The sequence below is a fragment of the Cricetulus griseus genome, chromosome 3 (assembly GCF_003668045.3).
Source record: "Cricetulus griseus strain 17A/GY chromosome 3, alternate assembly CriGri-PICRH-1.0, whole genome shotgun sequence".
Lineage (NCBI taxonomy): Eukaryota > Metazoa > Chordata > Mammalia > Rodentia > Cricetidae > Cricetulus > Cricetulus griseus.
The window spans coordinates 160,707,873-160,777,912 of record NC_048596.1 but is presented as its reverse complement, the minus strand read 5'-3'; the positions used below and the strand labels follow the sequence as shown (position 1 = coordinate 160,777,912).

Here is a 70,040-nt window from a genome sequence, read left to right as displayed (position 1 = left end):
AGCCAGGCTTGGTGCTGAACACCCTTAATCTCAGCGCTCTCAAGAAACAGGCGTATCTCTGAGTTTGAGGTCAGCCTCGTCTAGAGTGAGTTCCTGGACAGACAGACAGTACTACACAGTGAGACCCTGTCTCAAAAATAAAACAAAACAAACACAGAATAAATGTTAAAATTTGTCAGGCATTGGTGGCACACACCTTTAATCCCAGTACTCAGAGACAGAGGCAGGTGGATCTCTGTGAGTTTGAGGCCAGCCTGGTCTACAAAGTGAGGTCCAGGACAGGCTCCAAAGCTACAAAGAAACCCATCTTGAAAAACAAAAACAAAGCAAACAAACAAAAATAAAATAAGCGTCGAAACTTATTTTAAATATGTAAATTATACATAAAATATGTTTAATGTAGGTTTTTGCTCATCATGGCACACTCTTAGAATCCCAATACCAAGAAGGCCGAGACAACAGAGGCCGAGGACTCTCTGACCAGCCAGGTTAACCAAATCAGCAAGCCCCGGTCCCAGTGAAAAACCTTGGTTCCAGAATGAAGATGAACAGTTGCTGAAGGACACCCGAGGTTGACTTCTGGCCATCACACGCACACACTTATACATACACGTACACACACCCAGTGAGAAAATGTAGGCTTTCAAGCTCATGTACTCATCTCAAACAGGTCTACACTGGTGTTTACAGCCTGCCAGCTCATACTTGCCCCAGGGTACTGGAGTCCCGTTTCTTTGAGTTCTCATACGCTGTAGTTGTTCCGCCAAAAGCCTGCTTCTTCTTTGGTTGGTTGGTTGGTTTTGGGCTTTTTGTTGTTGTTGTTTGTTTGCTTGGTTTTTGTTTTGTTTTGTTTTCAAGACAGGGTTTCTTTTTGTAACAGTCCTGGCTGTGCTGGAACTCAGGGGCTGGAGAGGTGGCTTGCAAAGGACCTAAATTCAACTTCCAGCACCCATGTCAGGTGGCTCACAACCACCACCTCTGGCCTCCAAGAAGACCTTCAAACACACATTTAAACAAGCACATGATTTTTTTAAAAGATTTTATTTATTTATTATGTATACAACATTCTGCTTCCATGTATATCTGCACACCAGAAGAGGGCACCAGATCTCATAAGGGATGGTTGTGAGCCACCATGTGGTTGCTGGGAATTGAACTCAGGAAGAGCAGTCAGTGCTCTTAACCTCTGAGCCATCTCTCCAGCCCACACATGATTTTTAAAAGCAATAAAAATAAATCATTTTTTAAAGCTGGTTCAGTAGTGCACAAATGTGATCTCAGCACTCCAAAGGCTGAGGTAGAAGAAACGGGAGTTTAAGGTGAGCCCGGAGTAAATGATGAGACTCTATCTCCAAAAATACAAAAGTAAGGGCTGGGGGAGGGGAGCTGGAGAGATGGCTCAGAGGTTAAGAGAACTGGTTGCTCTACCAGAGGTCTTGAATTCAATTCCCAGCAACCACATGATGGCTCACAACCATCTGTAATGAGATCTGGTGCCCTCTTCTGGCCTGCAGGCATATATGCAGGCAGAACACTATACATGATAAATAAATAAATCCTAAAAAAAAAAAAAGGGCTGAGTTGAATCCCCAGAGCCAAGTATGCCTCTGGCCTACATGAACATGCTCACACGAACACACACACACACACACACACACACAGACACACACACACACACACACACACACACACACACACACACACAGGGAGAGAGAGACAGAGACAGAGAGACACAGAGAGAGACAGAAAGAGACATGTTGCACCTACTATTCTACCTTGGGCACAAAGGGCACATAGGCAGCAAGGTCCACGCGCGTCCCTGACAGGTGGGTGGATGGCCAGGCCTGGACAAAGGATGAGACTCACAACTAACTGCCGGGCTGGCGACTGCCGCAAGGGCAGCGGTAGGACTGCGTGCTCTGACCTCGGGAAGATCGCGACCACATCAGGTACACGTGGGAGCGGAAGGTGGCAGCCAGAGAGATTCGCTCTGGGTGGGTGAGAGCTTTGAAGGACCTGGGTGGAGTACTGGAGAGACGCCGGTGTTCCCTTGCGCCCTCTCGTGGCCGCGGGGAAAACACTGAAGACGTGACCGCGATGGTCCAGCAAGCATAGCGGGGCACCAAGGACTAAGAAAGGTTGTGTTAAGTCTTGTTGAATAGTTGGGAATGAACAAAGGAGGGGCTTCCGAAACTCCAATCCTAGCTGAAGAGGCTTTGGCTTATCCACAGTTCCTGGGGTGTAGGCATACCGTCACTTTGGGAAGGAGCTGGTGTCTTTCAGCTTGCCCCGCAGCCCTGCAGAAAGGAGTCAGTTTTCTTCAGGGATGTGCACCCTTAGTAGGATACCGACGACCCCCACATCCATGTACACGTTGAAAGAGCTAACTGTACTCAGTGAATAGAGAAGAAGCCGGAAAAGGAGGAGGAGACATGAGGTTGAGAGGATCTGTGTAAGGGAGTCCTCGGAGGAGTTGGAATGAGGGTGAGGGTTGGAAATATTCCTCCCCCCACTCCCATCTCTTTCTTCTGGTTGTCCTGGAACTGGATCTGTAGACCTTGGACTCACAAAGATTTGCCTGCCTCTGCCTCCCAAGCACTGTCATTAAAGGAGTGCACCACCTGGCTATATACATTAAATTACCAAAGAATAAATTTTAAAATCATAAAAAAAAATAACCTTGCTTTCCCAGGCTGGAGGGTGGCCTTTGCCTGCCATAGGAAAACATGGAGATGTTGCTTCATCCTGCCTCTGGCTTAACCCCATGTAGATGATACATTCTGCATGCATTTGAAAGCAGAGACTGGCCCTTTAAGGTAAGGTGTGCTGTAGTGCTCCTCAACCCCCCCATGCCACCCCTCCCCCATCTCTCTGAGTGTTACTTTTTTTAAGATTTTATTTATTTATTATATATACAGTTATCTGCATGCATGCTTGCACACCAGAAGAGGGCACCATATCTCATTACGGATGGTTGTGAGCCTTCAGGACCTCTGGAAGAGCAGTCAGTGCTCTTAACCTCTGAGCCATCTGGCCAGCCCGAGTGTTACTTTCTGAGTTGCCTTCTGGATAATTGTATCTTGGCTGTCCCTTTCTTCCTGCCTCTCTGCCATGCTGAGGATGTAATCTAAAAGCCTTGCATATACTAGTCAAATGTTCTACCCTTCATCCACACCTCAGTTCTGTTTATCTATTTCTTCCTTTGTGTTGCTGGAGATCAGTGCAGCTTTTTGTTGCTTTTTGAGACGGGACCTCACTATGTGGCCCTGCTTTCCTGCCACTCTAAATCTGATATCACCAGCACATTCTGTCAACTCTTCATGGCTGTTTTGCAGTGCCAGGGACAGTGAGGCACTTTTCCGTGCTAAGCAAATGCTCTGCCACTGAACCACAACTCCAGCCCTCTGCTTGCTTTCAAAACTTTTTTTTTTTATGATTTTTATGAACAGCAGAGACACTGGCCACCTATACTTGGCCTGTGACCAGGCCTTGGTCTCCAGCCCTGTGGCAATGAGACAGGAGCCAGGGTCTGAACACCATGTCTACAGATTCTCAACTCAGGACTGGCACCAAGTGCAGAGACCACAGCAGTTGAGTGTGGGAGAGAAGGGGGGGGCGAGGAAGGGAGAGGAAGGGAAGGAAGGGGGAAAGACTGGGCTAGAGAGATAGCTTAGCAGGTAGATGCTTGCCACCAAGCCTGATGACAAGGTTCTATACCCAGGATTCACGCGGTGGAAGGAGAAAACAGACTGCTGTAAGGTACCCTGACTTCCACATGCGCGGGCGCGTGCTAAGAATGCTCCTCATAGGCTCACATGTTTGAACAGTTGGCCTGGGTTGGTGGTGGTGTTTGGGTAGACATACGATATGAGGTGTGGTCTTTTTTTTTTTTTTTTCCCAAGACAGGGTTTCTCTGTTTCTTGTTTTGTTTTGTTTGTTTGTTTGTTTTTCCAAGACAAGGTTTCTCTGTATAGTTTTGGAGCCTGTCCTGGAACTTGGTTTGTAGATCAGGCTGTCCTCTAACTCACAGAGATCCACCTTCGTCTGCCTCCTGAGTGCTGGGATTAAAGGCATGAGCCACCACTGCCCAGCTTGAGGTGTGGTCTTGTTGAAGAGAATATGTCACTGGGTTAGTGGGATGAAGTTTTAAAGCCTCGTGCCACCCCCAGTTCACTCTTTGTTTTGTGCTGTGGTTTAAGATGTAAGACCTCAGCTTCCTACCCAGGCACCCTGACTGCTGCCCAATGCCTCTACTCCACTGCCATCCTATAGACTCTAGCCCTCTGGGACCAAAGCCCAAATAAACATTCTTCTATATATTGCCTTGGTCATTGTGTGTTAATATATGCTCTATTATGTATTATAAATAAAAACTGTATACATGTATAATTTTGGTGAGTTTTCTTTTTGTTTCTGACAGAGTCCCCTGTAGCCCAGGCTGTCCTCCTCCTACTCTCTTTGCAGTCAGGAAGGACCTTAAACTGTTGACCTTGCAGACTTTACCTCCTGGATGCTGGGCTACAGGTGTGTATCACCACATCTGATTTGTATAGTCCTGGGGACAGAGCGAAGACCACGTTAGGCAAGCACTCTGCAAGCTTGGCTGTGTCTCATCCTGCTCTCCAACACCTTCTTTTTTAGAAGGATCTCCTCAGTGTGGCTCTGCAGCTCAGCTTTGATCTGTTTGAAGAGTCCATGCCAGGACCTCGCAAAATGTCCCTGTGTCCATTTGTCTGTGGCTGTCTTCTAACTATTAGACTGGGGCTCAACACTATAGGAAGCACCATATACTTCAGGGTGACAGCCAGGCCCTCCCTGCACATCCCAGGATGTGATGATGGGATACTGACAGCTGCCTGTGTTAGCCACTTTTTTTGTTGCTACAACAAAATTTCTAACAAAAGCAGTGTGTGGAAAAATGGGCACATTCTAGCTCACCATCTAAAGGGATCCATCATGGTGGAAGTCAAGGCAGTGTGGGCTTGAGATGGCTAGTCACATTGTGTTCAGTCTGGAAGCAGAGAGGTGAATGCCAGAACCCAGCTCTCATCTTCCCTCTATTCAGTCTCTGACCACAGCCACAGAATGCAGCCACTGACAACCAACATGTCTTTCCACTTCAATTAACCTAATCTAGAAAATTCCTCACAGGCCTGCCTCGGGCCTCATCTCCAAGGCAATTCTAGTTCCATCAAGTTGACAAATGACTCTGTTCATTGCAGTACCAAAATTACCTTTGATGCCTGGCTGGGACATGGCAGGTATTTCTCCAACAAACTGCACACAGTTACTCCTGAGTGTGCAGCAGTCACATTATCTGTGATGGTTCATTGTCAATTAACTGCATTTAGAATCATGTAGGAACAGAGAGTGGCTGTACGCTAGCTAATAGGGGCCTTGCCCAGCATGCACAAGGCACTGGATGTGATCCCCAGCACTGCATAAGCCAGGTGTGGTGCTGCACATCTGTAATTACAGAATCGGAAGTTCAAGGTCATCCTTAACTATGTAGTGAGGTCAAGGATAGCTTAGGCTAGAGGCCTCTATAAAAAAAAAAATCAGTCTAGGAGCAGCACTTCTGGGTCTGTGAGTGAGAGCATTTTCAGGAGGTTTAACTTGAGTGGAAGACTCACTATAAATATGGACAGAAAGATCACCATTTTGTGGGCTGTCATCCTGGATTTTTTAAAATGAGGCTGGACCCATGTCTGGTAGCTCACAACTGCCTGTAACTTCAGCTCCAGGGACTCCAACGTCTTCTGGCCACCAGGAGCATCTGCAAGCACACTTGCATAATTAAAAAATAACCATTTTTGTTTATTTTAAAGAACATGGGAAATGTTTTAAATTATTTACTAATATGATTGTTTTTCCTGCATGTACACTTGTGCACCAAGTTCATGTCTGGTGCCTGAGGAGGTCAGAAGAGGGCATCAGATTCCCTGGAACTGGATTTATAAGTGGTTGCTGGGGACTGAATCTTGGTCCTCTGCAAGAGTAGCCAGTGCTATTAACTATTGAGCCACTGCTCCAGCCCCAAAAGCAATTTTTTTTTTTTTTTTGTTTGAGACAAGACCTCACTATGTAGCTTTGGCTGTTCTGGAACTCACTATGTAGACCAGATGGGCCTCAAATTCACAGAGATCCACCTACCTCTTCACCTCCCACCCCCCAGCTCCCAATGATGGGACTAAAGGTGTGATTTTTTTTTTAAAGGAAACTGGGGAAATAGCTCACTGGGTAAAATTCTTGCCACATAAGTCTAGGAACCTGAACGTGGATTCCCAGAACCCACATAAAGTTGGACGTGACAGCATGTGTCTAGAATCCCAGTGTTCCTACAGTGAGACAGGGGACCACAGGCTAGCTAGCCTGGCTTAAGCAGTAGTTGACTACAAAGAGACTAGTTCCCAAGGCTATCCTGTGACTTCCACATGCACATTGGTGTGTCATACACATTAATGCATCTGAGAGACAGAGCGAGAGAGCTGCACAGTAGTGTGCAGCATTCCCTGTGGCAGCAACGTGACCCTTATGCTCCAATGGTCTTGCCTTTCCCACCATAATGAAATTTACCCTTACACACTACAAACCAAGAGAAACACTTTCTTCCTAAGTTGTTTCATGTCAAGTATTTTATCACAGCAACAAGAAAACTGACACAAAAAGTTGGTAAAGAGGAGTGAGGCTAGCCTGGCGGTGGTGGCGAACGTCTTTAATCCCAACACTTGGGAGGCAGAGGCAGGCAGATCTCTGTGAGTTCACCGCCAGCCTGGTCTCCAAAGTGAGTCCCAGGAGAGGCTCCAAAGTGATAGAGAAACCCTGTATCAAAAAACAAACAAAGAAACAACAACAAAAACCAAATAGGAGTGGGGCTGTGTTTGTGACAAGCCCAACCATGTGGTTCTTAGACCTTTAGACTTGTTTGCCAGAGGAATGTGGAAGAGTTTGGAGTACACATGAGAAAAGTCACAGAATTCAGTAAGTAGAGCTTAATGGACCATTCTAGTGGGGAGTGGAAAACCAGAAAGCCATCAGAAATGTGGACAGTCAGCCCCTGATACCTAGAAACACTTTCTTCCTGAGACCCCCAGGGTCTGCAGCAGACAAGACTCAGGTGGGTGAGTCACACTGTGCTTCCTGTCCTCTGTTATAATCCCTCCATGCTGACCTCAGGTGCCCACCCACCTCAACTCCACTCACTGCAGACCCAGGGTGCCCTGGTCCTTTCATCTGTCTCGCCAAACAATTCCTTGCTTTACTGCAACCCTCCTGCAGCATCATCTCTTCCTGCCACACCTCCAACTCTCTGGCGGAGCCCCCCCCCCTTTTGTGTGGACAGGACCCACCTAACCCTTTCCTGAATCTCCTAGCTTAATTCTATTCTTCTCTGTCACACACCAAGTACAGAAGCGTGCTGTAGAATATTATTTTAAGGTTGTTACATTTGTTTGGAACATTTGTTTAACAGTGTAAAGTTGTGTTGCTTTTGTTTATGCTGCCATTTGTTTAACTGTGAAGTTGCGATTCTTTGCCTGTCTAAAACACCTGATAAAGAGCTGCCAATAGCGAGGCAGGAGAAAGGATAGGTCGGGCTGGCAGGTAGAGAGAATGAATAGGAGGAAAATCTAAGAAGAAGAAACTGGAGAACAAGGAGAGGAGGATGTCAGGGGCCAGCCACCCAGCCACCCAGCCACCCAGCCACCCACCCAGCCACCACAGCCAGCCAGCCACCCAGCCACCCAGCACACCAGGGAGCGGGAGTGAAAGTAAGATATACAGAAGTAAGAAAGGAAAGATCCCAGGGGCAAAAGGTAGTGGGAATAATTTAAGTTGAGAAAAGCTGGCTAGAAACAAGTCAAGCCAAGGCTGGGCATTCTTAAGTAAGAATAAGCCTCTGCGTGTGACTTTTGGGAGCTGGGTGGTGGGCCCCGCAAAAGTAAAAAGACATATAGCATACAACAACATTTTGGCATTCAAGCCAGGCGTTGGTGGCACACACCTTTAATCCCAGCACTTGGGCGGCAGAAGCAGGCTGATCTCTGTGAGTTCGAGACCAGCCTGGTCTACAGAGTGAGTGCCAGGACAGCCTCCAAAGCCACAGAGAAACCCTGTCTCGAAAAAACAAAACAAAACAAAAAAACATTTTGGCATTCCAACATGGGGCTAGAGTAAAAGAAAATACAACTACAGAAGCATTCTGCCAGGCAAATTGCAATCACCACACTTTCTAGATCTAGAGTGAGCAACAGAAACTAAGAAATGGAATACCCACCCAACAGACCAGATGTCAAGGCCTAGAGTCACCTCAATCATCCCAGCCCCAGAAGCCTAGACACCAGTGCAAATACATAAACATTAAAAGCCAAGACAATATGTCCCCACCAGAACCCAGTAACCCTACTACAGTAGCCCTGAGAAATGCAATATAGCGGAAGCACAAGGACTTCACAATAACTATTATGAATATGTTCAAGGACCTTAGAGAGGATATGAATAAATCCATTAGTGACACCCATGAAAACACAAAGGATCAGTGGAATAAAGTAATGAAAACAGTTCAGGCCAAAAAAGTAGAATTCAGGCTGGGCATTGGTGGCACACGCCTTTAATCCCAGCACTCGGGAGGCAGAGGCAGGCAGATCTCTGTGAGTTTGAGGCCAGCCTGGTCTCCAGAGTGAGTGCCAGGACAGGCTCCAAAGCTACACAGAGAAACCCTGTCTCGAAAAACAAAACAAACAAACAAACAAACAAACAAAAGTAGAATTCAACAAAGAAATAGAATCACTAAAGAGTCCCAGACTGAGATAAAACTGCAGATGAAAAATTTAGGTAGCCAAGCCAGGCTTGGTGCACACACCTTTAGTCCCCCAGCACTGGGAGGTAGAGGCAGGTGGTTCACTGTAAGTTTGAGGCCAGACTGATCTACAAAGTAAGTTCTAAGACAGGCTTGAAACCTACAAAGAAACACTGTTAAAAAAAAAAAAAAGAAAACATTAGAAGAAAATTTCCCTAAACTTAACAAGGAGGTACCTATCAAGGAACAGAAGCACACAGAACACCAAATCGACTGAACCAAAAAGAAATTTCCCATGACACATAATAAAGCTTAAACTTAAACTTACAGAACAAAGAGAAGATATTAAAGCTGCAAGAAAAAAGACCAAGTAACACATAAAGGCAGAATTACACCCAACTTCTCATGGAGACTCCGGAAGCCAGAGAGGCTGGATGATGTTCTACAAACCTTAAGAGATCACAAATGCCAGGTCGACTACTATACCCAGCAAAATTATCAACCACAATCAGCAAAGAAAGAAAAGCATCCTACAATAAAACCAAATTTAAGCAGTATTTACCTACAAATCCTTCTCTACAGAAGATACTCGAAAGAAAATTTCAATATGAAGAGGTTAACCACACCCAGGAAAACACTAGGAATAGATAATCCCAGACTAGTACATCAAAAGAGGAGGAAAACCACACCATAACAACAAAATAACAGAAATTAATAAACACTACTCATTAGTAACTTTTAATATTAGTAGTTTCAATTCCTATATACAAATGATAAATGAACTGAAAAAGAAACCATGGAATCGGCCAGGGGTTAGTGGCACACGCCTTTAATCCCAGCACTCGAGAAGCAGAGGCAAGCAGATCTCTGTGAGTTCGAGGCCAGCCTCCAGAGCGAGTACCAGGATAGGCTCCAAAGCTACACAGAGAAACCCAGTCTTGAAAGTCCAAAAAAAAAAATTAATAAACGGGACCTCATGACTCTCAAGACTGCTGTATGGCAACAGACACCATCATTTGGATAGTGACAGCCTACAGGATGGGAAAAGATCTTTACCAATCACACATCTTATAGAGGTCTATTATCTAAAATCTATAAAGAACTAAAACAAACTGGACAGCAAGGAAACAAATAACCCAATTTATAAAACAGTGTATAAATCTAAAACAAAGTTCTCAAAAGAGGAAATACAAATGGCTGAGAAACACTTAAAGAGATGTTTAACATCCCTCCTCATCAGGGAAATGTGATTTAAACTACTTTGAAATTTCATCTTACACCAGTCAGAATGGCCAAGATCAATAAAACAAACGACAGCTCACACTGGTCAGGATGTGGAGTAAGGGGAACACTCACGCATTGCCGGTGGGACTGCCAACTTATACATCCACTATGGCAATCAGGTTAGCTCTTCCTCAGGAAGCTGGCAATCAGTCTACCTCAGATCCAGTTACATCACTCACGGGCATATACCCAAAGGACTCTACAGTCTAATACAGAAACAATTGCTGCTCAATTCATGATAGCCAGAAATTAGAAACAGCCTAGATGCCCATTAACAGATAAAGAAATGTGGTACAATTACACAATGGCATATGATTTAGATGTTTAAAAAATCAAAATTTTACAGGTAAATAGATGGAGCTAGAAAACATCATCCTAAATGAGGTAACCTAGACACAAAAGACAAATGTTGTATGTATTTTCTTATATGTGGGTGTTAGCTGTTAAACCTTTGCTAGGCATGCTACAATCCATGTAACCACAGAGGTTATGTTTAAAGTAACGGTCTAGGGTGGGGAAGAGAAAGCTAAGGGAGGGAATACAGGAAGGAAAATTTACACTAAGGGCCATTTGTGGGGGAAGCTTACTTACTACTATAAAAGCTCCTTAAAATACATACATATATGAACAATGTAGTCACACTTTTCTTTGGGCCTCCAGCTCACAAAAAATGACACAAAGACTTAATATTAATTGTGAAAGTTTGGCCTTAGGCTTTTCCCCAACTGGCTCTTATAACTTAAATTAGCCTGTTTCTATTAATCTATGTTCTGCCACATGGCTCAGTTACCTCTCCTCTATACCATATGTCTGATTTCTTCAGTGTCTGGCTGGTATTTCTGTGCACTCCTCGATTCGTCCTGAATTCCTATCTCTCCCTGGAAGTCCTGCCTATTCTTTCCTGCCTAACTATTGGCCATTCCACTCTTTATTAAACCAATCAGAAGACACCTTATGAGAGACACATCTCTACAGTGTACTAAAAGATTTTCCCACAACAAACAAAATGGAGTCACCAAACAATGGGGAAGACAATGCCCCAACTAGACATTTTTCACCACCAGTGAAATCTCCAATGCCAGGAATGGATTATATATAATTGAGTCATTGGACAAAGGGGTCCCATGGAAACCCCCAAACAACTCGGGCTACTGCAAGACTATTGGATGCTCTCCACAAAATGATGATAAGTCCCTATTGCTGAAGAGAACACCTACATATCTCATTGAACACAGTACCAACTAGATCCTTTACCCCTACTGACTAGTGTTCATGTAGTGGAAGGTATTCTTCATGCTTCCAGAGAAGAAAGGTAACTACCAACCATCTACAAACCCTTTGATCTACAGTGGTGATCTGCCTGAATGATATGCTGGTGCAACAGTGGCACAGAAGCTGTGGGGATAACCAACTGTGGGAACATGGTCAAAGAATGACATATGGTGGACATTGCCTTGGGCTCCAGAAGAAAAGGCAGAGGACTTATTACCTCAAGTATTTTGTTCCTTGTATTGTTCTTGGATGTCAGAACATAGCTATAGAATCCAGTCTGGTGAAAGGATATGCTGAGAGCTGTCCTGGGTGTACCCTGAATCTGGATATGGCCTTGCCTTGCTTTGTGCTTTCCCAGACATAATTAAAATGAAATTATCTAATGTGCTTAGCAGGAAAAACTTCAAGCCAAGGTAACATTCATGTTGTGGTTAGCTATTATGTTTATTTTGAATTTTTTGATTGCTGAAAAGCAAAGGACAGGGTTTCTCTGAGTAGCTCCTGTCCTGGAACTCACTTTGTAGATCAGGCTGGCCTCAAACTCACAGAGATCCATTTGCCTCTGCCTCATAAGTACTGGGACTGAAGGCGTGTGCCACTACCTCCCAGCCATTTATCTATTATTATAACTAAGAAAAACTATAACTATAATTATCTATCTTCAACTCCATCAAAGACCTGAGAAGGAATAATATTACCTGAATAAGGGCAAGCAAGCGACTTCTTAAAGATACAGGAAATGACAGAAACAGCTGGCTTTCTGGACAGTCACCTCAGGTTTTGTTTTTTGGTTTTTTGGTTTTTTTTTTTTTTTGGTGATGTTGGGGCATCCAATTTTGGCTTATAGGCCTAGAATATCTGACATATCATTTTCCATTGTCAGAAGCAAGAAAATCTGAAGGACTCTCCTAACCTTTCTTGGCAAGGTTCAGCAGTCACTTTTTCTTGTGTCCTGTTTGTCTGGATTGGACAGCATACTTACTGTCAGCAGTCCAGGCAAGGGCAGCTCTTTACCCAATAGGCCAGTTTTGCTAAAAGGGAAACAAACTCCATATGGAGTGACTTCAGTGCCCATCATCCTCTCAGGAGTAGATCAGCTGCCAGGAGCAGATGTGTCTCATGTCAAAAGAATTTTAAATTATCAAAACATTTTAAATGTCATATTCTGTAGGTCTTTGAAGTGTTTGAAGATTACCAACCCATCTAAAAATATATCTCTGTATATCTAGCTAAACCTAACATAACATTAAGTTTGACTATTATAAACTGCATAAACATAGTATCATAAACAAGAGTAGAAATATAAATATAGCATAACAAAATTAACCTTAAGTTTATATCAAGAAAGTAAAATATATAACAATGTAAGTATTTTGGGATTAGCAGTTGTTTGGGGGTTAAGGAGATTCAATAATCTACCCTTTTCCCCATCATACATTTCTATGAGGGAGGAGGAAGGGGAGAAGGAGGAGGAGGAAGTGGAGGAGGAGGAGGCGGCGGAGGAGGAGGAGGAGGGGAGGAGGAGGAGGGGAGGAGGGGAGGAGAGGAGGAGGAGGAGAGGAGGAGGAGGAGGAGGAGGAGGAGGAGGAGGAGGAAACCTGCACTGGTTGGTCACCATCTATGATTCTGCACAGTACTGAACTGACAAGCCGACTGTTTAAACATTCTCCATCGTGTATTCTTACACAGCTTTACTAGCAAAGTGCTCTGTGGCTCTCTGTGCAGCTTCGGAGCCTTTGCACACCCTGTATCTCCATTCATGTGTCTGTAGAGCCAGGACCGAGCCTGGTACCAGGCAGGGGCACTTAAAGATTGAAAGACTGAATGAATGCACGGTTGCTTTGTCTATTGTGTAGAGTGGAAAAAGCAGAGACACCCGGGACCCTCCCTATTCACTATGGCCCACCCCCTGGAGTCAAAGCATCTTTCTGGGAGGGAAGCTGAGCGAGGGTGTGCTCTCGGCCGCCTCTCTGACCTCCCAACGAGCCCGCTTTCCTGGATGCCGAGCGCAGTCCTCCAAACCCGGTCATCTGACTCTTACTGCCAGCTCCCGCCCAGCTCCCCGTCCTCTCACCCGCGCAGCCCCTCAATGGTTCAGCCCGCCGCCATTTAGAACGAGTAAGGTCGGACCACTGCGCGTACAGGGGGGAGACCGAGGTGCGGCGGAGGGATCCCTCAGAGCGTTCCGACGGGAGGCACCCATTGGCCGCCAGTATGGGAGGCCGCCGCTGATTGGTCCGCTCGGGACGCCGGCCCCGCCCAGGTACGGGAGGCCGAGGGAGAAGCCGGGCCGAGTTTCCAGAGGATCGAACTGGGCGCGCGGGGTGGCTGCGGCGCAGGTGAGTGTTCCCCGGCCAGGGGCGGCCTCCCGGGCGTGGAGCCGTGGCGGCGGGGTGGGGCTGGCCGCGTCGGGACCCCAAACACGGACCCTTCCCCTCCGGCCGGGGCCTCCGGTCCGCCCCTGCCCTCTGCTCCCGGGACGCTCCCTGTTGGTGATGGGTCCCGACCCCTCCCGGGCCCCTGCCCAAAAGCTGGCCGCGGGGGCACCGAGGCCGCCGAGTCCGGAAGACAATAACAACCGCAGTAATAGTGCGGACCACCCCCCACCCCCGCCTCGCTAGCCCGGACCCAGCGCTTCCTCGTCAGACGCTTACAGTGCACAACATTGAATCAAAACAGCCTCCTGGGAGGGGCTGTTAACTTCTTTTAGAAGTGAGGGATCAGGGCCAGAGAGGTGGAGTGACTCACTCAAGGTCACACAGCTAGTAAGTGGCCGGTGGGGATGAGGGACCCATGCCTTGAGTCCAGAAACTAGTCCCAGAAGTCGTCCCTGACCAGCCAGCCACCGGACTCACTGCACACGGCCGCCCCCATATTCCCTTCGGAGCCGCACCTGCTGGGTTTTGCTTCCCCGAGCCCACGGGTCACTAAACAGCTTCCAAGTTGCCCTCGTGTCCCTTCTCTTGAGCTGGCCAGGCAAGGCCTGACGTGGGCCCTTTAATCCCATTCCCCCTCCACCCACCCTGTCTACTTACTGCGAAGAGAAATGAGCGAGAGTGAGTGTAGAGGCCGGGGCGGGGGAGCGGGGCAAGAGGTGCGTCCACTCGCCCCGGAAACACTGGAGAGATGAAACCTTTAGGATCCGGTTTTTCAAGAATGAATCAGAGGCCTCCTCCCCTCCTCCCCAAAGTAGTACTGTGCTGGGGGTTAGGAGCGAGGGACGACAGGTGTGGTGTCCCCTAAACTGGGAGTTATCTGAGCCCCAGGAGTCCCCCTCCCTGCTTCCTGCACCTCCCACTTAGCGTTTCTGTGACTGCAGGGTTGCTAAGTTTCTGGCCCTTCTTGGGATGAGAGCGCTGAACTCCGGAAATCCATCCAACCCACTTCCCTTCAGCTCCTTGCAGACAGCGGGGAGGAGCTCGTAGCTCTCTAGCAGTCATGTTGGTGGGGTTTGGTTCACAAGCAGGGTTATAGGACATTCACTCTACAGTTCACCTGCAAGTGCTAAGCAGCCACTGTGCCAGGCACCATGTTTTGCTTGGAGGGAAGTGTCCTCCAAATGCAGGACAGAATTCCCTGCATTCTAGTGGGGAACAGGCAACAAGTTAACATGGGCAGCCACTGCAGATCCTTCTAAGTGCTGAGTGACCTCTCAGAGATCACTGGGCAGGGGGAGATCACACACACACACACCCCAAGGCAGAGTGAAGTATAGAATAGCTGGAACAGGGAATGAAGCTATAGATGTGATTGAGTACCTGGTACAGAAAACACATTTTTTTATTGTCGAGTTTTCCCCTATACGGTGAGATTCCTTTGTGAGATAGGAGATGGTTTGCATTTTAAAATAGAGACACAGGCTGGAAAGACAGCTCACAGACTGCATGCTGGGAGTTCCATTCCCAGCCCCCACATGGTGGGTCACAACCATCTCTAACTAGTTCCTTTTGACCTCTTCAGGCACCCAAGTGATGCACAGGCAGACATGAAGCAAAGCTCTCATACACATAAAATTAAAATAAAATAAATTTTAAAAATGAAGATGCAAGATAAATAGCAGCCGGGACATTGAGAGACAAGCTCTGTCAGGGTAGCACACAGCAAGTTCATAGACCCTAGTACTGTGGTGCAGCTCCTGTGTGCGGGCTGGGCAAGCCAGCTGCCTGGAGAAGTCTGGAATAGGCCTTGCCAGCATAGGAACTGGGATGCTTCTAGGCCAGGGAAGGAAGGATGTGACCAGAATAAAGACTGAAGAAGTTTGGAGGTGCAGGTCAGCAGTACAGCCCCTGCCCCGAACCTGTGGGGGAGGTGTGGGTCGGCAGCAGAGTGCCTTCCAAGCAATGAAAGATTCTAGTTTCTGTCTCCATCACTGCAAATAATAACACGTCCAACACTTTCTGATGAGATTCCGTAAGTACCCAACAGACATAAACTCTGCCAGATTCTCAGGAGATAAAACTGCGGCCTCATGAAGCTAAGCAACTTGGCTTTGTCTGTGCCACTGGTGAGTAGCAAGGGTGGAACTTGAATCCAGGCCATCATCCAGGCCATGTGTCTCAGGGTCTGCATCATTGGTTTATTAGTCACTCATTTTCCTCAGTGCCTTGGGTCTCTCACCAGAGGGCACACAAAAGCTGGACTAAACCACAGCAGTGAATATGTACAGAGACAGAAAGGAGGCTGGGGAACAGGGTATGCGGTGCAGGACAGTGAGGAAAGACAGTGTATCAGCACACACCCCAATAGTATTGCGGGGACTGTCCCAGGCACACACATGCACTCACACACCCCCAATAGTGTTCCAGGAGCAATCCAGGCATATACATGGTTTCCTTTTTGATCAGACGAGTTAAGATATTTGGCCTAAACTGGGCAGTGGTGGCACACGCCTTTGATCCCAGCATTCAGGCAGATCTCTGAGTTTGAGGCCAGCCTGGACTACAGAGTAAGTTCCAGGACAGCCAGGGACTACAGAGTAAACTTAAAACAAATATAGAACAAGGAATGGTGATCAAAAGAGTGTGTACCAAGGAGGTGCTATTGCTCCTGTTCTCTATTGAGTGTGGTGGCATACAATTCCATGTAATTCATTTCAGTTTACTTCTGTGAAATAGCCAGTGAGTGTCTGTAGTATACTGGGATACAGAGCTATGGACAGACAGATGAAAGAACCAGTAAAAGACAAGTGCCCAGAATATATAAAGAGTTCTCACAAATCAATAAGAAAAAGACCATCCAAGTAAGGCTGAATCAGCCAGGTGTAAAGAGGCCTGTTATCCCAGGACATGGGAGGTAGAGGCAGGAGGATCTTGAGTGTGAGGCTTATTCTGTATTGTGCAGGGAGACAGACCCTCCTTGAAAAAGCAGAGCAAAAGAAAACAATGCAGGGCCATGTAGACCATGGAGATGGCGCACTTGGTAAAGTGCTTGCTGTGCCAGCTGAGTTTGACTGTCAGAACCCATGTGAAAATGCTAGGCATGGTGGCTTGCAGCTGTCACCCCAGCACTGGGGACATAAACAGGAAGGCCTATGGGGCCGGCTAGCCTAACTGGAGAGCTCATGCAAAGTGGGGCTGGGGGTATGGGATATAACTTAGTGGTAGAGCCCTTGCCCAGCATATTTGAGGCCCTGAGTTCAATTCCCAGCACAAAAGGGGTGGCACACTGGAGAGATGGCTCAGTGGAGTAAAGACTGCCACCAAGCCTGTAACCTGAGTTTGATTCCTGGTACCTGAATGGTAGAAGGAATGAACTGACCCCCACAACCTCTGTATGCAAATTGTGGCAACACACATGCACACAAATAAATAAATGTGGTCCCCCTCCCCTTTCAGACAGGGTCTCATTTTGCAGTTCTGGTTGTCCTAGAACTTGCTATGTTGGCTAGCCTAACCTCAAAGTAATTTTTTTTAATTTTTATTTTATGTGTTTGGGTATTTCGTCTGCTTGCATGCCTGAGCTCACAGGGCAGAAGAGGGTGTCAGATCCTCCCTGGGACTGGAGTTGGAGGCAATTTTTAGCTGCCATATGGGTTCTGGAATTCGAACCCAGGTTTTTTTTGGAAGAGTAGGCAGTGCTATAACCATTGAGCCACCTTTCCAGCCCCAGTAATTTTTTTTTTTTAAAGCAAAGTGATGACACTTGAGGACCAATACCCAAGGTTGACCTCTAACCTCCACATGCACCCACACATCCATGGGTATGAATGAGCACACGCACAAGGAGCACAGAAAGGGCAGAAGACACGGCTGTGCTTGCTGCTCTAGAGGACCTGAGTTTGGTTCCTAGCACCCATATTGGGCCTTCTGGCCTCTGCAGGCACCTATGCTCAGGTACACACACACACAAGCAGACTCATACCTATACATTTAATACAAAATACAATCTTTTAGAAGGTGGGATGGCTCAGTGGGTAAAGGCACTAACCTCCAAACCTGAAGATCTGGGTTTGACTTCCAGGACCCACATGGTGGAGGAAAAGAAGTAACTCAGGCAGGCTTTTGACTGACAAGTACTCTGAGGCATGCATATAGACACACACAGTAAGTAAATGTAAACAAAATAGTTAGGTTAAAAACAAACCAGGCTGTCCACTAAAAAGCCAATCAGGAGCATTAAAAAAAGAGGTGTTTGGCACCATTGATTTTTTTTTTTTCCCAAGTGCAAAAGCAAGCCTCTAGCAAGAAGTCAAGTGTTGTCTCCCTGCCCTGGCACTGCAGGGAACAGGGTGAGGGCCATGGGGTGGGGCTTGTGCTCTCCTGGGGAGCTGGCCAGGCCTGCCTTTCCTCCAGCAGCCACACGGGGCACTCACTTGTCCAGCATGGTTTATCTGTGGCGGCTCTGTGCCACCACTGTTGCACATACTGAGGGGTGGCCAGTAGTAATACACAGATCTCCCTCAGCAGACAGGGCACAAGATGTGAAATGCCCATCCCCGCTGAAGGAGGTAAGGGAGGGCACTGAACAGCAAAGAGAGCAGCCCCGCCCATCCTGACTATGTGAGCTGCAAGGAGCTGTGGCGCCTGATGTGGGGCACAAAGGACAGTGGGATCCCTGGGATAGTAGAGCAGAGAAGGAAGTAACATGACTATTTATAGGGTCCTCTGACTGCCTCTTGACAGGAAAGGAGGGTAAAGGACACCACAAGGCCCAGAGGCAACTGTAGTGCAGTGAGTGCGGTGGGTCAGAAGAGGGGTGCAGGGAGCCCTCTCAGGAAGATGTGGTCCTGCCCCTGGGTTCCCTGGTGCCTGCATTGGCCCCTCAGGAGAGAGAATCTGCAGAGCGTAGGATTTGCCTGGGGTGTGGGGAGCTGAAGAAGGGGCTCAGGAGTTGAAGGTAAGCCTGTGCCACTTGGTGTGACCCTGCTGGGTATGCTGATGTAGTCCTGTGTTCCCAGCACTCAGGAAGCTGAGGCAGGAAGATGACAAGTGCAAGGTCAACTTGGCTACTTGAGCCCAGTGAGGGGGTGAAATGCCAATGTGGACAGTTGTCCACTGTGGACAGTTGTCAAGGCCAAGGAGCTTCCTCAAGGGTTACAAATCACACGCCCTTGAGCAGGCTTGTGCTCTCCCCTCCCCCACATGTGACTTTTTTTTAATTTATTATGTATACAGTCTTCTGCATGCCAGCAGAGGGTACCAGATCTTATTCAAGGTGGTTGTGAGCCACCATGTGGTTGCTGGGAATTGAACTCAGGACCTCTGGAAGAGCAGTCAGTGCTCTTAACTGCTGGGCCATCTCTCCAGCCCCCCCACATGTGACTTGAAAATGAAGTCAAGGTCTGGGTCAGTGATTGTTTACCTAGTGTGCAGAGGACTGGTTCCATCCCTCACTACGAAGAATGGCCCTCCCTCCCTCCTTCCTTTCAGCCACACTGGTCAAAGATGTGCTGAATGTGAACTACTTTACCTCAGGGCCTTCGCACTGTTCCCAGTCTACTTGGAACATTTTTTTTCTTTTTTTGGGGGGGGCAGAGTTTGAGACAGGGTTTCTCGAAAAACCAAAAAAAAGGGGGGGGAGTACTATCCCTTCACCATCTATTTAAGTGGGTGTGGCTAGAGCAGGATGCAAGCATTAAGGAGCTCTATGGAATGAGAAGAGAATGAGGTATCCCCTGCTGCAATTACTACTATGCAGGTGAAGCCTCAACCTGAGGCTGGCTTGAGACCTGGGCCTTTATCAGCATGTGATCCGCCACTGAGCTGCACCCCAGCATCTGGGTTGTACATAGGGTCAGCCTTTTATCTTCCCATCTGTTCTGGATGCCCAGATCAAATCCGCTGTAGATGGAACACACTCAGGCAAGGCACATGTGCTGCTATATGCCTGTAATCCCAGCTACCCGGGAGGCTGAGGCAGGAAGACTGCTGGTTCAAGGATAGCCTGAGCCACTAAGATAAATGTCTCAAAATAAAAAGTACGAAGTAGTCTAGGCATGCAGCTTGGGTACACATGTACAAGTCTAACCCCAGGAGGGAGGATTGGTTCATTCTGGGAGAGCCCTGCACCTGTGCTGAACATAGACAGTTTCTGTTATTACCCCTTAAACAATACAGTGAGACTTAAGTTTTTGTAGATTTAAGTCTGTAGAGCTGATCCCGGTGTGTGGGAGGGGCTGCTGCTCTGTGGCCCGGCACTAGTCAAGTATGGGGAAAAGACAGTAAAGCCCTCAACAGAGTGCAAATGCAACACAACTTTATCCAGGGTGGCAGTATCTGGAGGTGTCCTGTCATCAGGACTGGGATGAGGGTCAGTGGTGGAGCACTGCCCCAGCTTGCACCAGGCCCCTGGGTATGAGGATGGTGTTGGTTGGTGATGGGCACCCAAGGCTTACTCAGAGCTTGAAACCCAATTCCTTTTCTGCAGGTCTCCTGGCCGAGTCCCATTTCTGGCTGCTCATGCCACTGGGACTGGGGCGGCGGAAAAAGGCACCACCTCTGGTGGAAAATGAAGAGGCGGAGCCAGGCCGCAGTGGCCTGGGAGTGGGGGAGCCTGGGCCCCTGGGTGGAAGCGGAGCAGGGGAATCCCAGATGGGCTTGCCCCCACCTCCCGCTGCCCTCCGGCCTCGCCTCGTATTCCACACCCAGCTGGCCCACGGTAGCCCCACAGGCCGCATCGAGGGCTTCACCAATGTCAAGGAGCTGTATGGCAAGATCGCTGAGGCCTTCCAACTGCCAGCTGCTGAGGTACCAGTGGGGCCAGGGTCTCCTGAGAGCAAGCCATAAGCCTAGGCATGCATTCTTGTGAGCTGGGGCTCAGGTGCTTGTGCACCCACTGGCCAGCAACCCCTGAATCTAGGAGGTATGGCTGCAGCAGGATACTGAGTTCCTGTCGGGCCTTGAGAGACTTTTACCCCAGTAGGTATATGGGGATGGCTTTCCCATCAGACCTTGAGAGGCTCGTAACCTAGTAGGTTGTGGGGCTGTGAGTGCTGGTTATCCCATCAGGTCTGGAGTAGCCTATGGCCTGGTAGATTGTAGCTGGGTTTCTATGAGGCTTTAGGACACCTATGCCCCAGAGCACTGTGGGAACTGGAGGTCAGGAGCAGCTATTGTTTCCCCATGGTGCACTAGAGGCATGACCCCAAGGTGGAAGCAGAGAAGCCACAGGGAGGGAAACAGTGGGGCTGAGCATCAAGTGGAGATTGGTGGGAAGGGTGGGTAGGAATCTAGACTCCTTTATTCACTCCAGCATTTGAGTGTTCACTGTAAATCAAGCTAGCAATGAGTTCTTACCAGAACAGAAATCCTACTCATAGCATTTGATGTACTAGTGGATCTTGCCCTGGCTCTGGGTGCCACCAATCCCTGGGATAGGTATCTTTTCTGAAGTCCCCTCCTCTCCCAAGTGTTAGGAAAGGTGACCCAGGGAGGAGGGCACAAGCATCTTGCCCACCTCTGCAGGTGATGTTCTGCACCCTCAACACCCATAAAGTGGATATGGACAAGCTCCTGGGTGGCCAGATCGGGCTGGAGGACTTCATCTTTGCTCATGTCAAGGGGCAGCGCAAAGAGGTGGAAGTATTCAAGTCTGAGGAGGCACTGGGACTAACCATCACTGACAACGGAGCCGGCTATGCGTTCATTAAGGTGCCCGGGTGGGTGGCACACCCTTGGTCAGTGGTCAGGGTCTGAAAGTGACCTAGAGTAGAGCTCCCAGGGCTGATGCCTGCCCCTCCACAGCGCATCAAGGATGGCAGTGTGATTGATCACATCCAGCTCATCAGCGTGGGTGACATGATTGAAGCCATCAACGGGCAGAGCCTGCTGGGCTGTCGGCACTACGAAGTTGCCAGGCTCCTCAAGGAGCTGCCCCGAGGCCGTACCTTCACCCTCAAACTCACAGAGCCTCGGAAAGCCTTTGGTGAGCAATCTTTGGACCACCCACTAGGATGACCTTGAATCCTTGAAAAATATGGTCTGCGGTTCTGGGAACCACCAGCAGGTGGCACCCAAGTCTGCAACCAAAGTGAAGCCGGCCCCACCCTAGCACCCTGGGTGCTGGCTGGTAGCCCAGCCTGAAGGAAGTATCCCCCACACCCAACTTCCAGAAGCCATTAGCTCAGCCAAGTGCCCCCAACCCTGGCCAGCCCCCTCAGCCTGGAGAAGTAAGGCTTGGCTGACCTGTATAACTCCCGGGCCCTGCCCCCTTTTCTACCTGGCTTCACTAACTCTCAGGAATGGGCCTGAGGCACCCCTGGTATGGGTAGGTAGGACTGATCTGAGATCCAGCAGTTATGCCCACCCATGGTCATGGGAAAGTGTCCAAGGACTCATTTTCGACCCCCAGCTCTCACCCCTTTTAGTAGAAGTAGTAGAAGTGTCCCTCAATTGTGTTCTCTAGCTTCTTTTATGTCTAACTCCCCCACCCCCCACCCCGCCCTGCCCCTCTCCATTCCTGCAAAGTCCTGTCCTCCTGGAATCCAGCCCCTATCCCAAGGAGCCTGCAGAACTTGGAGATGGTGAGAGGTGGCCTAGCTGCCTGAGTGCTATACTGACTGTATGCTGAAATTCCCATAGATATGATCAGCCAGCGTTCAGCGGGTGGCCACCCTGGCTCGGGCCCACAACTGGGCACTGGCCGAGGGACCCTCAGGCTCCGATCCCGGGGCCCTGCCACAGTGGAGGATCTGGTGAGTGAGCCACCTTGGGCCAGTGACGGCATTCTCATTACCTGAGGGACTCTGGACACCTCTGCTTAAATCTACCTCCTCCCAGCTTTGGGACCTTCCTTGGGCAAGTGAGACTTGGTTTTCCTACCTGTAAAGTAGGAGTCCTAGTAACTTCTTGTCAGAGGGGACCTTGATACAGACAGAAACCACAGCCAGGCATGTAATCTCAGGCAGGAGGATTTCACATTCAAGAATAACTCAAACCACAAGAGCTTGGCACCAAAAAGAAAATGCATGAAAGCCAGCCCAGTGTGGGCATGCACTTGTAATCCTAGATACCTGGGAAGCTGAGGTAGGAGGGTTTAGTGTTCAAAGCTAGCTTGGGCAACTTAGAATGTATCTCAAAATTAGAATAATAATATCTGAATATTGGGGCTGGAAAGATGGCTTAGCAGTTTAGAGCACTTGGTGCTCTTGCAGATGACCCAGGTTCAGTTCCTAGCACCCATATTGGGTGGCTAACACATTAACTCCAGCTCCAGGGCATCCAGTGTCCTCTTCTGACCTTCACAGGCTCACACATAGTACACATACATACATGCAGGCAAAACACTCCTACACATAAGCAAATAAATGTTAAAAAAAAAAAAATAGCTGGGGTGCTGAAGAGATGGCTCAGTGGTTAAGAGCACTAGCTGTTCTTCCAGAGGTCCTGAGTTCAATTCCCAGCAACCACATGGTGGCTCACAACCATCTGTAATGAGGTCTGCTGCCCTCTTCTGGCCTGCAAGCATATATGTAGGGAGAACACTGTATACATAATAAACAAACAAAATCTTAAAAAAAAGAAAGAAACAATAGCTGGGGGTGCAGCTCATTGGTGGAGCTGTTGCCTGGCATGTGTGAGGCCCTGGAGCTGTCCCCAGCACTGAAGGCATTCACTGTGTATAACAGCAGTTCTGTTGACACTACTGTGCTGTCTTGTCCCTCCTCCACAGCCATCGGCCTTTGAGGAAAAGGCCATTGAGAAGGTGGATGACTTGCTAGAAAGCTACATGGGGATCAGAGACACAGAACTGGGTGAGTGGGGGCACCCATGCCTGGAAGGTGGGAGCAGGTTTCCAGTCCTCACCCAGGCTGACTTGAACCTACACCCTTCCATCCCTCATGCCGTCTCCATCTTTCTCCTCCCTGACAGCTGCCACCATGGTGGAGCTGGGAAAAGACAAAAGGAATCCAGATGAACTGGCAGAGGCTCTGGATGAACGACTTGGGGACTTTGCATTCCCAGATGAATTCGTCTTTGATGTCTGGGGAGCCATTGGGGATGCCAAGGTCGGCCGATACTAAGACTGGAACTAAATGTGGACCTTGAGATTACCTGGGCTTGGCCTGGCTGGGGCCTCCAGAAGGGCTGCCACAGACAAGACCCGAGCATCCTGCTTAGGCATGTCACTCAACGGCCTGGGGATGGCATGGGATGGAAGTGGCCTATGGTCCTGGCCCCACTCCGATCACCATGGTGCCCAGCCTGGTTGGGATCCCCGGCCAACCCCTGCCGGGTCCCCACCTACCTCAGTAGAGTAAGCGCATGGGGAGGGGCCAGCACACTGGGCAGCCACCTCTGTCCCCAACACTTTCCACCATCGGCTGGCAAATTGCCCCTTCTGTCTCCCTGGGCCTTGGTTCTGTTTGGGGTCATGACTTTCCTATCTTACTTTTTTGCTTTGTTTTTTCAAGACAGACTCACCATGTAGCGCTGGTTGTCCTGGAACTCTGTAGATCAGGCTGACCTTGAACTCACAGAAATCTGCCTGCATCTGCCTTCCCAGTAAAGGTGTGCTTCACCACTCCTGACTCTCCCGACTTTCTTGCCACCAGAAATGCAGGAAGGGCGCACAACCTCCCTAGTAAAGGCAGTAACACCATCCCCTCATGCATCTCCGGCCTGAGAGGAGCCCTTTACATTGCATTCTGTTACCTCACATTTGAGTGGACACTGTGGTGAGCCCTGGTTCCTCATCATCTCCCTTAGAAAATGCAAGAGGGAGGAATGAGCAAGGCAGTGAGTGGGCTTCTGTACCCTTACCCTCTTGGATGTGGAGACTGTTCTCTGGGAGTTGTTTGGCTTTGGGGAAGGAGGGATGGCTAGGGAAAGAATGCAGCAGCTGAAACCTATCTCCTGGATTCCAAATTGAATTAGGAATTAGGAATTGGCTGGCCCACTGCCCCCTCCCCCTGGCTGTAGGCCATCAAGCTTCCAGGCAGTGGTGGAATTTGTGGCTTACTTGAGGTTCAAACCTAGTTCCCCACTCACCAAGCCCCTCGTATGAAGAGGCTGCAGTTAACACCTCTGTTTAGGCAGCATTCCTGCTGACCTGTTACAGTGCCCTGGTTGAAGCTGGTCATACTTTGGGCACAGGCATCCATGGCACAGTGCTTCACAGGGACATAAACCTGCCAAGCTTGTTTTGACAGTCCATTTCATCCTAGGATTTAGGGAGATCAAGGAAAGGGTGGGGTGGGACCCTGGCCAGACCTGGAGAGAAGGGAGACAATTAGAACAAGGGAAGCCAGGCCAGAGGTCCCTCTCCAGCGCCCAGGAGGAATGTTTGGGGGTGAGCCCAGTGGAGATGCTGCAGGAAGGCTGAACAGGACTGGCTCCCTGATTCCAGGCAGGAGATGAGTTCTCTGAATATCAGACATTTACATGCACAAAGCCCTATGGGCAGCCACTGTCAGGGTGACTTGCCATCCCCAATCACTGAGGTCGTTTCAGTGTGTATGGTGGGACCCATGGCCTTGTACATGCTAAGGATGACCTCTATCACTGAACCATGCCTCAGGACCTACAATGGGGTCCTGTCCTGCATGTCATTGATGGGAGCAGCTGGGAATATATGGCTTTGTTGAGTGAAACTGAGTAGCAGATGGTTGGTAACCACGTTGAACCAGGGCTGTTACCATTGTGGGTAAGTGTTAGTTAGGTCCTCTGGGTTTCAGGGAGCTATGTCTAGTGTTTCATGGGTCTCAGGTATAGCCTTGTTTGGGGGTCAGAATAAATACTTGGGCTTTTAAGAGTGTCTAGAGGTGTGATTATGTGGCTCAGGTAGGGCAAGGTCTGGGTGCCCATGGGCTTTGGTTTATGGGAGAACATCTCCAGGAGATGTGCCCAGGACTGTAACAGACTTACAGGGTCAAATAAGATTTACACCTTGTGCTATAAGGTGTGGGCAAGCATCAATTTCAAGGGGTCTGTATTTGTGGGTATTAAGGGAGTGGATGTTAAAAGTCAGCAATGGTGGAAGCAGTCCAGTGTTTACCTGCCATCATGACTGATCTGACAGTGACTGCATGTTCCCCTTCTCAAGACAAAGTGAGACTGTGGCTGTGGGTGCCGGATGCGGTTCAGGTGCCCTATGAATTGCTTGCCCCACCTTAAGGCAGGATGCAGATGCTAGCCTGGCTCCCCTGAGCTGTTCAGCCACCTCCCTGTTACCCTAGACTGGGCTGCTGCTCACCTCCACCCCCACTGTGACATCCACAAAGGCCTAAGGACAGGCAACATTGCTGGCTCCCATCACACAGCCGACTCCCAAACCCTCAAGCCCAATGGGGACAGCACCCCACCCCACCCCACCCCCTTGAGAGTGCATAGACCTCCCAGCCTGCCCCAGGCGATGCTCACATTTTCCAGTGTTTAGATTTTATCCACTTTATTAATGAGGCAGGCAAGAGGCCCGGGTGAGGGTGTGGGGGTTGCTTCTGCCCCACTGAGAGGAGGGGGTCGCAGACCAGACCAATTCAGAGAACCTCAGTCCTTGGCGGGAAGAAGCCGGGCCCAAGTGGCCCTGACCATTGCCAGCAGCAGAGGTTTCGCCCACTCAAGGCTCCCAGCTCCGGCGGGCAGACATGCATGGGGTGGAGCAGCCCCTGGAGGCCAGTGGGGTGCGGGTGGAGGCGGCACAGAGCCGAGGAGCCGCCCCAGGAAGAGGGAGCGGCCTGCCGGGAGCCAGGGAGCAGCTGGCGCGGGCAGCAGGAGCCTAGTTCCGGGCCATGGGGACCCTGCATCCTGAGCAGCACTGGGTAAGAAGCCGGGACTTGAGGGTCGGCAATCAGGGAAAAGGGGAGCATTGAAGAAAGATGGGCTATGGCCATCCTGGTCTCACTGTGCTCATGGTTCTCAGCCCAAGGCTGTCTGTCCATCTGCTTTAGCCCTCAACTAGAGAATGAAGAACACAAGAGTATGGGGTGGGCATCTGAATGAGGCAGTGCCAGATTAGTGAGGGGTTGCCATGGAGACAGGTGTGACTGGACATCAGAATGGGATCCCAGGTAAAGAGGTGGGCCGGAGGAGTCCAAAAGCACGGAAGAGATCAGAGATGGGTCCATGGGGACAGAGAGGACCATGGAGACAGATGGGGCTACAGGGCATAGCAGCTTTGGGGCATAGACATGAGTCTTTATAGAGATGGCTTGTTTGGGGAGAGATGAAACTGGAGATTGAAGAGTAGTCTCTGGAAGCAGGGACATGGCCATTGGAAGAGATGGGCTATAGTGGTGGAAATGTTGGGACATGGACATCAAAGGTGGGATTAAAAGGTGATGGTGGTGATGTGAGCCTTTAGTCTCAGGACACAAGAAGCATAGGCAAGTGGACTTAAGTTTAAGGCCAGTTCCAGAGCCAGCCAAAGAGACTAGGAAAGTGGTGGGTGGAGATGAGGACAGATACAGAGGGCCTTTGCCAGGTCAGTCAAGTCCCCAAAAGAGTGGACAGAGAAGACGATGTGGGGGGCAGAGTGAGGTCAAGCACAAGGGATGGAGCAGTGACAGGTAAAGTGGGATCTGAAATGGAGCAGCCAGGGTCATGTGGAGGTGCCCTGGGCAGAGAGGCCACATTGTTACATGGAGTCTGTTTATGGGTGGTGGGACCCTAGCCTCACTGTGCCCTCTTCTTATCTACCTAGCCCTCTTGGCCACTGATATGAGCCCCTGTGGGCTTAACGAGAGCCTAGTGGACGAGACAACAACGTGTGCAACACCCAGGGTCCCCAACACATCTGCGGTGCTGCCACCAGGCGATTCCGGCACATCACCAGTGCTGCCTATCTTCTCCATGACCCTGGGTGCCGTGTCCAACGTGCTGGCGCTAGCGCTGCTGGCACAAGCTGCAGGCCGTCTGCGTCGGCGCCGCTCAGCTGCCACCTTTCTGTTGTTCGTTGCCAGCCTGCTGGCCATCGACCTGGCAGGCCATGTGATCCCGGGCGCCCTGGTGCTTCGCCTGTATGCTGCAGGGCGTTCGCCTGCTGGCGGGGCCTGTCATTTCCTGGGAGGCTGCATGGTCTTCTTCGGCCTGTGTCCACTTTTGCTTGGCTGCGGCATGGCTGTGGAGCGCTGCGTGGGTGTCACGCAACCGCTGCTCCACGCAGCACGTGTATCGGTGGCCCACGCACGCCTGGCACTAGCGGCACTGGCCACCCTGGCTTTGGCAGTGGCGCTGCTGCCGCTAGCACACGTGGGTCGCTATGAGCTACAGTACCCTGGTACCTGGTGTTTCATTAGCCTTGGGCCTCGTGGAGGTTGGCGCCAGGCATTACTTGCCGGTCTTTTCGCTGGCCTTGGCCTGGCCGCGCTCCTTGCGGCACTCGTGTGCAATACACTCAGCGGCCTGGCCCTCCTGCGAGCCCGCTGGAGGCGTCGCCGCTCTCGACGTCTCCGGGAGACCACAGGTCCCGATGATCGCCGGCGCTGGGGGTCCCGTGGACCCCACTTGGCCTCTACTTCGTCTGCCTCATCCATCGCTTCAGCCTCCGCCACCCTCCGCAGCTCCCGGGGCGGCGGCTCGGCGCGCAGGGTTCGTGCGCACGACGTGGAGATGGTGGGCCAGCTCGTGGGCATCATGGTGGTGTCGTGCATCTGTTGGAGCCCCCTGCTGGTGAGGAGCGCAACCGCTCCTCAAGCCACACTCCTTCCTGCCCCCTCCTGGGCTCCGCCCCCTAAAGACCGTGCCTTCACAAAAAGCCAAGCCTGTCTCATCCCTCTGCTATCCCCGGCTCTACCTTCGTCCTCTTTGGATCTCTGTAACTTACTCCCATCCACTCAAGCCTCTCCGGTTCGTCCCTGCGCTCCATCCATTCCTAGCCTCCTTCCTCCTCAGCCTTTTGACCTTTCTTCTTGCCTGTGTGCTGGCATGATGGCTCTTCTCTAGCCAGACTCTGCAGTCACTGACGACCTTTGCTTAGTCACTCTCCTTCCCACAGTATTTGCCCTGCAGGGCCCTCCCCGGCATCCTAACCTTCCACCCCGCCCCTTCTCTCACACCCGTCCCACTGCTTTTCTCGCAGGTGCTGGTGGTATTGGCCGTCGGGGGCTGGAATTCTAGCTCCCTGCAGCGGCCGCTCTTTCTGGCTGTGCGCCTCGCGTCGTGGAACCAGATCCTGGACCCATGGGTGTACATCCTGCTTCGCCAGGCCGTGCTGCGCCAACTGCTTCGCCTCTTGCCCCTGAGGGCCGGTGCTAAAGGTGGCCCAACGGAGCTGGACCTAACCAAGAGTGCCTGGGAGGCCAGTTCACTGCGTAGCTCCCGGCACAGCGGCTTCAGCCACCTCTGAACGTGCCCAGCCAAAGCCACTGAGCAGGGCTCAAGGGTGTAGAAAACCTCAAATACAGCATGCCATGGGCGATGTGTCCTGCGGGGCGACAGCACACACTGTGACCACATATTGGTGAAAAAAGGCTCCACCCAGACGAGTACAATTCTAACATTGGGCACACGATGGCGTAGACACGGGATGTTCCAAATATCAGAGGTGGGATCCCCGGGTCATCAGCTCCAAGAGCATGTGCACAACCCTGAGTCCTTAGTTCTGAGATTGGAGCTCCCCTTAAATGCAGCGAGGTTTTGGATTCACTTCCTGTCTCTGCCGCCGCCACAACAGGCTCTTGGAACCATTCTGCTCACTTTTGGTCCCTAACTATACTAACAGTCTCAATACCCTATACCCACTACAGCCCTGAGTCCTATCCTGGCTCCTCACTAATGCATGTTCCCAGCTTGACCTTTCAATTGAGCCCCATCACAGTCCTGTCCCCCAGAGTCTGCCTGCTTGTCACCTGTTTCAAGGACGCTTGCCCCAGATTGCACACAGAGGCTGAAAATACATGTATGGGGCAAACCCCAAAGGGCTTTTTAAAAACCAAGAACTCTTGGGCAAGGCAGGGGCTTGGGGCTAGTAGCCTCCCGCCACAAAGTCGAAATCCCGGAAGGCCGCCTGCTCCGCAGCTGTGAGGGGCCGCGCATCCCGTGGAGGGCTCAGCGTGGGCAACTCTCCAGTGAACTCCTCATCGAAGTTGCTGACGTCTGTGCGCCCCGAAAGCGTAGGCACGAAGGGTGGGGGCAGGCGACGAGCCAGCAGGACGTCCCAGCCCAGAGTCTGTGGAGAGGGGGACAGAGAGTCATGACGGAGGCTGTGGGGAAGTCTGGAGAGCAGAAGGAAGTAAACTAGGTGCAGAGGGACTGGAGCTCAGATTAATCAAGGGAGTCTGGTGTAGCTCAGAACAGCCCTTAAATGACATGGGCCTGAAGAAACAGAGGGCGAGGATTGGGAGTAATGATGGGCAAACAAAAGGAGGTAACATTTGAGAGGAATCATGGCAGCTGGGGGGGAGGGCAAAACTCGAGACAGAGCAACTAGATTTGGGGTGGGAATGAACTGGGAGAAACACCCAGGTCCTTGGGATGACTGACAAGATGGGGAGGGGGTCTACTCACCCGAAAAAAAGGCTGTTTTTTCACGTCTTCCGCGTCGCGTTCAGTGGATCCCAACCTCCGCTCTGGGTTCCTCCGCAGCAGCTGTAAGACGACACACGTCAATGCATATATGATTCTGGTCCCTGAAGGACCAGATAGTGGGGGTGTGCTTACCCTTCTCATGATGCCAATGGCCTCTGCCGACAGAAAGCGGGGATAGCGAACCTCATCGTTGACAATGCTGTCAAACACCTCCTCCTCATCGTCCCCAGGGAACGGAGACTGGGGGGAGGGGGCAGAAAGAGCCAGGGTGAGAAAGATGCCACTTTTAGCCAATCCAGCATACCCACCACTACTACCAAAGGGCCCTACCCTTGGGAGTTAACGCCTTTACACCAGAGCTGGCCTATAGAGGGCTAGTGTCCCATTTTAGTTACAGAAACTGAGATCGGAGAGGCAAAGCCAGCATGCAGTAGGGGCAGATTCCCATCCCACTTCTCTACAGAAGAAAAGGCAGCCTAGGTCTCACCTCGCCAACCAGCATCTCATAGAGCAGCACGCCTAGTCCCCACCAGTCCACTGCTCGCGTGTAGGATGTATCTGTCAGCACTTCCGGCGCCAGGAACTCTGGAGTCCCGCAGAATGTGCTGGTCCGGTCTCCATAGCCCATCCCTGGGTACGGTGGAGAATGCATGACCATGTAAGCCAATAGTGGCTAGGGGAAGTAGAACATGAGACAGTCCAAATAGCCAGCCCTACCCCAAATCAGTTTGGGGGTGACCCTGGGGGGTGGGCTAAAGCTGTTAAACTACCCTGAAGTTGTTATGATGAGCAGGTGCCTGCAAGCAAAGCCCATAGAGAAGAAAATGTCACCTGACCACCTGCGTACAGCCTCACCAGAAGGTAGCCCACCCTCTATTCCTCTCATCCCAGCATTGCAGCCCCTCACCCTCCTTGCAGAGGCCAAAGTCTGCGATCTTGACGTAGCCCTCAGTATCCAGGAGCAAATTGTCCAACTTCAGGTCCCTGGGGAATGGGGATGTCAGGGGATGTAAAGAGGGATGATTGGGAGTGGGGATTGGGGCTTTGTACAGAGCTTAAGCATGTCCAGTCTGGACAGAATGTATTCTCATGTACACACCTGTACACAATCTTGTGCTCATGGAGGAACTGCAGCCCCAGCACCACACAGGCCGAATAGAAGCTGCAGAGACGCACAAGATCACACAAGCCTGGCTCCACAGGCGCCAAGTCCCTAACCCATGGGGTCCCAAAGCTGTGCAGGAGTCAGGCATCAGGGTGGAGAAGTGGGAGTAGGGTGGAGGGGTAGGGGGTAAGTGAAGGGGTGGGGATAGGGTAGAGGGATGGGGAGTAGGGTGGAGAGGTGGAGGGTAAGGTGGAGGGGTGGGGTGGGGCCTCCGATGATGAGCAGGAAAGGCATGGTGATGGAGTGAGGACTCACACAGCCCGAGGCTCTGAGAACACATCACTGTGGATGTGCAGCATCAGGTCTCCGCCTGCTGAGTACTCCATCACAAAGCACACGTGCTCTGGGGTCTGGAAACAGCCGAAAAGGTTCACCAGGAAGGGATGTCCTGCCCTGGTCACGGCCGCCAAAATCCGCTTCTCACACATCAGGCTGGGCAGGAGGCAGAAGTCAGAGGGCCCAGCTGCTCCCTGACCTATGCCCATGCCCTCCAGGGCTCACTCAACCGATATCTGTTGAGCCTGCACTACTGTGCAACTTTGGGCAACTGGATTACTCTCTCTCAGTTTGGGCAGCCTTGGTTGCTGCACATCCAGAATCTATGCATTGTCTTGGGGAGCAGGTGAGGGCACAGGTGAGGGCTGATCAGATCAGTCCAAGTCCATGTTAGGGACCAGCACCTAGTGTGAGGAACAGGATCTGATCTTCGGTGTGGAAAGGCTTCTCTGTTTCCGAGAGAGGACTGTAAGCACAGCCCACATGGAGCACATAACCAGAAACATCACCAAGCCCTGGGCAGAGCTTTAAGGTGGACATGACTGGGCTTCTCTCCAGATCAGTAAATAAATTCCTCCTACTTATTTAAACTTTGAATCAGATTCCTGGTTATTTCAAAGGTGGCTGGGAAGTCTAGGGACAGCCTGATGCCTCTAAAGGGATCAAGAACCACGAAGAATGATGCTTTAAATAGACCTTCTTCCTTGACCCACCAGACAGTCATATGACAACAGCATTTCCATGGGCATTTGATGGACAGATTGGGAAGCTAAGTTCTGAAGGAAGGCCACTTTTCCCCAGCACCCAAAAGCACAGCGGACAGAGGCATGATTTTAACCTGGGACTCTGACCCCAAAAGAAGGCAGTCCCATGTCCCTACATTTGAGTCCTGAACCTCCTGCCTACTGTGTGACCTCTGGCAGGCAGTTAAACCCTGAGTAGAATGGGAGACAACAGCATTATTCACTCTGGAAGGGAGAAGGGGCACAAATGAGTCACAAGAACTACTTCCTAAGCCACTCCTCCTAGGTAGGAGGGTCCTAAGCTCTGGTAACACCAGTCTCTCACTGAAGTATTCAATAGCACCCTCCTCTTGGTCTGTTTCCCCAAAATCCTCAAGAGCCAGGACAGGGCCTCACCTCTCCACCTCATCTCGGGCTACAATGTCACCTTTCTTCAAGGCTTTGATGGCAAAGAGCTCTCCACTGGAGCGGAATTCAGACAGCAGCACCTGGCACAAAGTGGGCACAGGGGCCTTAGTGGACAGCCTGGGCTCTTGAAGGAAAAACTCCAAGCCCCTAAGTCCTTCCCCTGCCTCACCTTCCCAAAATGACCTCGGCCCAGCACTGCCAGGAACTTGAAGTCCTCAAGACTCAGGGACGACTTCCCCAGGGGGCTGTGGAGAAAGGGAGCTGATGAACTCAGAGGGTAGGCAGGAGTGGGGGTGGGGGTGGGGAGACTAGGGAGGGTTGTCACCTGCACAGGCCAGGGCCTGGAGTCTCCTGGGTCTCTGAAGGCAGCTCTGGAGAAGTGGTGGATTCATGAGTTGGAGAACTCTGTGATGCAGAAGTCACAAAAGCCACAAGTCAAGAGCTATCCCCAAGAGCCAACAGGGCCCTAAGCTACTCCCTCCCCTCCCTGTGCCTGGTCCACACCCACCTCCCCAGGAACCTTTCCTTCTTAGATTACTTTGCCTTCACATTTACACATTTTTTGTTTGTTTTTTGTAGGACTAGGAATGAACCTAGGCCATTACACATGCTACCCCCAACACTTTTCTTTTCTTTGAGCAGGCTCTCACCAAATTGCCCAAGCTATCCTTGGACTTGTGATCCTTCTGCTTCAGCCTGCCAGGTAATTTGGAGCCCAGGCTTGTATCACCAAGCCCAGGTCTCCCTCCTTTTGTAACCCTTTGCTTAGACTACCCGTGCAGGTATTGGCTGACTCTTTATTGAAGAACCCTGTCCATCTCTGCTCCATTTTTCTCCCAGTATACTTCATATTCAAATGTCTTTTATCTGCTTGTTTTATTTACTGGTTTCAGCCTGGATAGACTGATGGATTGACTGATTTATACTGTTGGGCATGGGAGGCAGGACCTCACACCTGCTAGGTGGATGCTATTACAGAGCTTCATCCCAGCCTAGCCATGCCTCATGAGCACATGACTGAAAAGACTCAGGCCTAGGACAGCCTTAAGATGGCTGAGATGAGGATAGGTGCTTATTATACCAAGCCTGGTGATCTGAGGCAGATCCCAGGACTCACATAGTGGAAGGACAGAATCAACTCCTCCTGTAAGTTATCCTGTGACATTCAAATATGTGCAGCAGCCTCCCAAAAACAATAGCACACAAACACATGCATTGAGAGAGAGAGAGTCAGACAGAGAATCAGGACCTGAGGGTGCAGCTTATGGTACAACACTGGCCTAGCCATGTGAAACCCCAAGGTTCCATCTTCCATCCCCTTTTCCTAATGGAAAAAGATGACAAGTAGGTAGCACAGTCAGGTATGGTGGTTCACAATCTCAGCACTCAGGAGGCTGAAGCAGCATTATACAAAAAGAAAAGAAAACTGGGCCAATAGCATGGCTTGGCAGGTAAGGCATCTGTTGCCAAGCCTGAAAACCTAAGTTTGAGCCCTGGCGCCCTGGGAGAGAACGGACTGAGCCCTCTGACAGGTGTTCCTCTGACTTCCATATGAGTGCCCACGTGCTCATACAAAATAAGTAGAAGGATAAAGTTTTTAAAAGAAGCCAGGTGTGGTAGCACACACCTTTAATCTCAGCACTCAGGAGAGAGAAGGCAATCTCTGCAAGTTCAAGACCAGTCTGGTCTACATAGAGAGTTCCAAGATAGCCAGGGCTATACAAAGAAACCCTGTCTTGAAAAATCAAAAAAAAAAAAAAAGTAAATAAATAGATAAATGTTGAATACCAATGGGCCAGCTATGCATACATAGCCTACAGAGCTAGAAATAGTTGGAAAGAGAGTGGGGGTTTGAAAGAAAATGGCCCCCAAAGGGACTGGCAATATCAGGAGGCATGACCTTGTTGAAGTATGTGTGGCCTTGTTGGAAGAAGTGTGTCACCGTCGGGGCAGGCTTTGCTTAAGCCTTACTCAGTGTGACATTCAGACCACTTCCTGTTGCCTGAAAGATGTAGGACTCTCAGCTACTTTTCCAGCACCATGTCTGCCTGCATGCCACCATGTCCCACCATGATGGTAGACTGAACCTCTAAACTGTAAGCAAGTCACCCCAATTAAATGTTTCCTTTATAAGAGTTGCTGTGGTAATGGTGTCTCTTCACAGCAATAAAACACTGACTAAGACAAGGGGTAAAAAGAAAACGAGTATTTAGTAACCCACACAAGGTCTATCTATGACATCCCCGCTATAGTGATCGACAAAGTCCTGGAGTAGGGCTGCACCCACCTGTGCAGCACCCAACAGGCTCACAGAACTGAGTCAAAGCCTTAATTATTTACAAAATAATTAAGGTATGACCACAGAACTAGAGGAAGTTCATGACAGCCACACCCCCACTTCTTTTGGAAACCGCCATCAAGAAAGCAACACAATTTGTCTTTGAAATATTTTTTTTTCTTTGTGTTCTGGAACAACAGCCCTCTAGCTGGACTTAAGACTCACTCAACAAGAGGGAAGACATGCCAGGTACTGGAAACCCAGCCAACTACCCAGGGCTAGTGCTAGGGGATATTATTTTGGGGTGTGTTACTTTTGTTTATGTTGCATTTGTTTAACTCTGGGAAGCTGTGATTCTTTGACTGTCTAAAACACCAGATGGTCTAATAAAGAGCTGAATAGCCAATAGCAAGGCAGGAGCAAGGATAGGTGGGGCTGGCAGACAGAGAGAATAAATAGAAGGAGAAATCTGGGAGAAAGAAGGATCTGGGGATAAGAAAGGAAGGAGGAGGATTTCAGCGGCCAGACAGACACCCAGACACCCAGACAGACACCCAGACAGACACCCAGACAGACACCCAGACACCCAGACAGACACCCAGACACCCAGACACCCAGACACCCAGACACCACCCAGACACCCAGACACCCAGACACCCAGACACCCAGACACCCAGACACCCAGACACCCAGACACCACCCAGACACCCAGACAGACACCCAGACACCCAGACACCCAGACACCCAGACACCCAGACACCCAGACACAGGAAGAAGGAAAGAAAAGGTATATAGGAATAGAGAAAGACAGCCCCAGGCCAAAGATAGATGGGATAATTTAAGTTAAGAAAAGCTGGCAAGAAACAAGCCAAGATAAGGCCAGGCATTCATAACTAAGAATAAGCCTCCATGTGTGATATATTTGGGAGCTGGGTGATGGATCATTCAAAAAGCCAAAAGAGTAAAACATCACACAACAGAGTAATGACGTCATGGTCTTGGAGGAGAGCCTACAACACCACTTTACTAAATCAGCATCATCCCTATCTACACTCTAAACATGTGTCCTTACACCCACAGATAAGCATGGTCCTCATCCCTCATTCATCAAACTATAGATGGAGACCACTACAGAAAAACCACAATCAATCAAAACACAGAGTTGTGGAGCCCAGTCCCAGTGGATATATCTACAAAACCCTCCCACACCTAAGGCCCAGGCACTCTATGGAAGAGGAAGGGGGTGGAACAACTGTAAGGACCAGAGGATGCGGGCGTTTGCTGTGGGACTGTGTCAGAGGCTACACATGTAGTCTCGACAGCATGACTGCCCAGGTGAGACCTGAACAAGGACAGTAACAAGACACGCCAAAGTGGATGGGAAAAGCCCACGAGGCTTCACCCTACTCACAGAACCACAGGCAACGAAGACGTGCTTATTAGAGTAAGAGAAATAGCCCTTCCCAGGGAAAAGCACACTAACTGGTTATTCAATATTAAATGGTCATCCTTGAAAACATACAAATCTGTGACATTATACAGGTTGAGCAGGTTGTATTTAGGAATATATAAATGCTTGCACATACATATATGTATGCAACAGCGATTAATGAAAAAAAGAGGCCATGAATTTAAAAGAATGCAAGAAGGGGTCTAGCTGAGGATGACCTGCACTCCTGACTTCCCTGCCTCTGCTTTCCAGAGCAGTAATCACACACGGGTACCTTTTCTGCTCTCTTCTCACCAGCTCATGGTTTGTTTCTGTTTCTTTTCTTTTTTCTTCAGTCTGGGAATAGAACCCAGAGCTGCAAGCACACTATTCAAGAACTCTGCTAGAGAGAAAATCTCAAGCCCCGAAGCCAACATCCCCCCTGGCTTTGGTTTCTGAGACAGAGTCTGGATGTGTAGCCCAAGCTGGCCAAGAACTTACTACATAGTCTAGACTGGATTCAAACTTGTGGGGATCACCTTGCCTCACCACCCCTTGCTAGGATTGTATGATCACATCACTGTGCCCAGCTTCCCAGCTGACATTTTTAAGCTAGGATAGAAAACAACTGGAGTACTGGGATGTTGTACAATTGGCAGAGTATTTGCCTAGCATGCAGAAAGCCCTGGATTTCATCATTGGTACCCTATAAACCAGGCATGGTAATCCCAGCACTCCAGTGACAGAGGCAGGAGGATGAGGCGTTCAAGAGTTCAAAGCCTGAAACTAACAAACAAAAAGCCTGGTTCTTCTGTGTGATCCTTGGTTAGTTCCTGGAGGTTTCTGAAAAAGTTGCAGATTCCCTAGGCTGCTCTGCCTAGAGGAGGTGGACACTCACCAAGCTATACAATGTGGAGGGCAGCCCTGGTGGGCTCTTCTGGGACGAGCTGTCAGAGTCAGCACCAAGGTTCAGCTTCTCCATGGATATATCTCTGCAGGAGAGGGCAGAGGATGAGTTGGGGAGCTAGGACCCTGGAAACAGGAGGGACAGGTGAGACCGGGGCCATCCTCCTTCCTTACCCAGTGTGCCGGACCTCAGAGCCTGGAGATGCATTGGGACTGAAGGTGCCCGTGGTGACAGCATTAGGGATGAGTCTCCGGAGCAGCCGCACCCAAGTTGCCACATCAATGTTCATTTGTCTGGCACGCTGAAATGCCTTCCCTGGGATAGCAAGGTTAGGATCACTACCCATGACATCCTAAGGTTCCCTGGCTGTCCCACCCAGCTCTCTCAGGCCACTCCATACCTTGCTGTTTGGAGAAGATTTTTTTCTGCCTTTGGAGCCTAGGGATCCGCTCAATGATGGGATTTCGAAAGGTGACCTGTGGGGACATGCTTAGCTGCAGTGGTCTCAGGAACAGAGGCATTCACAACCTGAAGTATGGAGCACTAGGCCTCTGAGGGCAAGCGACTTGACTATGGCAGCCACTTGTAAAGGTGAGCCTTTGGCAGTGACTATGCACAGGGCGATGACCTTCCTCGTGGATTCATTACTAATGGGCTCAGAGCTCGATGGAAGAGGAAGAAAGTCATGACTACCAGACCTCCTTTCTCTTCCCTCTGTCTGTCAGCATGAGAGCAACTGTATTCCATGTTGTGCTTCCCCATAAGCCTAGAAGCAATGGGGTGAAACGGCTGTGACCTGAAACCATGAACCCAAAGGAACCTGCTTCCTTTGAGTTTATTTTCCTTGGGTATTTTGTTGAGCAACAGAGAGCTGATGAGTATGGAAGATCAACACACTCACTGTCTGCCTTCGGAAGTGCCTATCACTCTTCTCCTCACCGTGACAGAAACCTTTCTTCCTTAAATTGCTTTTGTTAGGGTATTTTACCACAGCCACAGGAAAAGAACTTAAGACAGAAAACATTCACATTCAAACCACAACAGACTTCCATCTTGGAAATGGAGGAAGCAGGCAATTAGACCCTCCTCTGGAGAGAAGGAAGGGGTCTGGACCAACAAGACTGATGTGTAAGTCCAGAAACCAGTGTCACATCACTTAATGACCTGACCCCCAGGGTGGCCACACTGGCATAATCTGGCACTGTTATTAAGCTTAACAATGTCCCAAAATGTTCATTTGTCTGGCACGCTGAAATGCCAAGGAGGCCTGTGTGTTGAAGATTTGGTCACAAACCTGTGGCTCTTTGTGGGAGATGGTGTAACCTCTAGAGGATGGAGTCACCCATGAGGGGAAACCATGATTTAGTTTAGTATTCCCAACTCCAACACGTAATAGGTACTGAATTCTAGATCCAAGCGTGTTCCTGTGCAGCTGCCATGTGTGGAAATCAAATTTTAAAAAACTCTGGTTTCCAGTTACACTAGCCACACTTCAGACAGAACATTCTATCCACAATGGAACTCAACATGGTGGGCTCAGTGAAGAGGGAGCTCCAGAAAGTTCCGTCAGGTGCACCCTTCACTTGCTCTTAGGTCAGCAGCAGCATCCGGCCTTCACTTGAGTTTGCTGTTGCTGCTGCCTTGTAGTGCTGGGGGCAGAAGCCAGAGGTTTGAGCATGCTAGCCTTGTCCTGCATGCTAGGCTCACCACAGAGTTTGGTTCTTTGAGACAGACCTCATGACATAGCCCAGGCTGGAGTGGCAGAAAATAGGGGTTTGGGGATTGTTTTTCTGTTTTTCAGACAGGGTCTCTCTGTGTAGACCTGGATAGCCTAGGACAAACTGTACAGACCAGGCTGGCCTCAAACTCAGATCGGCCTGCCTCTGTTTCCAGAGTGCTGGGACTGAAGATATGAAACACCACATCCAGCTGTTCTGTTTTTAAGGTAGGGTCTCTTTATCTTTTACTCCTTGGTCTTTCAAGACAGGGTTTCGCTGTGTAGCCCTAGCTGTCCTGCAACTTGTTCTATAGACCAGTGGCCCCAAACTCAGAGATCCACCTGCCTCTGCTTCCAGAGTGCTGGGATTAAAGGCGTGCACCATCACCTGGCTTTGAGGTTATATGACACCTGGTTTTATTGTTTGTTTGTTTGTTTGTTTGTTTATTTTATGGGTGTTTTGCCTGCATGTATGTTTGTCTTCTGCATGTGTACCTAGTGACCAAAGAGGCCAGAAGTAAGTGTCAGAAACCCTGGAACTAGAGTTACAGACAACAGTGAGTGGCCATGTAGGTGCTGGTAATCAAACCTGGGTCTTCTGGAAGAGCAGCCAGTGCTCTTAACTGCCGAGCCATCTCTCCAGTGCCCACATCTAGTCTTATCTGGAACTAGAAACGGGGTCCAGGGCTTTGTGCATGCTAGGCAAGCATTCCACCTATCGAGCCCCATCACCAGATCACCATGTAATCTGCTGAAGCACAATCTTCTGGGAACCCATCACATATGAGGTCCATTCCTGCTGAGCCTTTCTTATGTGAGATGTGCTGCTCCTGGCATTAGTCCCAGCTCTCAGGAACCTTACTTCCCATGAAGGCTCAGAATCATCTGAAATTAATCTCCCCATGCTGGACAATCAGAGACAAGGAGCAAGAAACATTAGGATCAAAGTTCAGGGGTCAGGCTGTACCTCAGCCACCAGGCAGCCCTGGGGCTCCATGTCCAGCTGCACCTCGTGCCTCTCATTGTCCAAGAAGTCCTCCAGCTTCAGAAACTTGAGCGCACACAGGCCCCTCTGGTCCCGCCAGAACACAGCCAACTCTAGCTCCCGTGCCTCAAAGGAGAAGAATTGGGGTCATTATCTCAGGTGTGTGAAGTCCAGTTCTTCTTCCTCTAATCCCACTGTCCCCAGCTCAGCTCACCCTCTCCAGCTCCAGGGTAAAGCTCTGGTCCCAGGCACTGGGGCCGCATGGCTTCCATGCTGTCTGTCCTACCACTGCATTGTCCAGCTTGAGCACGGTGCTGACCTCAGCTGAAACCAGAGGAGGGCAACAGGAAAGGGGGGAGGGGTGGTGCTTGCTCCACATCCTGTCAGTGTCTTTCTATAGACCTCCCCTCAGCATTCTGCTAGCTTGCCTTGCATAGTAAAGCCTTTAATTCAGAGTGTGGGTTTGAGAAGGGGTTGTTCATTTTTGGTGTGTTTTTCTTTCGGTTTAGAGATAGAATCTTACTGCAAAGACCAGGCTAACCTAGAACCCACTATGCAACCCAGACTGGCCTGGAATCCTCTCGCTTCAGCTTTCCAGGTGTTATGATTACAGGCATGCACCACCATGTCGGCCCTCATTTTTGTTTTATGTTTTATGTAGCCCAGGCTGGTCCTGAACTTCTGTTCTTCCTGCCTCTACCTCCTTTATTTTTATGTGCATGAGTGTTTTGCCTGCATATATGTATGTGCACTAGATGTGTGCCTGGTGCCTGGAGAGATCAGAAGAGGGTGTCAGATCTGCTAGAACTGGAGTTATGGAGGGCTGTGAGCAGCTATGTGGATGGTGGGACCTGAACCAACTACAAAAGTACAAGTGCTCTTAACTGATGAGCCATCTCTCTGGCCCCTAATTTTTGTTTTTTAATTATGTATACATGTTTATGTCTGAGTGGGAGTTTGTGCACATGAATGTAGTGACCAGTAAGGCCAGAAGAGGGCATCAGACCCCCTGGAACTGCAGTTATAGCAGTTAGGAGACAGCTGATGTAGGTTGGGGTCCTCTGCAAACTTAGTCCATCCTCTGACCAGAGCCCTCTCTCTAGTGCCCATTCACTGTTTAAATAGTATCTGTTTAAATAGTATAAAAGCCAGTGCACCTGTGGTCCCAGCTTACTCGGTGGGCTGAAGCAGGAACATCACTTGAGCCCAGAATTTGAGGGCAGCCTGGGCCACATAGTGAAACCCTGGCTTTCAATTAACAAGCAAAAAGACAAACACATCTGTAAGTAAAATACTACAAAAGCAAATACTACCCTCCCCACTGCCACTCACTTGTGTTCTCCATTTCCCCCTTGAGGCTGCTCCGTCCACTAAGGCTTCCACTTCGGCTATAAAGGCCCCGGGCTGGGCGGCTTAGGAAAGGGGTACGGCTGTCAGGGGTCCCAGGTGCCCCCACTGAGGGGGAAGGGTTCCAGGGGATGGTCTCTGGAAGATTCCTGCAGCCTACCACTCGTACTTCCAGGGTCCCTGCAGGAGGGGCAGGCTCATGGAAGGCAAGCTGAGGAGATAGAGAGAGCAGCAGGGGAAAGGACCTCTCCTCACGCAAGTGGCAACGGACAAAGGGCAGCAGCGGGGGGCTTTGACACGGTGTCAAAGGAGGCGAGGGGACTGACATTTTGAGAGAAAAAAATGTACAGGGCAGCCAAAAGGACTAAAGAAAAGAGTAGCACTGTGGGGGCTAAGGTTTAATGATCTGCCAGGAGCTGGTAACAGGGCAGAGGACAACAGTGCCAAGGAGGAGGGGTGGGGACAATGGTTTAGAATCTGAAGAGAGAGCAAGAGCAAGAAGGGGGGCTGCTTGCCTAACAGAGATGGCAGTGGGGACCAGGGTAAGAAGGGAAGGAGACAATGGGATGAGCAGCATTCAGGGCTGAGGAGTCAGGAGAGCCAGGTAAGCAGTCTCAGAGTTAGGCCCTGAGGGGTACAGTCACTCTGGAGCCCACCTGTGAGTGGTGCAGGCTTGCTCAAGGTGCTGTAGTGTGTGGCAGGGAAGGGCCCAGGCAGAATTGCACTGAAGGCTGCTGATGAGGCCACGGTGAGCTCCTCTCGAAGCAGCCGCCCCTTGGGATGATCTGCCGGCAGCTCCCCGAGGCGCCGCTCCAGTGCCTCACGCAGCAAGCCCAATTTTTGGTTAGATTCAGTCAATTTCTCCTGAGCCTGAGGCAGAAGGCAGAGAGCTGAGCATAGGCATAGGCCCTTCCCCAAGAATTCACCCACCTCCAGCAACTTCTTCAAGCCTAAACCTCAAACCTATTTGGTCCCAACAATGGGAGCCTTAAAAACTAGGCCTTGCCCCTTGCTGCAGCCAGGATCCACGGAGGCTCCATCCTCACCAAAGCCTTTTCCTTTCTGGATCCCTGCCTGCTTCTCACCTGTCCACCATGCTTCTCACGGTGTCCAATGCCTCACTTAAAGCACTCTTGCTGATGCCCAACCTCTCACAGGTTTCAATTTAGGCTCTGCCCCCTCCGGAGCCTCTACCCTGCTCCTAGCTTAAATTTGTCCTGATGTCTCTCCTCTTTCTTATTGAGACTCCATACTCAGTGGCAGCCTATCTGGGTGACAGCTCCATCCCTCACCATGACCTGTTTCTCCCTCTCTCTCGTATGTCACGGACCTCATCCTCCCCCCTCTCTTCAATGCCCCTTCCCTGGTAGAAGCCCTCAGTGTCACCTCGCTGACTGCCTTGCGGTCCGGGGCCTTGGAAGCGCTGAGCAGGCGCAGGACGTTCTTGGCGCCTTCTGCCACTGCATGCTCCACTCTGAAATGGTGTCTCAGCTCCTCAATGCGAAGCTCTACCACTCCCAGGTCTGGACCTCCTATGGGCATGGGCCACATGACAGTGAGACAACCTTCAAACTAGCCTGATCCCAGACACACCACCATGTGCAAGCACAGGCACCCCCCCCACACACACACACACAGCCATGAAAGTGCATCATGGTTTTTTAACTGGAAGGGACTGTCACACTTTTACCCAAACTCAGTCTCTCTTGCTCAAACACCATAATCCCTAGAGACTCGGTTACCCAAGTACATTCATCCATATGACACACAGGCACACTGTCAATCTAGACTTAGGGACAGACATATTGTAACAGTCCCTTGTCATTCCCAGGGAACAACACAGGACAAAGGGAGCACTATAATCTACAAGGGCAGGTATTATCTACACCAGTGGCCATCACCCATACATTACATTTTCACCAAGGGACTGTCATCAAGACGTAACTCAGACATCCCTAAGATGCAGACACTCTTCATGTCCTAGTGAACTGCCACCAACAGGGACACAGTAAAGAACTGAACATGTGTGCCCTGCACCAGTTTACATGTGGAGCTCAACTCTAATACAGATGGTATTTGAAGATGGGGCCTCTAGGCTAGATGAGGTCACAAGGGAAGGAAGACACACAGAGCTAGCAAGGTAACTCACTGGCAGATCATCTGCCTGGAGCATAGGAGCCCCGGATTCCACTATGTTAAAGTTACATAGTGAGTTCCAGGCCAGCCTGCATTACATGAAACCCTACTAGAGAGAGAGAAAGATAGAGGGGGAGGGGGGAGGGGGAAGGGAGGGAGGGAGAGAACGAGTGAGTGAGATAAGGAGCCTTCTCCAAGACTGGTAACCTCAATTTGATTGCCAAAACATGTAGGGGGCAGTGTAAGCCACGCCTGCTAGAAGCTGGCTATAGGTGTGCCTGACCACGCCTGTCAGGGTGTGGTCAAGGTGAGGTCAGGATGATGCCTGATAGGGTTTTAAGGGGCAGCAAGGCACATGGGAGCCCCTTCTCTGGCCTCCCTGCCTTGCTGTCTCCAGCATGCTCTGGCTTGCGTCTGGCTAGCATTTTTCTAATAAAGGATATCTTTATCTCAAGCTCCTTTCATTCCTTAATAAGAACCCCCATTGTGGAAAGAGAAAACTGACCCCCAAAAGTTGTCCTCTGACCTCATCCACTTGTGCCAACACATACACAAAAGTAAATAAATAGAAAAAAATGTTGGTTATAGTAGCATAGGCCTATGATCACAGCACTTGGGAGACTGAGGCAGGAGAATTAACAAAAGTTCAAGATCAGCCTGGACTACAGAGTGAGACTATATCCTAAAACTTCAAGAATAGTGACTTGGGAGGTAGCTCAGTGGTTAAGGGCACTTTGCAGAGGACCCAACTTCAGTTCCCAGTACCCATGTTGGGCAGTTTACAACAGACTGTAACCAGAGCTCCAAGTGGGATCTGGTGCCCTCTTCTGCCTTCTCTGGGCACCCACATACATGGGCACACACATAATTTTTTAACTTAAAAATAAATTTTAGGGAAAAATCAAGAATAGCTAAATGTAAAAGATCAGAGACAGCAGAGAGTTTGCCTGTGTGCACCTGCTTTCTTTCCCTCCAGAGCCTCCCACCCCAGCTCCCTCTTCTTCCACCATCTTAGGTCACAACAGAAAGGTGGTCATCTCCAAGCCTTCCTCAGAGAGCCTAGCCATGCGGATACCCACACCTGTCCTTGCAACTCTGAAGAAACTACCTTATGTTTGTGGGGCCTCATTTGAAGCTCCTGCCTTAGGTGGCTCAAATCTCCCAAGACAGACACTGTGAGCAGGCTTGGCCACACTGCCATCTTCAACATCTCGAAGGCACTGCCATTTTGGTATCAGTTTTAAGTACACTGAACCTACAGGCAAATAAACACACACTCAAACCATAAAGACACAGTCCTATTGTCACACAAGGGCACTGTCAGAGGTCAGCTTGTCAGACAGACATAGCTCATCATTCAAACATGGACACAGTGACTCTGTTAAAAAGCTAACATCCTGAGTCTGGAGAGACAGTTCAGTGGGTAAAGTACATGTTATGCATGCATGAGGACCTGAGTTCCAATCTCCAGAATCCACGTAAGAGGTCAGATAAAGCAGTGTGTCTATAACCTAGCTGGACCAAAGAATCCAGGAGACCAACTAGTCAGCCAGTCTAGGTAAATCCGTGAGCTCCAGGTTCACTCAGAGGCACTGAATCAAAGAAGAAAGCAGTGCTGGGTGTGGTGCACACTTTTAATCCCAGCACGCAGGGAGCAAAGGCAGGTGGATCTCTGTGAGTTTGAAGCCAGCCTAGTCTACAAAGCAGTCAGAAATCCTGCAGCAAATTAATTAAGGTAGAGATTGATACAGGAAGGCAATTGATGCTGACCTCTGGTCTTTATAGCTATATGTACACATGCATACACAGGCTTACTCCACACACAGAGAAACACACAGACAGACAGAGACATCGTTCTGCCCAAGCACAGGATCAAACCCATTGGGTTAGTAATGCATGTCTGTAATCCAAGCACTAGGAAGCAGAGCAGACCTCTGTGAGTTCAAGGTCAGCTTGGTTTACACAGTGAATTCCAGGACAGCCAGAACTATACTGTGAGACCCTTTGGGGTGGGGGAGGAGGGAGAGGGGGGGAGGGAGGGAGGGAGGAAGGGAGGAGGAAGAAGAGGAGGAGGAGGAGGAGGAGGAAGAGGAGGAGAAGAAGTAGTGCTGTGATACCAGCCCTCAGGAGGTTGAGAAGGACCACAAGTTCTAGGCCAGCCTGGGCTACCTAGCAAGTATGAGGCTAGCTTGTACTACAGAGTGAAAGACTGTCCCAAAAAGAGATAGTGGTATTGGAGGGATGGCTCAATGGTGCACAGCACTTTCTGTTTCTCCAGAAGTCCTGGGTTCAGTTCCCAGGACCTACATAGTAGCTCACATTCATTTATAACTCTAGTTCTAGGGGATCTGATGCCCTCTTCTGGCTCTACAGGAACCAGGCACACGTGTGGTGCACAGACATGCAAGTAAAGCATGACACACATAAAATAAAAACAATAGGGGAAGGGAAGAAAGGAGAAAAAGAAGAGAAAGGAGGGAGAAGGAGGAAAAGGAAGAAGAGGAGGAAAAGGAAGAAGAGGAGGAAGAAGAACAAGAAGAGCAGGAAAAGTTGTCAGACTCAAGCCTTGGGAGAATCCTAGACACTAACCCACTACCACATGGACAGAACAGAGGAAATGCCGTCACATGATACATAGGGAAGCAACACTAGAACCCACAGGTGCAGACCCAATGTCATTGGTAAAAAAACAAAAGTGGGTGTCATATCCAGGACAAAGGCACAAGGACAATCACAGCCCAACACAAAGCATAGTGCCTGGTGGCATGGGGATGACAAATGGTCACACAGGTGTAGGGGATTTGTTACTCACAGACACAAGACCTGCCACATCCATTCATGGCCCTCTGAGGACAGAACCACTGTCTGTGTGTGTAAGGATCCTGACTCAGTCACCTGTTGTTGGACTTTCTTTGGACCATCAGCCCCAAATAATGACATGGAGACTTATTATTAATTATGAAAGCTTAGCCTTTAGCTAAGACTTGCTCCCAACTAGCTTTTTTTTTTTTTTTTTTTTTGAGACAGGGTTTCTCTGTGTAGCTTTGGAGCCTATCCTGGCACTCGTTCTGTAGACCAGACTGGCGTCGAACTCACAGAGATCCACCTGCCTCTGCCTCCCGAGTGCTGGGATTAAAGGTGTGCACCACCAACACCCAGCCCAACTAGCTTTTATAACTTAAATTAACCTGTTTCTATTAATCTACATTCTGTGGCTAGTTACCTATCCTCCATAACGTATGTCCAATTTCCTCAATGTCTCACTGGTGTCTCCTGCCTCTTTTCTTCCCAGAGTTCCTATCTCTGCTCTCAAGTCCAGCCTATCCTCTCCTGCCTAGCTATTGGCTCTTCAGCTCTTTATTAAAGAATAAGGTGCCTTAGGCAGGTGAGGCAAAACATAGACACATCTTCACACAGTGTAATCAAATACTTTGAAACAATCACCCTATGCCTTTAGTTGTATATAGCAACTGGCCCGGGCACAGCTACAGGGCTACAGACACATGTCACTTACACACTGTGACACTCTGGCTATTCCATTCTGACACAAAATGTAAACATACAACTCATCACAGTGATGCAGACATACACTACCATTCAGAGCTCCATCAACAGTTGGTGTTCCTTTGCCTGGCGCAGTGACACACAGTATTCATAGTGACCAGGACAAATGCCTTGGCCATCTGTCATGGCTGTTTATCTTTTGTTTTGTCTCACTATGTAGCTCTGGCTGGCCTGAAACTCACAAAGATCTGCCTGTTTCTGCCTCCTGCATACTGTGATTAAAGGTGTGCACCACCTCATACATGTCCTGCACTGTTAAAATTAGTTAATTAACCAACAATTTGTCACAATCTAGAATTTTGTAGGGAGGGAGTCTCAAGGGAAATTTTCTAGATAAGAATGGCCTGTGGGTGTGGGTGTGGGGGGTCTTGATTACCAAGAAGACTACCCACTGTGTGTAGTATCATTCCCTGGACAGGGCAGGGGAGACTGGATGTAAAAGGCAAAGAAGAGAGCTGAGTACCCGCATGCATACACTCATTCACTGCTCTCTCCGATGTAGCTATGATGTCACTAGCTCCTTCAAGCTCCTGCTGCCAAAACCTCCCTAAAATGATGGACAGAAGCCTGGAACTGTGAGCCAAATAAGCCCTTTCTTCATTAAGTTGCTTTTGTTGGTTTTCCCGCTCCGCCGACCTGTCCTATACCAAGAGCCCTTATCCAGTGGCTGATGGAAGCAGAGACAGACATCCACAGATATACTCTGAACTTAACTCTGGAACTTAGTTGAAGAGAGGGAGGAATGAATATCGAAGGGGTCTGTACCAGGTTGGAGAAACCCACAGAAACAGCTGGCCTGTACAAGGGGGAGCATATGGACCCCAGATGCTGTCTGGGAGGCCAGTACAAGACTGATCCAGACCCCTGAACATGGATGTCAATGAGGAGGCCTCTGTACTCCAGGGGGCCCCTGGTAGTGGATTAGTATTTTTCCCTGATATAAGAAGGGACTTTGAGAGCCCATCCCATGTGAAGGGATACACTTTTGGCCTGGACACATGGGGAAGGGCCCAGGCCCAGCCCAGGATGATGTGGTGGACTTTGCGGAGCACCCGTTGAGGGCCCTACCCTGCCTGGGGAGTGGAGGGTGGGTGGGGTGGGGGTAGGTCGGGGGTGGGGGAGGAGGGATGGGGTGAGGGGAGGGAGAGGGAGAAGGGATCAACATGTGAAACAAGCTTGTTCCTAATTTGAACTAATAAAAAATTTTTTTAAAAGTTGCTTTTGTTGGGATATTTCTTTAAATCTTTGTTTTCTATTTTATTTTTATGTTGTATGGATGTTTAGGCTGCATGTCTGTCTATGTACCATATGCATTTGGTGCCCACATCAGCCAGAAAAAGGTGCTGAATCCCCTGGTACTAAAGTTATAAACTGTGACCCATTATGTAAATGCTGGGAATTTCAACTGGCATGCTCTAAAAGAACAGTCAGCGCTCTTAACCACTAAGCTGTCTCTCCAGACCCTCATAATATGTGTGTGTGTGTGTGTGTGTGTGTGTGTGTACGCATATATATATTTTTTTTTTTTAATTTAAAAACAAATGGAGAGGAATCAAGGAAGACACCTGACATCAGCTTGGGGCCTGCACAAATAAGTGCACACATGAGCACACACACACACACACACACACACACACACACACACACACACGTAAAGTAATATGCAACCACACTGGGAACACCTACAGATTTGGACAGATATGTCTCAGACTAATGTGACAAGGGAACCATATGATTCAGGCTCCTATGTCCCACTTCCATAAGGAGTTAGACAGGAGATATATATCTATTCAGCCTCCAGCATGCTGAGATGAGAGACTGTGTAACTCCTCAGCTCTGTGGATGTGGTAAAAAGCAAACATGAAAAACATAGCTATACCGGTGTGCCAATAACGCTTTGGCTGCACAAGCCTATAGTTACAGACATTCATAAGGTGAAGAAAGGATGACTGAACGTTCAAGTCTGCCCTGGATCACAGAGTCAAACCTTTTCTCAAAATAAAAAAAAAAAAGGGATGGAGTGGAGAATGGTGGCACACTCATCACAGCACTCAAAAGGCCGAGGCAGAAGGATCTCTGTGAGTTAGAGGCAGCCTGATCTACATAGAGAGTTCAGGGCCAGCCAGGGCTACATAATGAGACCCGGTCTCAAAACACAGAAACAGGCTGGACGTGGCAACACACACCTTTAATTTCCATCACTCAGAAGGCAGAGGCAGGAAGATCTCTGTGTATGTGAAGCCAGCCAGGTATATAGAGTGAGTTCCAGGGCAGCCACGGTCATGTAGAGAGACCCTGTCTCAAAAACTAAATTAAACTAAAAGCAACCAAGGGATGGGGATAGAGAGATGGCTTGATTGTTGAGAAAGCTTGCTGCTCTTCCAGAGGACTAAAATTTGGTTCCCTGGACCCACACTGGATGACTCACAATCACCTATAACACCAGCTCCACAGATCTGATGCCTTCTTCAGGCCTCTGGAGGAAGCTGCTCACATACTGTGCATGCACACACATACATAAAAATAAATCTCTAAAACAAACAACCCTTAAAAGGGGAGCAGGGTGTGGCTGAGTGGTACAGTGCCTACACAGAATCTACCAGTGAAGGGCTGGGGGCATAGGTCAATAGTACAACCCAGACCTAGTATATAGGAGCCCCTGGACTCCATGCCAAACACAACAAAAGGAATCGGAGGAAGAAGAAACAAACAAACCAGCAGGTGCACTTGGCCTGAGGGTACCATTTGGCAACAACCATCCTAGCCCAAACTTTGAATGGGACAAAAAAAGTCAGAGATGGGCAGGAATGGGCTCCACTCACAGTGAGATTAATTCCTGCCTCCTTGCCTTCCACAGCAGAGCACTAAGGGGTGAAGGTCGACCCTGGGAGACTGAGGATGGGCAGGCAATGCCCAGGGGAAGGCCTCACCTTGGGCCTCATCCAGAGCTGCCTGGCTCTCCAACTGGCCAGCCTGTAGTGCACGGCGAATCTGCATGCGGATGATGTCAATCTTGGTCTTGCTATCCTGCAGCATCTGTTGGGCCGTCAACAGCAGCTTCCTGTCCTGGAGCCAGACGTGCAAGGTGACAGGAAAACTGGGAACTCAAGTCTGACCCCCAAACCCTGCTGCTATGCCATGAAGGCCTTGGGTAAGACAGAGCATTGATGTGTGCAAACAAGAACACCTGTGCCCAGTGTTCTAGCACAAGTGCAGTAAGACAAGTCCATAGGCTTCAATTCTAGCTCTGCCACCAACAGCTGAGCTTTGCAATCCCAACCATGTTCTCCCAGTCCTCTGGACCTCACCTCCCCCATCTGCAAAGCCTGGACCTCCACTGGACTGAGGACACCACAGCCCAGTTTGGACCAGCTGGAGCTACATCTTCCTCAGCTCTCAGATCATCTGTGTGCAGGTGTCTGCAGGGCCACAGACAAATGGTGGTATACTGGAGTAATAGAAGTTGCCTAGAGCAGGCCAGTCCAGGGACAGGAAGCAGACTAGTAGCTACTAATTGGGACACAGCCTCCTGTCACAGGGATGGAATGTTTCAGAACACGGTCCCACCTTGGTGCTGCCATTACTGTAGGTCTGGATCATGTTTTCTGCCCCCTGTTTGACCTTCAGCTCAATGGCCAGCTGTTTCTCCAGGCCAGCCACCCGACTCAAGTTGGTGGATGAGCAGACAGTGCTGCCCTCTCCAAGGGATTGGGAAGCATCTGAAGAAACACAGAGTGAAGAAAAGCACACAGTTGTCACTTCAGTATACCCAGGAGACTTTCCCCCAGCTGATAGGAAGCTCTCAGCCCAGCCTTGGTACATCCCAGAAAAGGAGCCTGGGGGTCAGTACACAGGCAGGAAACACATGGCCCTCAAAGCTAGAGTGGGCCCCCAGCTTGAAGGAAGGTGGGTTAGTGACCAGGTATGCAGGTCTTCAGGGCTAGCTGGAATAAATGCCCCCATCTACCTAAGGTGTGTAAGCCCCCTGGGGGTGGCAGGAGTGTAGTGCCCTAGATGTGGATGTAAAAGTAGTTAGGAGGTCTGTGTGAGCTTACAGTCATAGTTATGATCTCTAGAGGCTTCTGGGATTCTGTTTCAAGGCTCAGCTGTTGTCTGCACCTCAAGAGTGATACAGTGGGGTTGGGAGAACTCACTACAGAAGAGGCTTATAAGACTCTTGGCTGAACTCCACCAAGTGTTGATGGGATAGTATTGGACCTCAACAGTGGACACAGCCATATGTAGAGGGGCTGGAGCTGAGCCTGTTGGCTATATGGGAAGTCTGCTGTGGATGGGACAATGGTGGGGCACCTCTGGAGATGGCATGATAACCAGGTGGAAGAGCTCTGGGGTCATTGTGGGTTAGTGTGTCTCTCTAGGTGTAGGTGACAGGTTGCAAACCTTGGATGCTGTCATGACTATGCTACAGACTCTGAAATTAGAGTCATGTTTGCTGTGTTGCCTGGGTGGCATCACTGGCTGTGCACTTCTGAATTCTCTCGGTATCCTCTAGTGTTCCTGTGACCATAAACATCTTGACTACAAGATGAGGGAACTGTGGCCTTGTTTTGTCGCTGCATGAACACACATAACACTACTGAACTCTGGCAATGATAAATTATGATGTGGGTTTCCTTTTGTGTATTTACATATGTAAATACATGGAAGCCAGAGAGACAGCAGGTAAGTTCCTCAATTTTTCTCCACCTTTCTTCCTCCCTCCCTTTTTTGAGATATGGTCCCTCACTGAGCCTGGAGCTCTCTGATTTGACTGGTACGGCTGAGCAGTGCAGCCAGAGATCCTCCCGTCTCTACCTCCCCCAGGTGTGGAATACCACCACACCTGGCTTCTACTCGAGTCCTTGACTTCAAACGCAAGTCTTTATGTTTACACAGTAAATATTTTATTGCCTAAGTCAGCTCCTCAGCATGTAGGACTTTACTTTATCCACAATAAAAAAAAAATTAGTATTTACTATGGTTTTTTCAAGACAGGGTTTCTCTGTATAGCCCTGGCTGTCCTAGAACTCACTCTGTAAGTGAGTTCAAACTCACAGGATCTGCCGGTCTCTGCCTCACAAGCGCTGGAATCAAAAGCATGCATCACTGCTGCCAAGCCAAAAATTAATTTTTTTAAAAAAAATATAAAACTTTTAGCGGGGTGTTGGTGGTACATGCCTTTAATCCCAGCAATCAGGAAGCAGAGGCAGGCGGATCTCTGAGTTTGAGGCCAGCCTGGTCTACAGAGCAAGTTCCAGGACAACCTCCAAAGCAATACAGAGAAACCCTGTCTCGACACACACACACACACACACACACACACACATCGCCTCACAGCTAGGTGATGGCACACACCTTTAATCCCAATACTTGAGAGGCAGAGGCAGGCAGTTCTCTGTGAGCTCAAGGCCAGCCTGGTCTACAGAGCGAGTTCCAGGACAACTAGGGATATACAGAGAAACCCCGTCTTGAGAAAAAAAAAAAAAATCTTTACTGGGTTTAGTGGTACAGGCTATATCAGGTGACTCATAATAACCAATAACCTATAACTCCAGTTTCAGGGGCTCTAGGGCCATCCTCTTCTCAGGCACCTGGCGTGACATACATAAAGACATCCAGGCATACACAATACACATAAATAAACATAAAAATGTTTTGTTTTGATTTTATCTTTTAGAGACACAGTTTCTCTGTGTAGCCCTGGCTGTCTTGGAACTCACTCTGTAGATCAGGCTGGCCTCTAACTCAGAGATCTACCTACCTACCTCTGTCTCCCAAATGCTGGGATTAAATGTGTGCACCACCACTGCCTGGCTATTTTTATTTATTCATATATGAGTATTTTTATCTAGAGTAGTTTCTCTTTTTTCTTTTTCTCACCTGGGTTGTAAGTGCTTTGTTTTTGTTTTTGAGGCAAAGTTTTACTAGGTAGCTCTGACTGGCCTTGACTCACAGAGATCCACCTGCCTCTGTCATATATACATATATTTTTGTATATATACATAAAGCAAAGAACAACTGAAAAATAGTCTATAACTGCTATTGTATTGGTATGATGTGGAGAGCTAAGAGAGTGACAAGTGTGCCATATTGGGCATTGATATGACTATGAGTTTCTGGGTTTTCATGTGACAGCATGTTACCCAGCTATTGTCTAGAAATAACTATAGCTGTGTCCTTAAGTAACTGGTGACAGTGTGTGGGTCTTTAGTGTTCGTTGGCATGTGCATCTAGGTATTCCTAATGCCAAAGACAGCTTTGGGTGGGATCTGGGAATAGGTGTGACCATGTGTTTCTCTAGGTGTTAGTGGCCATGCGAGTCTGGCATTTGCCATGGCTTTTGTTGACACAGGACAGTATCTTGATGGAGTAAAGCTCCAGAAAGTCAGTGGACCCTGCCTGCTCCCAAGCTTTCTGCTCACCACTCCCGGCTGCAGGGTCAGGAAGCACCACATGTGCATGCAGCTCCTGCAGCTGCTGGTGCAGCAAGTCAAGCCGTCGAGCAGAGCCCCGCAGCAGCAGCTCCACAGGGCCCAGGCTGCGGCCCAGGTCGGTGGTGGCTCGCCTCAGGTTCTCAGCGCCCTCCTTCAGCTTCAGCTCCTTGCGGATCTCCCGCCTGAGCCGCTCTCTTTCCAGCTCCAGCCGCTGCTGCACGCCGGGGGCCGCCAGGTCAGCCCCCGCCAGGCCCATCTGCTCCAGCAGCGACCAGCTGCGAGGCTCGCTCTGCAGGGGAAGACACCAGGCACAGAGGTCAGGGGCCAGAGGACAGGTGGCCTCACCAGGGCACAGTTCACCTGACCTACCACCCTACCCTACTGCACCCTAAAATTCCAAGGACAGGGGCTGCTCCTCCTCCCTGACCCACACAAATGGTAATATCTGGGCTAGAGAGATGGTTCAGGAGGTAAAAGCTCTTGCTGCCAAGCCTGGTAACCCTGAGTTCACCCCCTAGAGATCTACATGATGGAAAAAGAAAACCAACTCCTGAATGCTGTCCTCTGATCTCCACTACACTCACACACAGAAATAAATAAATAGGCGGCTGGAGAAATGGCTCTGTTAAAAGCACGTATTGCTCTTACAGAGACTCAATTCCGTTCAAGCCTCTAGTTCTGGATCTAGGGGGACTGGATTCCTCTGGCCTCTGCAGGCACTGATGTGCATGTGTACATAACCCTAAAGACACACATGCATAATAATAATATAAATAAATAATAAATAAATAAATAAATAAATAAGCCAGGTGGTGGTGGCGCACACCCTCAATCCCACCACTCGGGAGGCAGAGGCAGGAGCATCTCTGTGAGTTCCAGACCAGCCTGGTCTACAGGCGAGTTCCAGGAAAGCCTCCAAAGCTACAGAGAAACCCTGTCTCAAAAAACCAAAACTAAATAATAAATAAATAGAAGGTCAAAGAATAGGCCAAAAACAAGGCCTCCTTCCTCCCAGTTGCACTGACCAGGCTCGCCACAGGTGGGCCCTATCTCCCTTAATTTGTGACCTATGCAATGGGATTCTGGCAGGAAGACTCCAAAAGACCCCTTTTTTCTTCCAGTTTCCTGCACTCCTAACCAGGAGGTTCCAAGGGCAAGCTACATGTTTCTTTTGCCATACTCCAAAACCAGGAGAACCTTAGAAACATATCCTGACTTCTCTGATCTGCATTCCCAAACTGGGAGATCCCAAGGGCCAGCCCTGCCTTCCTGTCTTCTCTATCTGGTACTCCAAAGACGGCGCTCATCTCCTCCCACATCTCCCAAACCAGAGAGCTGATGTGGCACCCAAAAGTTAGAGAACTAACTTGTGCCCCATCTCCTTCCTACCCTTAGTCCCCAACTGAAAGGTACCCTCAGCTTCTGTCTCTAGGGGTCTCCTTCTGCCCATCCTATGGAGACCTAGCCCCTACCTCCAGATCCAGATGCAAAGGGGAATCAGCCGCCATCTGGGTCCTGGGTCTGGTCTGAGGGCCACGCCCTCTTCCTGAACCTCAGCCCTGCCAGGGCCTCTGGACTGCCACTTCCTCTTTCCTGCCAGCTCCCAGCATCCTCTGCGCCAGGGCAGCTCTAGGGCATGGGGTTTGTTGTTGTTGTTGTTGTAGTTTTATTGGGGGTTGTTTTGTTTTCTTTTTTTCTTTCTTTTTTTTTTGAAACAGGGTCTCTCTATGTAGCCCCGGCTGTCCTAGAATTGACTATGGAGACCAGGGTGGTCTGAAACTTACAGAGATCTGCCTGCCTTTGCCTCCTGGGTTCTGGGATTAAAGGCATGTGCCATGTAAGAGGTTCTTCCCACATCACCCCCTAAATGGCCATGCTTGCTTCTCTGGAGGCAAGCCAGGGACAGGTAGCCCTTAATTCCTGGCCTGAGAGAACACCCTGGATATACACACCCACAGTTGTATGTAGCAGACAGGATCTCATGTGGTACACAGCATATGTGTGAACCAAAGATAGGCTCATAGGTACGATCACATTTCCAGTTTTGCAGGTGTGAGATTTGCTCACAGGCTCACACATGCACACACATAAGCTCATATATATGTATACCCTTGTCATAGCTAGCTTCAGCTGTCAACTTGACAAACCTATGAAGAGGGAACCTCAACTGAGGGGTTGCCTCTGTCTGACTGGCCTGTGGGCATGCCTATGAGACATTTTCTTAATTGCTAACTGATGTAGGAGATCCCAGCCCTCTGTGGGCAGTGCCATCCCTGGCAGGTGGGCCTGGCCTGTGTAAGAAAGGAGCTGAGTAAGCCAGAGGAAGTGGGCCAGTAAGCAATACTCCTCTGTGGTTTTGTTTTAAGCTCCTGTCTTGATCTCCAGCCCTGACTTCACTCCATGGAGGACTATAATTTCTAAGACCAAATAAACCCACAGACAGGTGTAAGGGTAAGCGGACAGCCATGAGTGCTAGTTTGAGCCCTCCATAAGCTTCTCTCTCTCTCTCTCTCTCTCTCTCTCTCTCTCTCTCTCTCTCTCTCTCTCTCTCTGTCATTGCCCATGTCCCCACAGCAGCCCTGAGGCCCTCAGTCATGCTACTGCCTATTCATGTCTTGTCCCTTGTCCCCAACTTCCCCTTAAGAATCAGAACAGTCAGTGCTGTAGTAGAGGGTGTGTGTGTGTGTGTGTGTGTGTGTGTGTGTGTGTGTGTGTGTGTGTGTGTGTGTATTTGTGCAGCTTCCTGTAGACAGGCAGCATCAACTTCCTGTTTCTCCCTACCCAGATGTCCACCACGGCTGATCTCAGCTTGGGAGCCTAGGGGGCCCACCTGCCTTAACAGTAGCTCCCTGAAGTTCACTCCAGGAGAAGACAGCCCTGAGTGGCCCCAAATAGGAGACCACACTTGTTTGCCAAATATACACTAAATCTGAACTATCAGTGGTACAGTTAAAACGTATCAGGGACAAGGTATATATGAAAACATTCTATTTTCCATTGGATTTTACTGTGAACCTAAAACTGCTCTAAAACAAAAACATTTTTAAAAATAGTAGGAGTGTTGTTGGACAGATGGTTCAGCAGTTAAGTGCTCACACTGCTCTTCCAAAGGACCTGAGTTCAGGTCCTAGTAGCAGTGCCTGTAACTTCAGTTCCAGGTGGATCTGATGATGGCTCTGGCTTCTTCGGGTATATGTACATACCCCCCAATATACATCATTAAAAACAATAAAATCAATAAAAGTAGTAGTAACAGCAGTGGGTGAAGTTTGGTAGAATGTACAAGCTCCGAACCTCGTAAGTAACAACAACAGCAGCTACACAATCCATCCAAGTCTCAACTAATGTCATTCCATGTTACAGGTACTACCTGTTTTGTTTTGCTTCATAGTGTTCTGTGCTAGGTCTCATGTAACACAAGGTGGCTTTGCATTCAATGCACAGCAAAGGCTGGCCTTGAACTCCTGCCCCTCTTGCTTCCTCCTTGCTAGTTCTAGAATTGTGGCGTGCACCTTCACATCTGGCACAGCATGATGCAGATGCCTCAGATACATAGACAGAAATCAAACTATCTGCAAAATGAAGAAACTGAGGCCCAGCAAGGCTTTCTGCCACGTGCCTTTGATCCCTATACCCAGCAAGAGGGGCAGGAGGATGTCTGAGTTCCAAGACAACTGGTCTACACAGTGAGACCCTAACCAAAAAAAAGAAGAAAGGAAGAAACTACCTAAGGCCCCCTTGCCCTAAGATCCCACAGCCAGCAAGAGATAGGGCCAAGCTTCCTAACACTAACTGGGAGGGATCCATGTGCACCACACCTTACCACTGTGAGCAAAGTTCTCCTAGGCTCTTAAGCCCTCCTGGAGAGTAGATAAGATTGCAGGTCAAGAGCACAGATCTATGATCCTATCATCTCCTCTCTATATATCATCCCCCCCATGGTGACTACTATTCTGAATAGTAGTCACCATGGGGGGAAACTGGGACTCAAAAAGGCCGTAACAGTGGCTCTCAGTGAAGATGGGGTTGTTTTTTCATCATCTCTAGAAATACATGTCAATGTCTGGGGTCATTCTTGGTTGTCATTACAACCAAGGTACACAAGAGACACCTGTCAAGTGGAGGCCAGTGCTGCTGCTCAGCACCCTGAGGCACACTGGACAGCCCCCGCCACAAAACGATCCAGACCCAAATACCAGTGCTGGGGCCTTGGGAAGAGGCATGGGCTCCCGGATTGGACTACCAAGCACCATGTTCACAGGTAAAGACGTCACAGAGGCCCTTAGAGCACTGGCTGAGACTCCACCTCTCTTCTCATAACCATTCATAACCCCATTCCCTCCTCCAAAACAGGAACAAGACTCAGAAAAGTAATGGCTTTCACCCAGGAGTTCATCAGGGAAGACAGCACTGGATTTAAGCCCAGCCTCACCAAACAACACTCTGGCATGACTGGGCCCCACCCACGGTCCCTCACCATCACCCTCCCCCCACCATCAGGCAAAGCAGGTACACAGCCAGGAGCAGGGCCAGTTCAAATGGGGAGCATACAGGCAAAGAGGAAAAGTGAAGGCTCTCAGCCCCACCTCCAGTAGAGGAGGCCTGAGAATGTGTAACGCATGCAAGGAAGGCCTCCTGGGTCCTCCTCCCCTGGGTGATTCACTTGCCCAGGGCCAAGGAGTCACTTAAGGGCAGCAGGGCAAATGCTTGGCCTGGTCTTGAAGAATTAGAACATCAGCTTCTCCACCTGCCATCACAGACCTGGAGACACCAAACCAAGAACTCTCATCTTGGGAAACCTTCTTGGCAAAGTAGCTAGGGATCCAGAACCCCACATCCTGAGATTTCAATGCCTGGGGCGTTCCCAGAATCTAGACAGGACATCCGTTTGCCAGACACAGAACAGACAGGCATGGAGGTAGTGAGGCAGGGCAGCAAGTCCAAGCAGGAATGAACTTAAGGGAGAAGACAGAGAGGAGACGAGATGTTGGTCCAGACTCATTCTGGGAATCACAGCCTCCATATGTGCCCTGTGTGGGACACCCCAAGCACATGCACGCTCTGGGAAAGCCCTCCACAGCCCTCTGTGGGCTTGAAGGGGAGCCAGCACCCAGTGCATCACGCCTCTCCGGAGGTCTGACCTTGTGAGATCGGCAGCACCAGATACGCCCAGCTCCTCGGCAAGGCCGGCAGGCCATCAGCAGGACTGGGGAAGAGGGGTACAGGAGGGTGCAGGGGAGACACGGGGCAGGTGCAGAAGATGAAAACCAGTTACATAGGACAATGGACTTCATGGTGAAGAACTAATGGAGTCACAAAGATACCAAGATCTCAGATTTGGGTCATTAAATTAGAGAGTGGAAAGTGATCCTGACCCTGCTTCCTCTTGGGAAGGTGAGTTCAGAAATGCCCAACAGGTAACACAGGGAAGGCCATGGGCTGGCAGATGCCAGTCACAGGTGTCTGTTGCAAGGATGCGGTTACCCAGTCCTGTCGCCTTCCAGACATAAAATCCTTCCTGCCTTTGTGACAGGACACGCCCCACCTGAGATATGGCTCCATCTGTCAGGCTGAAGGGTGACTAAGGGCGGGGGCGGGGGGGACCGGCCTCTGGCCTAATGAAGTGACTTAGGCACTTCCTCCAACAGGTGCCCATCTGGTGGCGTCAAAATCATCGTAAAGACGTCTGCGGGCGGGGGTGGCCCGGCTTTGTTGTGCGGGGGAGGGGCACGGGCCGCGCGGCAGGGCGCCAGGCACCTGCTCCAGGTAAAGCGGCACCTGCCAGAAACGGAACGCTGAGGTCCTGGGCGAGCAGGGCGTGGGGACGGAACCCGCAGCTGGCCTGGGACACCCAAGCGGCGTCCCCGTTGCGCCCGCTGACTCTCGCGGAGGGCCGGAGGAGGAGGTGCGGTGGCAGGATCGCGAACAGCACCTCTTCCTCCGAGCACCTCGACGCCCCGACCTGCTACAAGGGCCCGCGCGAACTCCCTAAGGGGACCTCGTCCCGGGCTCTCCCGGTGCCTGGGGTCCTCGTGCCGTCCGGCCGCCCCGCGGGTGCGGACCAGTCTCCTACCTGCACGGCGTCGCCGGCCATGTCCTCCGGCCGCCCGCCCGCCAGGGGTCCCAGCGCCGAGGGAGGGCTTGCGAGCGCGCGAGCGGGCGCGGCGGGAGGCGCGGCGCCCAGACCCTCCCTGGCGCGCGGCGCGCTCCGGCCTGCTTCGCTTGGCCCGGCCTGGCCAGGCCTCCGCCGAGCTGCGCCCTCCGGCCCGCGGCGCAGGACGGGTCACGTGAGCGCCGCTGTCCGCGCCCGGGGAGGAGGCGGGGCGGGGCGGATGGGGGCGGGGCTCCCGGCGGCCCCCGGGGCTTGCAGTCGGGAATGGGGGTCTCCTTTGCTGTGCGTGCGGCTCGCCCTGCGCTCCTTGTAGCGTGCTGGAACTCTCGAGAGGCCTAAGCCGTCGCGAGCTTCAGAGAGGCCTTGTCCCCGCCTCGGATCCCTCAGAAAGCAAAAGTCACGATCCATCTCCCCGCTGCCCAGCAGCACAGGCTCATCCTCCCATTTTCCCGGAGGCAAGCACTGTGAGAACAGGATTTCAAATCCCAGGTCCCCGGCCTTTGGAGACCACCTTACCCCTCAAGGCAAGGATGTCCGTAAAACTTAATGAGAAACAGTAGGCCAAGTGCAGAGACCTCAAGTTTATAAAAAGAAAAAAATGACAGCAGCTGTCACTGTTAGTGTTTTGAAGACTATTTTGATTTATGTATGTTAGAAATACGTTCGAAGTGGCCAAGAAAGAGACCACCATTCTAACTGAAATGTCTGAACAAGGCAAAATTTGCTCTTGATCAAGACAGTGCTGGGGAAAACCAAACAAGGAGACAGGAAGTACATTTGGTTTTTATTCTAACTCAGGTGACCTCACAATCTTATTCAATTGGCTAGTTTGGAAAAAAAATGGTACAGAAGGAGTGGAGGAGAAAGGGGGATGGGGTCACTTCTCCAAGCCAGCAAATTCCTAGAATGGAGCGGGGGGGGGGGCCGCGGGGGGGCAATGTATAAACAAAAGTTTTACTGGGTAGGGAAGATTAAAATATCTCCATAAAGTCTTACAAGGTAGGGGAGATAATGATTGTAATTACTGTCCAAAACATAAGTTTTATAATATTTGCTAGAAATGACTCTTATGCACTTATGTACAGGGCCTCGAGACCAGAAGAGGACATGGGATTCCCTAGAATGAAGTTATAAATGGGACTGTGAGCCATCCCACCTGGGTGCTCTGCTCCGGGCCTGACTTGTGTGTTTGTGCGTGCATGCACAAGCCAGGGCAAATGTGTGGTGGTCAATGGACAACTTGCAGGGTCAGTTCTCTTCTTCCACCCTATCGTTTTTTGGGGGGGGCCAAACTCAGGTCATCAGGCTTGGCCTTAAGTGCCTTTAACTGCTGAGCTATCTCACCAGACATGCAGTTCCTTTGCCACTATTGATAAAGGAATTTGAACCTCAGCATGGCCTCTGATGCACTGAGCCTTGTGGATCCCTGGGGGCTCTAGTTTTTGCCCTCTGTGAAGTTTTGCTGGCTTTTTCCTGGATGCAGCATTCATACGGTACTCCCATACTGTCCAAATGGACCATAGAGGCCTCTGCAGAATTTCTCTTGGGGGACCACAGTAATGCAGGTGGAGTTTATACTGTGGTAGCTGTGAGGACCTCTCACTCAGAAACCCAGTGAGAGATTCAAACTTTGGTCCTCAGGGCTCCGGGTAATACCTACAGTGGGTGCCCTCCAGGAATCAGTGCTGGCACAGGGGAACAAGAGTATATCTATGTGTCTCTGTCCTCCCAGGGACCTCTCTCTCTCTCTCTCTCTCTCTCTCTCTCTCTCTCTCTCTCTCTCTCTCTCTCTCTGGGATTTTAACCGAGAGGAGGAAAATTGAAACAATAGGGAAGCCACTCCCTTAGCATCTTGCCCAAGCCCTCAACAAGCCCAGTACACCATCACTGATCTTTCTGGACCAGAGTAGAACCCTTCTTGTCTCCCAGCCTCCTCCTAAAGTCTCTTCTCCAAGCACAGCCCAAGGGGGCCTATGAACACCTAAAGCCTAGACATTTCTAGGAGGAACCCACCAGGCCCTGTGTGATGATGCCCTTGCCTTCTCCATGTCTCTCCTCACCCCTTCAGCAAGTTAACATCCTAATTATACCTCAAATGTGTGCTGAGTGAATTAAATAGCTTGCCAAACTAATCATCTGGCTTCCTTTTTGCAGATTGATAAAAGAGAGGAACCCCTTGCCTTCATAATCAAGACATGATGTTCATGGCCCCTGCATAGTGGGCAAGGAACCCGCCCATTTCACAGTTGAGGAGGGCATGGGATTGGCAGGGGAAAACCTTGCCCAGGCCCTGCCTGCCAGGTTCTGAGCTGCCTCTGGGGATGGAGCATGGGAATCCAGCCAGGCTCTCCTTCAACCTCCCAGTGTTCATTTACTCAGTCAGTCTTTATCACTGTCTGCTAGGGATTTGGGTGCACTGGAAACAGAGCTGTACTCTAGGCTTTAAAAGGGACATAGAACTAATTGTAAAATCCCCATATAACAATGATAAAAGTCCCAGCAGATCCCTGAAGCATCCCTGGTCTCCCTCCAATCTACTCTGGGGCCAGGAAACACTAGATCCCAGACACGTTATGTCTCACCACGGTCTGTCTGGCTCTCTGTGCTGGAAAGTCTAGTTCTGTCTTTGAAGAAGTCTTAGAAAAGGTTTCTCATCCTCATTTGGCCTTCAAGGCAGTCTGTCCAGCCGCTCTGATTCCTCATCTTGCTTCCAACCACAGGGCCTTTGTACAGGCTGTTCTCTAGCTTTAAATGTCTTTCAGTCATATTTCCCCAAGGCTGGTGCCCTTTGCTCATTTATTTATTGAAATTTTTATTACATTAAAATTGTATTTAAATGTATTTTATGTTTATGTCTGTCTGGGGTAGATATATGCACATGGGTCCAGGTGCCCAGAGGCCAGAAAAGTTATCAGATTCCCTGGGACTGGAGTTCCAGGTAGTTGTGTTACTTAACTGCTGCCATCTCTCCAGTCCCAATTTATGGTACATGTTAAAATATATTTACTATCCGTGTGTGTGTGTGTGTGTGTGTGTGTGTGTGTGTGTGTGTGAGAGAGAGAGAGAGAGAGAGAGAGAGAGAGAGAGAGAGCAAGCGCACATGTGCCACCAATGGCACATAAGCAGTGCTCAAAGGATAATTCTCAGGAGTCATTCTCATCTTTTCCCATGTGGGTCCTGGGCTCAAACTCTGGTTGTCAAGCAAGATGGTGGGTGCCTTTGCCTTCTAAGCAATCTCACTGGTCTACTTTATATTTTTGGTTGTGAACCTAGCCTTTAACCGCTGAGCCATCTCTCCAGCCCATCACTGGCCTATTTTAAATATTTTTTGTTTTAATCAACTGCTTAAATGACACTATTCTGAGACCCTCACAATCCTCCCCTGTGGCTTGAGGCTGTATCTCCAGTCCTTGGCATGTTCTGACTTAATTTCAAAGCCACTGTGCTTTGGCTGTGGTGGTTAGAATAGGAATGGCCCCCATAGACTCATATATTAGAGTGTTTGGTCCCTAGTTGATAAACTGTTGGGATGGATTGGGAGGTGTGGCCTTGTTGGAGGTAGTGTGTCACTGGGGGTGGGCTCTGAGGTTCCAAAAGCCAATGCCAGGTCCAGACTTGCTCTCTCTGCACTGTGCCTATGTATGGGGATGGAAGTTCTCAGCTACTGTTCCAGCACGGTGCCTACCTGTCACCACTCCCCAACATGATGGTGACCATGGATTAATCCTCTGAAACTGTAGACAAGACCTCAGTTAAATTCTTTCTTCTATAAGTTGCCTTGGTCATGATGTCTATTCACAGCATAAAGAACAGTAACAAAGGCCTTGCTGTCTTCTTCTGTAGAATGGAGGAGTGGACACAGTGAGAGGTGGCAATGGAGCATTATCCCTATGGAGGCCTGAAGACAACCACACCATGGTGGGGGATGAACTGGACCAGGGTTCTCAGAGGAGCGTTAAAGAATGAGAAATGTGCCCGATTGATTGTAAGGAGAGCTCTACATGACGACTCTGACTGCCTATGTTTCCCAAAATTCTCCTGCTCTGGTAGTCCTGCCTATCCTTCCTGCCTGGCCACTAGCCAAACAGTGTTTTATTCATCAACCAATAAGAGAAACATATACAGAAGGACATTCCCATCACCTGATGGTTAGAAGGGAGAAGAAGCAGATGTCTGTGGATTTGAGAGGCCAGTCAAACCACCTCTTCTCAAAAAAACAAAAAGGCAGGAATTGGTGTTCCACACCTTTAATCACAGCACTTGGAGCAGAGAGGAAAGAGGATCTCTGAGTTTGAGGACAGCCTGGTACACAGAGAAAGTTCCAGAACAGCCAGAACAGTTACACAGAGAAAGTGTGTCTTTTTTTTTTTTTTTTCCTTTGAGACAGGGTTTCTCTGTGACTTTGGAGGCTGTCCTGGAACTAGTTCTTGTAGACCAGGCTGGTCTCGAACTCACAGAGATCCACCTGTCTCTGCCTCCCGAGTGCTGGAATTAAAGGTGGGCACTACCACCGCCTAGTTTGAGAAAGCCTGTCCAAAAAAAAAAAAACCAGGGGAGAGGCTCAGAATCCTTAGGGAAAACAGTGAAGTTCTGGGGTGCTATTGGCTTTTCTGTCCCCCCATCTTCTACTCTCCTCCATCAATCCACTCTGGCGAGAGGGGCCTCCTCACTGCTCCTCAGACAAACCTGTCCTGACCTCAGGACCTTTGAACTGGTTACTGGTTCTTCTTTCTGTTATGCTATTCCTTCTCTCTCTCTCTCTCTCTTTCTGAGACAGGGTTTCTCTGTGCAATGGTCCTGGCTGTCCTGGAACTCACTCTGTAGACCAGGCTGGCCTCAAACTCACTGAGATCTGCCTGCCTCTACCTCTGCCTCTCAAGTGCTGGGATTAAAGTCATGCGCCACCACCGCCCCGCAATGCTGTTGCTTTTCATCTTGACCTTCTTTCTCCTTTTATTCCCACTTTTGTTCAAATGTCACCTCCTAAGTCAGACCTTCTCTGAAACCTTCACCTACAACAAACCCCATCCGTCCCATCCAACCTCCATGCTGAAAATTAAAATCAGTATTTATGTTATATTCTGTGTATGAGTGTTTTGCCTGTATGCATGTGTATACCAAATGCATTCCTGGTCCTGCACAAGTTAAAAGAGGTCATCAGATCCCCTGGAACTGGATTTTAAGATAGTTGTGAGCCACAGGTGGGTGCTGGGAGCCAAACCTAGGTCCTCTGCAAAAGCAACAAGTGCTCTTAGCCATCTTTCCAGTGGCTGAACCCAGGGCCTTGTACATCTGGACAGGTGTTCCACGGCTCAGCTACATCCTCAGCTTTCCTGAGAAAATTTATTTTAAATTAGTTTACATATATGGATGTTTTGCCTGAGTGTACTGTGTTGTGATCCACAGTGTTGGTATTGGGAATTGAACGTAGGTCCTTCGGAAAAAGCAGCCAATGCTCTCAACCACTGAGCCAGCCTGCAAGTTGTAATCTCTTACTGTACTATAGACCTGAACACCTACATGCTAGGTATGTGCTCTACCAATGAGCTATAGTCCCAGTTCTCTTTTTTAAAGTAACCCCCTCTTCCCCCTGCCCCCATTTGTTTTTTGAAACAAGATTTCTCTATATAGCTCTGGCTGTCCTGGAACTCACTATGTAGACAAGGCTGGTAACCCTGAAATCTGCCAGCCTCTGACTTCCAAATGCTGGGATCAAAGGCATGGGCCACCACTGCCTGGCTATAACTTTTTATTTTTAAAAAAATATTTTTAGGTCTAGGAGCAAGACAACTTTAGGCAATCTAGACTTGGACTCCTTGAGGTTTTTTTAATCACAGAAACTGATGAGTCAGACAGTAAGTAGTGGCACACCTCTTTTACAATTATTAAGGCCAGCGATGGTAGCACATCCTTTTAATCCCAGCACTTGGAAGACAGAGGCAGGTAGATCTCTGCAAGTTCAAAGCCAGCCTGGTCTACAAAGTGAGTTTCAGGACAGCCAGGCTGTTACATAGAGAAACCCTGTCTCTAAAAAAACAAAACTAAAAAAAAAAAAAAAAAAAAAAAAAACTGAGAGCCACTCTTCATTCTCCCAGCATTCAGATGAGGACTTTGAAAAATAGATTTTTAGAATTATTTATGTATACGTGTATATTGTGTACATATATGGAGGTGTCCACCAAAGCCAGAGGGAGCACTGAATCTCCTGGAGCTAGAGTCACAAGTGGCTGTGACATGATCGCAATCAACCAAACTCTTGTCCACTGCACGAATAGCACACTTTCCGGTCGGTGGTGGTGCACACCTTTAATCTTAACCTGTACTCAGCAGGCAGAGGCAGGCAGATCTCTGTGAGTTCGAGGCCAGTCTGATCTATAGAGCGAGTTCCAGGACAGGCTCCAGAGCTACACAGAGAAATCCTGTCCTGAAAAACCAACAAAAAAGCCGGTTGGTGGTGGTGCACACCTTTAATCCCAGCACTCAGGAGGCAGAGGCAGGCAGATCTCTGTGAGTTCGAGGCCAGCCTGGTCTACAGAGTGAGTGCCTGGACAGGTTCCAAAGCTACACAGAGAAACCCTGTCTCGAAAAAACAAACAACAAAAAAGATGAGCACTCCTAACTGCTGAGCCATTTCTCCAGTCCCAACTTTTATTTTGAGACAGTGTCTTGCTACCTAGCCCAGACTGGCCTTGAACTCACCATATGGACTGGAAATCTTCCTCTCTCAGCCTCTGGAGTAACAGAATTACAGACCTGTGGCACTAGGTCTCGCCAAAGGTTAATACATTTTCTCTGTTATTCCTTGTCTCTCTGACATAAGGATTCATCTTGTTCATAGCTGAGTCCCAAGCTCCTACATTGAAGTCTAGAATGTACTATAAATTTAGTTAATAACTTCCAGAGGCAGAGAACGCTTGCTTAGAATCCTCCAGTGAGGAGTTAGGGACATGTCTCAGTGGTACAACACTTGCCTAGCATGTGGAAGGCCTTGGGATCCATGCCCAGAACCACCAAAAGATAAATAACAACAACCAAAATAGCTGCCAAGTGACTGAAAAGAGGAATGAATGGGACACAGCTGGAATCTAGTCTGTGTGTTTGACAGAGAGGTGTGGCTATGGGTACAACTGGCCGGATGAAGACCGTCTTAGAGAAGCTCAGGCTGTGGTGCCTGAGATGGTAGTTCCACTCCATGTGTTATGGCATTTTGTTTTCCAGAGCTGGAAGAGGACCCACAGTCTCATACATGCTACGCCAGCATCTACCAGAGCCACACACCGGGGCATTGCCATAGTGTTTGAACTAGACTCTGAGTCAGTGAAATACACAGAAAGTTCTTATCAGGGTGGAGCTGAATGAGGTTGTGTTGATCTAGAGATAAAGTTCTTTGCCAACCAAATACCAAGCTGAGCACAGTGGCATGAGCAGTCATCCATCAATCAGGAAGCTAAAGCTGCAGGATTGGTGCAAATTCAAAGCCAGTCTGGGATATTCAGAGAAACCTTGTTTCAAAAAAGAACAAACAAAACAAAAAGCAAACCCAGGACTAGAGAGATGGCTCAGTGATTGAGTGTTTACCATTCCTCCAAAAGACCATAGTTTGATTCCCAGTACCCAAGTCCAGTGGCTATAATCCCAGCTCCAGGGAGATCTTCATACAGACAAACAAATAAAAATAAACCTGGAAAGAAATTAACCCTTTCCTTTTTGCAAAAAAGTTAAATGGTCTGATGTCTAAGAGTGCTTGCTCTGGAAGCATGGGGATCTGACTTCATGTCCCCAGCACCATGTAAAAGGCTGGGCATGAATGTGGGTGCCTGTAACCTCTGCATCATGAGACAAAGACAGGCATCAGCCTAGCAGGAATGGCAAGCTTCCTTTATTGAGACACCCTGATGGAAAGCAATGGAAGAAGACATCTGGTGCATTGTTTTGGCTTTCACATACATAGGTAAAAACAGAGAGGTAGTAGCCCAGGCCTGGATCCCAGGATTCACAGGTGAATGTCAGGGATTCAAGATCATCCACCTCAAGCCAGGCATGGTGGCACACACTTTAAATCCCAGCACTGGGGAGACACAAGCAGGTAGATCTCTGAATTCAAGGCTAGCCTGGTCTATGGTGCAAGTTCTGGGACAGCCAGGGATATATAGAGAAACACTTTCAAAAAAAAAAAGAGTGGTATATAGCTTTAATCCCAGCACTCAAGAGGCAGAGGCAGGTGGACATCCGAGTTGAAGGTCATCCTAGTCTACAAAATGAGTTCCGGGACATCCAGGCCTACACAGAGAAACCCTGACTCAAAAACAAACAAAAATCATCCACTTTGACTCACCCTTCTCAGCTACTGAGTGAGTTTGAAGCCAGCTTCAGCTACATGAGAACCACAAAACAGGGTCTGGAGAAATGATTCACTGGTTAAGAGTCCTTCCATAAGATCCAGGTTTGATTTCCTAGCACCCACATAGTGGTTAACAATGGTCTGTAACTCCATTCCATGGGAGCTGATGCCCTCTTCTGATCTCAGTGGGCACTGCACAGACACCCATGCAGGCAAAACACTCATACAGTAAAAATAAATACATCTGAAAAACTAACAACCAGGAGAGGGAGTGAGCATATATACTCTGGGATAGATTTACCTAACATCAATATTAAATGTATCACCCCAGAGGCTGAGGCAGGAGAGTCCAAGAGCTCCAGGTTAGCCTGGGCTACTTAGCCTACTTTAGCTACTTTACCTCAGAAGAACAGATTTGGTCAGGATGGGAGCACTCCTGTCAAAGCACTGGCCTAGCATTTTTGAGACCCTGGGCTCCATCCCCACTACTACAAACAAAACGAAAAAATGTGTTAAGGTGAAGGAAAAAGAAACCTGGTACAAACCTCTTGTGATGTTGCATGCCTGAACTCTAGCACCAGGGAGGCCAAAGCAGGAGGACCAGGCTATTCTTGATCTAAAATGCTACCCACCAGTATGCCAGACTCAACATCCCAATAAACTGATAAAAACCAATCGAGTGCACCACCTTAGAAAACTCTCCTCTCCACCATCGGAAGGGCTACGAATGCTGACAGCATCCAAAACCAGCCTGTGTGGTGGTGATCACCTCTCTGATGTTTCCACAAGTGAACTTTTAAAAAACTTCATTTAGCCAGGTGCCATGGTGCAGGCCTTTGATCTCAGCACTGGGGAGTCAGAGGCTTGGGATCTCTGTGACTTCTAGGCCAGCTGGTCCACATAGTGAGTTCCAGGACAGCCAGGACTACATAGAGAACACATGTCTCAAAATAACAATTATTAGTATTAATAATAAAATGCCTTGATTTATGACTTTCTTTGCTCTGTTACCATAAAAACTCTGTGCTGATGCTTCTATGTTGGAACACTGGGCTTTGCAGTAACCCAAATCTGTGGCCCTGGGCCATAGTCACTCATTGGGCTCCAGAATAAACTATCACTTACTTCCTCTGAGAGCTGTGTTTGGGGGTTGACAGCTGCCACCATCATACAATAATTCACACCTAACTCCAGCATTCCAGCCTGGGAGACTGTCACAACCAAAAAGGAACTGAAACAAAATAAAATGTATATATAATAGCTGGGAGGAGAGGCAGGCAGATCTGAGTTTTAGACGTATCTGGTCTACAGATTGAGTTCCAGGACAGCCAGAGCTACACAGAGAAACCAAACCCAACCAAACCAAACAAACAAAAAACCCAAATGTTTGATAGCAGCAGCTCCCAGTAATGGGTTCCTGGTAGGCTTCAGTAACTTTACTGTGGCCCTTCCAGGATCAAGGCTGTAATCATTGCCTAGCAGGGTCTGGGGGTGGGGGGAGGGGTGACTCCAGCCCAGGAGACTTATCTAAAATGTGCTAGCTCGGTATTTTTTTAATTAAATTTATTGAATTGTGTGTATGTGTGAAGACCAGAAAGCCACCACATATAGTCTGGAGTCAAAGGATAACTTGTGGGAGTTGGTTTTTACCTTCTACTTGGTTCCTGGGATTGAACTCAGGCTGTCAGGTTTGGTAGCAGTCACCTTTACCCACCAAGGAGGCAGTCTGCACATTTTTTAACCCTCTTGTCTTCTCTCAGCCTATTCTACCTTAAATTCTGCTGTGCCCTTCCCAGGCCACGTCCCAAAGATTCCATCACTATAAATGACCCTGTTCTTGAACTTCCCAGGGCATAAAATCAACACACAATTCTTCAGAGCTATTCCTTCCACTCAACTTTTTTTTTTTTTTTTTTTTTGAGACAGGGTCTTACATAGCCCAG

At 49.4% G+C, this 70,040-nt stretch overlaps 3 protein-coding genes across 5 annotated transcripts; 2 read left to right on the top strand and 1 right to left on the bottom strand.

Annotated features, from left to right (window-relative positions):
- The first annotated feature begins 13,566 nt into the window (after positions 1-13,566).
- Positions 13,567-25,541, top strand: Gipc1 (GIPC PDZ domain containing family member 1). Its single transcript, XM_027406157.2, has 7 exons — positions 13,567-13,692; positions 20,219-20,538; positions 21,256-21,441; positions 21,535-21,715; positions 22,372-22,484; positions 23,462-23,543; positions 23,662-25,541. Exons 2-7 carry the CDS (start codon positions 20,251-20,253, stop codon positions 23,811-23,813), a joined length of 1,002 nt encoding a protein of 333 aa, XP_027261958.1. The 5' UTR covers positions 13,567-13,692; positions 20,219-20,250; the 3' UTR covers positions 23,814-25,541.
- A 146-nt stretch (positions 25,542-25,687) lies between these two features.
- Ptger1 (prostaglandin E receptor 1) lies at positions 25,688-29,374 on the top strand. Of its 2 annotated transcripts, none has more exons than XM_035442565.1 (2): positions 25,688-28,398; positions 28,808-29,374. In XM_035442565.1, exons 1-2 carry the CDS (start codon positions 27,331-27,333, stop codon positions 29,072-29,074), a joined length of 1,335 nt encoding a protein of 444 aa, XP_035298456.1. In that variant the 5' UTR covers positions 25,688-27,330; the 3' UTR covers positions 29,075-29,374. The 2 variants fall into 2 exon arrangements, with proteins under 2 accessions (XP_035298456.1, XP_035298457.1); XM_035442566.1 differs by lacking the exon at positions 28,808-29,374 and having other exon boundaries at positions 25,688-26,549; positions 27,431-28,706.
- Positions 29,375-29,621: 247 nt separating this feature from the next.
- Pkn1 (protein kinase N1) lies at positions 29,622-59,914 on the bottom strand. 2 transcript variants are annotated; one of them, XM_027406153.2, is made up of 22 exons: positions 59,718-59,914; positions 53,633-53,933; positions 50,778-50,929; positions 50,141-50,276; positions 42,897-43,042; positions 42,167-42,380; positions 41,496-41,690; positions 40,378-40,487; positions 40,146-40,289; positions 37,862-37,937; positions 37,635-37,776; positions 37,453-37,546; positions 33,173-33,252; positions 33,017-33,092; positions 32,836-32,927; positions 31,676-31,852; positions 31,355-31,489; positions 31,163-31,239; positions 30,743-30,885; positions 30,388-30,495; positions 30,235-30,315; positions 29,622-29,896 (listed from the first exon to the last, which is right to left on the bottom strand). In XM_027406153.2, the coding sequence occupies exons 1-22, from the start codon at positions 59,736-59,738 to the stop codon at positions 29,693-29,695; spliced, it is 2,904 nt and encodes a 967-aa protein (XP_027261954.1). In that variant the 5' UTR covers positions 59,739-59,914; the 3' UTR covers positions 29,622-29,692. The 2 variants fall into 2 exon arrangements, with proteins under 2 accessions (XP_027261954.1, XP_027261956.1); XM_027406155.2 differs by having other exon boundaries at positions 31,355-31,417; positions 59,718-59,912.
- Between the last annotated feature and the right edge of the window lie 10,126 nt (positions 59,915-70,040).

Bases quoted from the DNA above. Each gene is read 5' to 3' on its own strand.
- Gipc1 (XM_027406157.2), top strand. From the start codon at position 20,251: ATGCCACTGGGACTGGGGCGGCGGAAAAAGGCACCACCTCTGGTGGAA. The intron at 20,539-21,255 runs GTACCAGTGGGG...CCACCTCTGCAG, and splicing joins TCCAACTGCCAGCTGCTGAG to GTGATGTTCTGCACCCTCAA. The intron at 22,485-23,461 runs GTGAGTGAGCCA...CCTCCTCCACAG, and splicing joins CTGCCACAGTGGAGGATCTG to CCATCGGCCTTTGAGGAAAA.
- Pkn1 (XM_027406153.2), bottom strand. From the start codon at position 59,738: ATGGCCGGCGACGCCGTGCAG. The intron at 37,777-37,861 runs GTATGGAGTGGC...TTGCTATCCCAG, and splicing joins AATCTTCTCCAAACAGCAAG to GGAAGGCATTTCAGCGTGCC. The intron at 33,253-37,452 runs GTGAGTGTCCAC...TCTGCATCACAG, and splicing joins CCTCCACATTGTATAGCTTG to AGTTCTCCAACTCATGAATC.
- Ptger1 (XM_035442565.1), top strand. From the start codon at position 27,331: ATGTGGAGGTGCCCTGGGCAGAGAGGCCACATTGTTACATGGAGTCTG. The intron at 28,399-28,807 runs GTGAGGAGCGCA...CTTTTCTCGCAG, and splicing joins TCTGTTGGAGCCCCCTGCTG to GTGCTGGTGGTATTGGCCGT.